The following is a 72,089-nucleotide window of genomic DNA, read 5'->3' as shown; positions in this document are numbered from 1 at the left end:
AACAGAGGGATCTTGGGGTCTATGTACATAGATCTTTGAAGGTTGCCACTCAGGTGGATAGAGTTTGTAAGAAGGCCTATGGAGTATTATCGTTCATTAGCAGAGGGATTGAATTCAAGAGTCGTGAAGTGATGTTGCAGCTGTACAGGACTTTGGTTAGGCCACAGTTGGAGTACTGTGTGCAGTTCTGGTCGCCTCACTATAGGAAAGATGTGGAAGCTTTGGAGAGGGTGCAGAGAAGATTTACCAGGATGTTGCCTGGAATGGAGAGGAAGTCGTACGAGGATAGGTTGAGAGTTCTCGGCCTTTTCTCGTTGGAACGGCGAAGGATGAGGGGTGACTTGATAGAGGTTTATAAGATGATCAGAGGAATAGATAGAGTAGACAGTCAGAAACTTTTTCCCCAGGTACAACAGAGTGTTACAAGGGGACATAAATTTAAGGTGAAGGGTGGAAGGTATAGGGGAGATGTCAGGGGTGAGTTCTTTACCCAGAGAGTGGTGGGGGCATGGAATGCGCTGCCCGTGGGAGTGGTGGAGTCGGAATCATTGGCTACCTTTAAGCGGCATTTGGATAGGTACATGGATGGGTACTTAATCTAGGTTAGAAGTTCGGCACAACATCGTGGGCCGAAGGGCCTGTTCTGTGCTGTATTGTTCTATGTTCTATGTTCTAAGTGTAGCGACCCCAAATTCTGTGGGAAAAGAGGAACAAGGTGAAACCACAAACGTAACATGTGATAGGGGTTTTTGCAAGATGGTCAAAGAAGTATATCGTATGCCCAAGAAAATAGAAATCAAGTTTAATTTAGATAAAAGGGAAGTCACGTAGCGACAGGTAAAAGATGATTGGATGTTACGGTGGTGGGACAAGTGACCTCATGCAGCTCAAAGGTATAATTGTACATGTATCCAAATGCTAATTTGCTCATTCGCTTGACAAGCTCATTTGCTTGGCAAAGCTTATGCAGCCCGTACTTGCAAGTTCGTAAATAAATTGTCTTGTTTCCAGACTTTTTGGTGGTCTCAGTTAATTTTGATAATTGTGTTTCTCACAGATTTGGGGGCTCGTCCGGGATCCCAAGCTCTGGTCGCTCGGCATTCTTGGAGGGAAAGAGAAGGTGCACCTCGCTGATTTTGGCGATCTCTGGTTTCCCCTAGTTGCCGCAGCGGCTTTGGGCGAGCGTGATCTGGACGCAGAGACCCTGGAAACAAGACGAGAAGGGAGACGCGGCTGTTTCTGTCGGGTGACTCTTGTGTGCACAAGTTCCGGGTCTTAAAAAGTCTTAAGGGCTGAAACGAAGACGTATCCAGGCGACTAAGAGGTTTCCAGTAACCTTTAAGGCTGAGGGTTTCCAGCGACCTTTGAGGCTGAGGGCCGGAGCGGCACGACCAGGTAACTCTATGCACAGACCAACGGTAAGAAAAGAGTCCTTTAAGTACTACCTTCGTGGTCAAGGACTACTTTAAGTGGTCGGGGACGCACTTAAGTGGTCGGGAATTGGCAAAATAAAATTAAGAGTGAATAATTGAGCAAGTTGATCGGACGAGTAAGGTGTCTACCTGATTCGAGCACCCAGCCTTAGACTGGTTGTTAAGACGGCAACCCCCACCCCCACCCTAAAGTGGGTGTGGAAGAAGGTGACACTAGACCTCTAAAAGATCAATTTTATGGTATGGTAGGAAGATCGTATGAGGAAAGGCTGAGGCACTTGGGGCTGTTTTCATTGGAGAAAAGAAGGTTTAGGGGTGACTTGATAGAGGTGTACAAGATGATTAGGGGTTTAGATAGTGTCGACAGTGAGAATCTTTTTCCACGTATGGAGTCAGCTATTACAAGGGGGCATAGCTTTAAATTAAGGGGGGGGGGGGGGGTAGGTGTAGGACAGATGTTAGGGGTAGATTCTTTACTCAGCGAGTCGTGAGTTCATGGAATGCCCTGCCAGTAGCAGTGGTGGACTCTCCTTCATTATGGCAATTAAACGTGCATTGGATAGGCATATGGAGGATAGTGGGCTAGTGTAGGTTAGGTTGGCTTGGATCGGCGCAACATCGAGGGCCAAAGGGCCTGTACTGCGCTGTATTCTTCTATGTTCTATGTTCTATGTTCTAAATTAGTAGAAATGGGAGGCAAAGGAAGTTGCCTGACTAAGGATCGATCAATCAAAAGCGCTGAGCTCGAGTATATACCTCCAGACACTCCCCTTGGGAGTATGTTGATAAATTGGGAAAATAATTCCCAGACACGGGGAAAGGATAGAAATGTGATGATAAATTATTGTTGTTTTGTTTGGACACGTAAGAGTATAAAGTTACCAAATTAATTTTGGCCCAAATACGGGTCTGATGAAAAGTGGCTGTGTCAGGTCTTAAATATATATGTTCATAGAAAACAAAATCAAGGCCAAGGGAAGTCTGATTATGCGGCCTGTTGGGTGGGAAGTTCAAAAATCTCTATCCTGGTAGCGGCAGTAGAAGAGATAACAAAGAGACGGCAGAAAAATGAGAATGACAGGATGAAAGGGGGGAAGTACGGACAACAAGAGCCAGCCATTAGGAAAAGGAGGCAACAGGCAGGATGCTATTATTGCGGTAAAATGGGGCATTTCAAACGAGAGTGCCAGAATTTCCGAAGAGAAAAGAAAATTGTTTCCCTGAAGAACTTTGAGGGAAATAAGGAGGCTTTGGAAGTAAGTTTGAGGCAAATGCGATCAATGGTGAAACAGAAAGAATAGGGCAGTGATAAGACCACTGCCCAATTAGTTCCTTCGAGGGAAGTCTCTGTCGGTGACGGTAAAATGGAATATGTTAACACTCCACGAATTAGTTGTGAAGTAAGAACTTTTAAGGAAGAGATGAAAAGTTCAATAGAGGATCTGGCGGGACTGGCTGAGCAGTTAGATCAATTTCTAGAACCTAACTTATATACAGGGAGAGAAATGATGGCAATTTTAGGAACGTTATTCTCAGGAAAGGAAAGAGGTATGTTTAGGCGGAGACTCTTAAAGGTCCGGTTTGAAACTCAATCGTGGCCAGGCATATAAAAGAAACGACAAAAAATTAGAAGGATGGGAACAGACTCAAGAATTCTAAGATATGAAATCATCCTTATGGAGAGAGACGACCTGGTGTTAACAACAGACACCTGTTTGAACCCATTTGCATTTATGTGGAAGGGAGAGCCCCTAGACACGCGAGAAGTAGAATATTAGACCCAGAACAAGAGCCGACATACAGGTTATTCCTTTACATGAAGGCATCAGCCGTTTATAGACAGGTCATCAAGAGGAGTACAAAGAAAAAGACGTCCAGAAAAATGTTCACAAGCTGGAGGAGTTGTTGCAGGAAACTCAAAGTGACTGTGAGACATGATGTCTGTGTGTGTGTGTGTGTGTTTGAGAGAGAGAGAGAGAAGCTGTACAGCTAGTAGAATGCTTTGTGATTCGTTTTGAATGTACATTCGTTTGCTGGTGATTAAATGTTTGTGCTTTGTTCCCTGGAGTTTATGATCCGGGACTGTTTTGAATCTGATTTCTATTGTGGAAATTTTAACATGATATCTTTTAAGGTTAAGGATTTTACAGATTATGAAATAAAAGTGAACTCCTGTTCTTTTTACAGGACATGACTACCTTACTGTCAGTTTCTAACTAACCTCTTTTATCCTTACATGGAAACGATTTATGGAGGACGGGGCTGCCTTGAAGAGGATTTGGCTATTCGAGTTGAAACTTTGGCTTGGATGGGCGGGCCCCTTTGTAAGGTATCCCTGGTTATTTCACGACCAATATCATTGTGATCGAGCAATAAGTGACTTTGAATACTTGGGAGGACTATTTTTGGATTTGAATCGGGAGACTAAAACCGGACTGGTGGCGGGCAACATAGTGAAAATAAAAGAAGGGATGGGGAGGAGATGTTAAGGGATCTGGTAGACAGGAACAAGGATCAAAGTGGAAATCCCCACAGGTTGGATGTTATTTCTGTGGAAAGACCAGTTACTTTAAGAGAAAGTGTCCAGATGCGAAAAAGGAAGTAAAGGCAATGCCGTGTATGAACCTTGATGAAAATAGGAGTGTCAGGAGTTCCTGCCCCCAGGGACCCGCCAGGAACCCTTAATAAAATTAACCCTTAATAAAAGAACGTAGTTGTCCTAGTCGATAAGAGGACAGCAAGATCATCCTTAAATTTTAAACCCAAGGGAGTGGGAACGAAAAGGTTAATTGGATTATGATAGCAGTTTCGTGATGAGAGGTACGAAAATCAGTTTTGCGCTCATGACAAGACGTTGCCACTAAATTGGGATCAAATTAACTGCAAATAGTGCTATGGAATCTGTTGGGGTTTTTAAAATGAGTGTTCTCGAGCAAAACAAATATAGAAACAGAATGAGAAGTCACAGGTGACTGGTAAACAAACAGAACTGCGCGATTACAGCTGTTGGAATGTTTTGGTCACTTGTTGCGTTTTCCACCAGGAATTATACAATAATTAATAACTGGTGTCGGTTTGGGCTGGCACAATTGATTCATTATAGATTTAATCATTTGGTATTTGTGGTGGATCGATTGTGTTGACCTGAATCAGTATTGTCAGGATACCTTCACATATTTTGGGTTACCTGTCATACTGATTCATGATTAATTTAAAACCTGACTGCGTGCATTACTGGCCAGAATGTATGCGGTAGTGACAGCAACAGTCTGATGGTGGAGGAGAGTAGAAAACCTACTTATGGGGAGCTTTAATAGTTAGGACCCCACATCAGGTACGGACCATATTAAATTAGAAGGCAGGACGATGGTTCACAGACTCTAGGATTTTGAAATATGAGACAATCTTAATAAATCAGAATGACATTGTGTTAGTTACGGACAGTTGCTTGAATCCAGCTGCATTTCAGTGACGGGGAGAGGGGAAGTACCTACAGCCGAATTTATTGATAAGTTTCTGAAAAACTATATTGTACCTCTTGGTTCTGCATTGTCTTTTCTTAGGAATAAAGGTGTATTGGCACAGACACCACCTTTGGATTTCGCAGCACACCAGATAAAGCCAGGAGACTGGGTTCTGATAAAGACTTGGAAAGATACCAAACTACATCCAAAATGTGAAGGGTCGTTCCTCACTCTCCTGACTACCGAGACAGCAGTACGGGTACAGAAAAAGGGTGTAGCCATCACACTAGCGTTAAGGGTCCGGTAGACGCACCTACTCCCTCGGCAGAGTGGCAAGTTCATCCTACAGAGGACTCTGAGAATCAGGTTGAGCAGAAAGACTGAATTGACATAAGAGATTTTTAAAATTTGCTGCTACTGATTTAAAACTGCTGTTATTAATTGTAAGAGCTGTGTGGGCTCATTTCTCTCAGACACCTGATAAAGACGATAAATAAGAGAAGTAAACAGAGTAACGGGGTAAGTAAGTATAAGAGGACTATCATAAAATGGGTACCATGTCTAGAATTGCTAACTTCATCCTCTTAATGTGGAGGCTTTACGAAATAAGGTTGACATGTTCGGTACTATTAAAAGTCCCTGAATCTAAATACCTGCAAGTAAGAAAAAGTAATGTTTGCAGCCTAGTAGATTGCGGAGATGTAAAGAAACAGAGAAAATACAGTTCCTTTGCAATTAATCTCCAGATCCAAATGCAGACAAAATTTGGCATGACAGGGCCACCACCCAGCATCACAATTCATAAAGAACCCTTTCGTCCATCCCTACAATGCACTGATAAGAAATGCAACCCGATATACCTCACTATTAAAAATACCTCCTCTGAAGAATCCTTTCCTACTAGTTGGCCCCTCAGTAACAACCTTAGGATTTTAATGGAAGCCCCAGGAGACGCTCTGAGGATATGCAAGAGTACGATGATTGGAAGGTACCCTGGGAAGTTTTTTATTGGATGCTGTCTCCGAATAATTGTAGAGAAGGGAAAACAAAAAGAACAAAAACCTTTTGTCCCTAACGGTGACCCGAAATTGGTAAAAGTTATAGAAGTTAAAGACTTAAGACAAACCATTGAAATAGAAACTGGATACAGGGAGACAAATGTCTGGGTAGAATGGGTGAGATTATACGGCAAAAAAGTCTAAATAAAATCAATTGCTTTGCATGTGCCTTGGGAAGACCGGTGGCTCGTGTGGTTCCCTTCCTGCTCAGGTGGAAGCGAGATAAGACTGGTATGCTATGCACGATAGCCCTGTACCAGAATGAGACGGCATGGGGAAACCCTGCTTTTCGAACATTGATGCCGATGTTTCCTGTCTTAAAGAAGGGGGAATTGAGAAAATCTCCTACATTTGCGAATGTGGTTTGGAATCATACCTCCTGTATAAAGAGGAATGGGACAGGTCAGTACGATTTCTAGGAGACTTAAAGCTATGCTTAGAAGTTTAATCAGTCTCCGAGACAGAGTGGGGAAGAAACTATTCAGCCTTAAAAATACCCCGAGCGGATTTGTGGTGGTACTGTGGTGGAAAGACTTTAAGACCCACCATGCCCTCTAACTGGCGAGGCACTTGTGCAATTATACAATTGGCAATTTCATTTACCTTGGCATTTGAGAAAAAGGAGGAGGCAGCAAAGAAGGATGAACGAAGTAAGAAATCGTTATTGGGTACTTCCTTTGATGACAGGATTTATCGAGACATCATAGGGGTTCCCAAAGGGATGCCTGACGAGTTTAAGGCTCCCAATCAGAATGCAGCAGGTTTTGAATCATCCCTATTATGGTGGGTAACGATTAACAAAAATGTAGAATGGATAAACTACATTTTTTTATAACCAACAAAGATTTATTAAATATGCTAGAGATGCAGTCAAGGGAATTGCTGAACAGCTTAATGCCACTAGCTGTGTGTCTTGAGAAACCAGACTGGCCCTAGACATGATCCTAGCCGAAAAAGGTGGTGTATGTGTAATGTTAAAAGAAAGCTGCTGTACCTTTATTCCGAGTAATACAGCACCTGATGGGACAATTACTCGTGCATTGCAATGATTGACCATCCTATCAGAAGAATTGGTTAAAACTTCGCTCGCAGGTGGGCCAGAATCAGGGTACAAGGAGTGGAAGGGGGTGATAGCTACTGTTCACACCACTTTGATGGTTGTTGCACAGTTGGCTGTTGTATAATACCTTGCGTGCAAGGCTTAACCCAACGAATAAGGAACTCTATCTCTGGAATAACAAAGAGAGGGACAATCTGGAAGAGATAGCTATAATAAATGAGGATGTAGAAAACAGACAGCGAAGGGAAAGTCAGGGGCTGCTACATGAATTTGAAACCAGACTGTGAACCTCCGCTTCTTAACGGGAAAAAGAGGACAGAAAAATGCAAAAACAACAAATTGTAAAAGAAAAGAAATAGGAGAGTTGTGAGAAATAGAAAAGTATGTTGTTTTTTGCAGAAAATTAATAATGCTTGCAAGCTAAGTATTGCAATAATTGAAGTTCAATTATTAAGCTACTAGACATATAAGAATATGTGCCATGGGAAAAGAGGAACGATAAGTCCAGGCACAGAGACGGCTGCAAGGATGTGGTAAGTGTAGCGACCCCAAATTCTGTGGGAAAAGAGGAACAAGGTGAAACCACAAACGTAACATGTGATAAGGGTTTTTGCAAGATGGTCAAAGAAGTAGGTCGTTTGCTCAAGGAAATAGAAATCAAGTTTAATTTAGATAAAAGGGAAGTCACGTAGCGACAGATAAAATATGATTGGATGTTACGGGGGTGGGAGAGGTGACCTCATGCAGCTCAAAGGTATAATTGTACATGTATCCAAATGCTAATTTGCTCATTCGCTTGACAAGCTCATTTTCTTGGCAAAGCTTATGCAGCCCGTACTTGCAAGTTCGTAAATAAATTCTTGTTTCCAGACTTTTTGGTGGTCTCAGTTAATTTTGATAATTGTGTTTCTAACAACCTGTAACCCCCCTGTGGGAGAAGAATGGACAAACCAGCGCTACCCTCAGTCTGTTCCAATAGCTACAGGCTGCTCCATCACTGAAACACTGAACTGATGTGAGAAAATCCAGGATGGATTGTTTAATGAGGGAATTTGATTGATGGATGGATTTGGGTGAAAGGATATTTCAGCACATTCTTCAGCTGCTGCCTGAACTTAGTCTGGGTCACAACATAAATCGCGGTGTTTGTGCAGCAACTGAGGAGCTGCAGCATGAAGCCCAATTTCTGCACAAAGTAATGGAGATACACAGACTGATACCCAATCCACCACATCCGGTACCATTTAGAATACAACATTAATGTTGACCATAACAGGATGCAATTGGCCGAGATCACAAACAGTAAAATCATGGATTTTATTCGGTTTCTCATTTCTGTGTCAGACTGAGCGTCCCCATTGGTGTGAGCGCGGAGTCTCCTGCGGGCTCTGCTGGTCACTAAAATGTATCTGACGGTGAGAACATTGAGCAGCAGAATCAGGAGAAATGGGACACACGGGGTTAGAATGTGGTGGAGGAACTCGATTGTGCTCCAGACACTGGATAATCGAACAGCGTCTGTTACATCACAAAACCAGGGCTCGTTCCCCAGCCCATACCAAGCCGTGAGCATAAAATACCAGAAAATGTTCTTTAAACAGCTCAGCACAGTCACTGCTCCAAGAACCACAGCCGCCGTTTTCTCACTGCAATATTTACTTTTCAGCTTCTGGCAACAAATGGCCACAAACCGGTCAAAGGTGAAAGTGAGGGTGAACCAGACAGAGCAGTCAGTGGCTGCATAAAGCAGGACGGCGTGGATATTACACACGGGGACGGAGTCCATCAGGAAATAAAACTGTTCCCAATAAACAATGGGAATGTGTCTTAGTATCAGGTCGAGGATAATGACCAGGAGATCCGCCGCTGCCATGGCCCCCAGGTAACGTCTGACACATGGAGACAATCCACAATCTTTATAAAGCAGGACGTAGATGGTCACTACGTTAACTGTGAGGAAGGAAAACAAACCCATTATCCATCAGCCTGGATGCAAAGGGACCCGTTTGATGGGGGACCCAGTGAGATTTTCAAATATGTCCCTGTATTCAGGGATTTATTAAAATAATTGGAGCTGGAATAACAAATGGGAAGGTCTGAATTACTGACAAAAATGTGACATAAACCACAAGAAACCCTCCCTCCCCAAACACACAGAGACACATCCATAAGGACAGATGGTTTCTAGAACATTCCCACACACTCGATCACTCGAGAGCAGACACAGGTCACTCTTTCCCAGTTCCTAATACGGAGGGTGGAAACGTCGCTGTCCTGAAGGATTCTCTCCCAGTTTCCTGAAGACAAACGGAGTTTGGGAATTTCTGTATTTTGGTCTAAACTGTGGTCGATCCTGTGTCATGAAGAAATGTAAACACAGGGAAAACGTATTCACCCCTTTAACTGCCTGAGGGGCCTTCGGAACTGTGTCTCCTTCTCCCTGGAACGGGATCTCTTCCCTCGGGATCTTATCGTTTGTTCAATTCACTGACGTCCGGCCGTTCACAAACAATGTCAGGGACAGAACGTTCCGGGGAATGTCAGTTATAGAATGTCGGGGACGGAACGTTCCGGGGAATGTCAGTTATAGAATGTCGGCGATGGAACGTTCCGGGGAATGTCAGTTATAGAATGTCGGGGACAGAACGTTCCGGGGAACTCCTTGACCTGTCCATCACCTTTCCACCCTACCCACCCCACCAACATGATGTCCTATGCCTGGACACACTGTAACATTAATGGTTTGAGAGACGGAGGGTCCAATCACAGGAATGGGAACTAAAGGCATTGCCTGATCAGCTGAAAGGGTTAGATATACCACATTCTCAATCCACCTCACAGAACCAGCCCAGACACCATACACCCAGAGGAGATATCTGTTCACTGTGCAGACCCATCCATTGTACTGGTCAATACAAACCAGCAATCTTTCCAGAGATCAGATCAGCGCATTGACCTATAAACCCAGACCATATATCTTTCCAGCGCGGTGAGCTGTGCAGACCACAACAGTGCATTATCTATAAACCTCAACCAGATAGTCTGACCAGCACAACGACCTGTGCAGTGGTCACCCGTGAAGTTATCTGTAAACCAGGAGCAGTTACCCTCCCAGCATGTAGGACCGTGTACAACACCCACTGCATTGCTCAGTAACACTGTGTTGGATCACTGCCCAATGTGGGGAAACTTGCAGCCCATGCGCGAAGCGTCAGGATGTGCAACTCCCATCCATTTACAGCTCCATATCTCCATTGTGCCCTGACAAGGGGGTGCTGTGGGTGTGAACATCACTGCCAGAGAGATGGCGGAGGAATCAGTTTAAATACCATCACATGGGAGGAGTTTGGGCTATAGACAGAGAGGGGGAGACTGAGAGATAGTGTCATGGAAGGATGTGTTCCCAGGTTTCAGAATGCTGAAAGGTAGACACTTTGATAGCATCCTGTAACATGAGCCAATCTTCCCAGGAAAGATGAGAAAAAGGGATATTGTTCTGAAGTCAGATGAGCATTTGTTCTGCAGCTTTGTAACTGGAATTAGTTTCAACAAAATCTATGACTCATTGGGCAGATTCTAACAATAATTTATCTTTGTTTGATTTTCCTTGAGTGTGACAGAGGGATTATCTGCACGAGGCTGTGCTAGTTTCCTGGTGCTATCGTATCGAACTCACCTCATGAACTACCCAGCCCACTCCATGGTGTCCCTCTCATTCAATACCAGCCAGATTCTCCCACCCATCATGGCTGGAGGTACTCACCATCGCCCGGGTGCCCCTGGATATTCCAACCATGGCAATTACACCACGGTTTGTTGACAGGGGCACGGAGGTTCTGGTAGATGGGCTAATACAGAGGAGGACCATTCTCTTCCCAGAGGGGGCCACACCACCAGACCCACCGCGCATGGTCTGAGCTCACCACCCAGCTCAGTGCAGTATCTGCGATCTGAAGAAATGTCCAGCAGTACAGGTCAAGCATCAATAACCTTCCCCGCTGTGTCAGGATAAGGGTCACCGTATTCTCTCTGCTCCCTCACACTCACTGTACATCTGTTATAGCATCGACCCCCGAACAAGGCTTATGCTCCAGCACTCTCACGATTGCATGTAGCACCTTCCCCTCCAGCCCCATCTCTCTCTCTCTCTCTTCCGTCCACTTTACCCACCCCTCCCCACACCTATAACACTGCATGGATCCAACACTGTGGACTGAATCCCTTCAGACCCCTCACCGTGTCCCCCACCTACACCAGCACTAACAGCAGGGCCACCCACTCTCACCTCAGTCCCACCCTCCCTTTCTCCCATTCCCGGAGAAACAGCCTGGAATAGGACAGAAAGGGCCAAGCCGAGTTGTGGTGTGCCCGATATCCGTTCCCTCACCCCATCCCCCCGCCATGTGGGGAGGACCCTGGTACGAGCCGGAGAGGACGGGAAAGCGTCGTGTGGAGATTCTGAAACATCCACGTCCCACCGACCGAGTAAGGAGCAATGTTCAGTGAAGGGCAATTCTCACTTTAAACCCACTGGCAGCTCCGTTTTCCACGGCACAACTTAGAAGCCGTTGCCCTGATGCCATCTCCCTTTTGTGTCGAGCTGGTACAAATGGAATTACCACGGTCTCAGTGGGCAGGAGGGTGGGCACACAACACATCGTCACCACCACCTCCCAGGAAGGGAGCACAATGACTCCCTCCCACACCTCCCCGTGTAAACAGCTCAGATACTGAAACTAATCTGTGATAGTAACTGCTCTCCCCACTTGCCCTGACATCTTCAATAATCTGTGTTCATATACACCCAGGAAAATCTGTTCCTGCACTCCCTTTATAACGGTACAGCCTACTTTATATTGTCTTTCAATGTCATTCCTATCAAAGTGCATCACCTCACATTGCTCTGCATTGATCCCCATCTGCCCGAAATCTACACCAACATGTGATTGTCCTGTTCGAGTTCCACACTGTCCTCCATAGATTTCACAATTCGTTCAAGATTGGTGCCATCTACAAACGGTGAGATTGTCGCAGCATCGCAGTCTCCATGAAAGAACTGAAATCCTGCTACACTCACTAGTATGAGCTAGTGAAATATTGCAATACTGACCGAGCATATTGCAGCAGTGATGAAAGAACTCGAGGACCTTAGGCTCATCCGAGAGAACGAGATCTTTCTGGACAAGATCTTCAGCGAGGTTATTATACCTACCATACTAGAAGAGAGCAGACGGTGAGGAAGGCAGAGAGGAGACGGGTGCAAGAGACCCCAGGGAAAGTACCTGTAGGAACAAGTTGAATCTTTTGGAAACAGTAGAGACAGATGACACTGCCAGTCCGCGAGGCGGTCAGGATTGTCAATCAAAATATGGTGTGGAGGCAGAGCGGAAGAGTCGGACATCACACAGAGCCGTGGTAATAGAGAACTCCATAGTGAGAGGAACTGACCGGGGCTTTTGAGGCAGCAGGCGGGTCCTAAGGGTGATGTGTTGCCTTCCTGGTGCCAGGGTTAAAGACATCACAGAGAGAGTGCAGGAAATCCTCAGGGACGAAGGTGAAGAGCCAGAGGTGCTGGTACATGTCGGCACAAATGATGTCGGGAAGAAGAGGTGGAACATACAACGGGACTTCGGAGAACTAGGAAGAAGGCTGAAAAGCAGGACGTCCAAGGTGGTTATCTCCGGTTTGCTTCCAGTTCGTCGGTGTGGTGAGACCCGAAACAGGGAGATAATGGGCTTGAACGTGTGGCTGGGGAGTTGGTGCAGGAAGCAAGGATTTAAATTCTTGAATCAAAGGGCTATGTTTTGTGGTAAGCATAAATTCTACAAGAGAGACGGTCTGCACCTTAAAAGGTTAGGGAACAGCATTCTGGCAGGCAGGTTTGCAACTGCAACACAGCTACGTTTAAACTAAGTAGCGGGGGGGGGGGGGGGGGACAAATTGGATGTGCAAGAAATAAAATGAAGGGAAAGTTAGAACAAGCGAAGTCAAAAAAGACAACTGTATAAATGAGGCAGAAAACTCAAAAAGGGATCATGCTGTAAGGTTGAGTGAAAAAGGAGTTGATGGGAAGGGTGAGGGCAGTAACAAATTAAAAATTCTATACATGAATGCACGAAGCATTAGAAATAAGATGGATGAGCTTGAGGCTCTTTTGGAAATTGGCAGATACGATATTGCAGGGGTAACTGAGACGTGGCTTCAAGTGGACAGGGCCTGGGAAATGAATATTCAAGAATCACATGCTATCGTAAGGACAGACTGACGGGCAGAGGGGGTGGGGTGGCCATGTTGGTAAGGGATGATATTCAGTCCCTTGTACGGGAGGACCTTGAATCAGGGTTTGTAGAGTCAGTGTGGATAGAGCTGAGAAATTCTAAGCGTAAAAAGACCCTCTTGGGAGTTATCTACAGGCCCCCAAGCAGTAGTCTGGATGTCAGATGTGAGTTGAATCAGGAGCTGAAATTGGCCTGTCGCAAAGATGTTACTACAGTTGTTATGCGGGATTTCAACATGCAGGTAGACTGGGAGAATCAGGCTAGTATTGGACCTCAAGAAAGAGACTTTGTGGAGTGCCTCAGAGATAGATTCTTAGAACAGCTGGTGCTGGAGCCGACCAGGGAGAAGGTAATTCTGGATCTGGTATTGTGCAACGAACCAGAATTGATCAGGGACCTCGAAGTGAAGGAGCCATTGGGAAGTAGTGATCATAATACAATAAGCTTCGATCTGCAATTTGAGAGGGAGAGGATACAATCGGAAGTGACAATAGTTCTGTTGAATAAAGGGAACTATGGAGCTATGAGGGAGGAGCTGGCCAAAGTTCAATGGTGCAATACCTTAGCAGGGATGACCGTGGAGGAACAATGGCAGATATTTCTGTGTATAATGCAGAAGATACAAGATCAGTTCTTTCCAAAAAGGAAGAAAGATCCCAGGAGGAGGCATGGGCGGCCGTGGCTGACGAGGGAAGTTAAGAAAAATATAAAGTTAAAAGAGAAAAAGTATAACATAGCAAAGATAAGTGGGAAAACGGAGGACTGGGAAGCTTTTAAAGAACAACAGAGGATTACTAAGAAGGAAATATGCAGAGAAAAAATGAGGTACGAAGGTAAACTGGCCAAAAATATAAAGGAGGATAGTAAAAGCTTTCTTAGGTATGTGAAAGGCAAAAAACAAAATGGTTAAGACTAAAATTGGGCCCTTGAAGACAGAAGCAGGGGAATATATTACGGGGAGCAAAGAAATGGCAGAAGAATTGAATTGTTACTTCAGATCTGGGTTCACTGGGGAAGACAAAAGCAATCTCCCTGCGGTAAGAGTGGCCGAAGGACCTGCACTTAAGGGAATTTATTTTTACCAGGAATTGGTGTTGGAGAGACTGTTAGGTCTGAAGGTTGATAAGTCCCTGGGGCCTGATGGTCTACATCCCAGGGTACTGAAGGAGGTGGCTCGAGAAATCGTGGATGCGTTGGTGATTATTTTCCAGATTTTGATAGATTCGGGATCAGTTCCTGCAGATTGGAGGGTGGCTAATGTTGTACCACTTTTTAAGAAAGGTGGGAGAGAGAAAGCAGGAAATTATAGACCAGTTAGTCTGACCTCAGTGGTGGGAAAGATGCTGGAGTCTATTATAAAGGATGAAATAACGATACATCTGGATAGTAGTAACAGGATAGGTCAGAGTCAGCATTGATCTATGAAGGGGAAATTATGCTTGACTAATCTTCTGGAATTTGTTGAGGATGTAACTCTGAAGATGGACGAGGGAGATCCAGTAGATGTAGTGTACCTGGACTTTCAGAAAGCTTTTGATAAAGTCCCACATAGGAGGTTAGTGAGCAAAATTAGGGCGCAAGGTATTGGGGGCAAAGTACTAGCTTGGATTGATAGTTGCTTGGCTGATAGGAAACAAAGAGTAAAGATAAACGGCTCCATTTCGGAATGGCAGGCAGCGACCAGTCGTGTACCGCAGGGAACAGCGCTGGGACCGCAGCTTTTTACAATATATGTTAATGATATAGAAGATGGTATTAGTAATAACATTAGCAAATTTGCTGATGATACTAAGCTGGGTGGCAGGGTGAAATTTGAGGAGAATGTTAGGAGATTGCACGGTGACCTGGACAGGTTAGGTGAGTGGTCAGATGCATGGCAGGTGCAGTTTAATGTGGATAAATGTATGGTTATCCACTTTGGTGGCAAGAACAGGAAGGCAGATTACTACCTCAATGGAATCAATTTAGGTAAAGGGGCAGTACAAAGAGATCTGGGTGTTCTTGTACACCAGTCAATGAAGGTAAGCATACGGTACAGCAGGTAGTGAAGAAGGCTAATAGTATGCTGGCCTTCATGACAAGAGGGATTGAATATGGAAGCAAAGAGTTTCTTCTGCAGCTGTTCAGGGCCCTGGTGAGACCACACCTGGAGTACTGTGTGCAGTTCTGGTTCCAATTTTGAGGAAAGACATTCTGGCTATTGAGAAAGTGCAGCGTAGGTTCACGAGGTCAATTCCTGGAATGGCAGGACTACCTTACGCAGAAAGAATAGAGCAGTTGGGCTTGTATACCCTTGAGTTTAGAAGACTGAGAGGGGATCTGTTTGAGACATAGAAGATTATTAAAGGATTGGACACTCTGGCAGCAGGAAACATGTTTCCACAGATTGGTGAGTGCTGAAGCAGAGGACACAGCTTAAAATTCTGGGTAGACTATTTAGGACAGAGATGAGCCGAAACTTTTTCACCCAGAGAATGGTGGCTGTGTGGAATGCTCTCTGGCCCAGAGGGCAGTGGAGGCCCAGTCTCTGGATCCATTGAAGAAAGAGTTGGATAGAGCTCTCAAGGATATTGGAATCAAGGGTTATGGAGATAAGGCTTGAACAGGATACTGATTAAGGATGATCAGCCATGATCATATTGAATGGTGGTGTAGACTCGAAGGGCAGAATGGCCTACTCCTGCACCAATTGTCTGTTGTATATTGCTATATTCCCAGGGACAGAGACGAATAATGACATGCTGTAAATGGAACAACAAAAGTCCTGAAACACATGACACAGAGTGAATGAAAGATTGACAAATCACGTAGCAAGAGAAATCTGGATAGGCTCCACCTATCGTCATTGAAAACTGGGTATTAATGTGAAGTTGAAAGTGTGTACTGTACCTTTAAGAGAGAGTGAATGTTGTTCTGAACTGAGAGCTGCCAAGCACCTGTGGTATGAAAGGATGGCAGACACAGAGTGTCAACGACAACTGAAAATATGTCACACTTGGCTGGGAAATAGATCTCTGAGTGGTTGCTCTTTGGAGAATAATTCAAATTTTACCAATCAGTTTAAATTATGCCCCAGGATACTAAAATCAAATCAAGTTTGAATTTATTGTTTTTCGAAAATCAAACCAATGAGATAATACAATGTTGTGGATATTAAAAATGCAGGCATTTTGAAATTGCAGACAGAGAAAATGCCATCAACACAGATCCAACAGATTAGGAAACACTCTCTATCAAAGGTACCTTCTCATACGAAACATATCCACAGTAAAGAGGAAGAAGAGACAGCTGGAAGAACACATCGCAAACAACAGCTGCTGTGTGGTTTTGAAATTAAGTTAATGCAATTTCAATAAGCAGTTCATTGAAACAGTATATTGCTATAGAGCGTAGGCAGTTAATAAGCAGTTTAGAGAAAGGGGTCTCAAAGTTGTGAATAGTTGATGTAAAATGTTCACTTTCAGAGTTAAATAAAATAAATTGATGTTTTTATTTAATCAGTGGAATTTGGGATTTCTCTGCCACTCATATTTTTTATATTTTATGAGGTGAATTGAGCATTTCTTCATATTTATTTTAAGTTACGAGATGTGCTTCACGCCGTGTCCTAACAATTGCTGTGTGGGTCTCTGTGTGGGGCATGCCTGGCAGTCTCCGTGGTGCTTAAAGTGATGCAATGCCACCCTCTGCTGGCCACCACACGCCACTGCAAAGGCATTGGCAGAGGGTGAAAACCAACAGGGATTCATTCAGAGAAGGGGAGGGAGAGGGCAGCTGCTCACAGTACCATCCAAACTGATGTCTTATCCATGTACTGGTCTAACTGTCGTTTAAACGTTGTAACTGTTCCTGCTTTCACCACTTCCTCTGGAAGTTCATTCCACACACAAGCCATCTCCTGTCTAAAATAATTGCCTCACATGACTTTTGGAAATCTTTTTCTGCACACATGAAACTACCCCCCAGTCTTGAATCCCCCCACACGAGGGAAAAGACATCAGCCCTTCAGCTTATCTGTACTCCTCATGATTTTATAAACTTCTGTAAAGTTGCCTCTTCATCTCACACTCTCCAGTAAAAACAGTCCCAGCCTACCCAGCCTCTCCTTTTTGCTCAATCCCTCCATTCCAAACAACATCCAGGTTAAACTCTTCTCAATCCCCTCCAGCTTAATAATGTCAAGGTCAATAATATCAAAGTGAATAGTCAAGTCCTTTCCTGAGGGTGGGGGGGGGGGGGGGGGGGGCGCGTGGGGGGAGTGACCAAAACCAGAGGACATAGGCATAAGGTGAGAGGAGAACATTTAGAAGTGACCTGAGGGGCAGCTCTTTCATCCAGAGGATGGTGTGCCTATGGAATGAGCGGGCAAGGTAACCAGACTGGACACAGTATTGCATGGCATCCCAATTCCGATACTTAAAGATCTGACCAATGAAGACAAGTATGTTAAACACCTTCTTAACCACACTATCTATATGAGATCCAAATTTTAAAGAATTAAACCTGACAGCCTAGGTCTCTGTCCAATAACACTGCCAAAGGCCCTGCTTTCAATTGTATAGATCCTACTCTTGTTTGATTTACCAAATCCAATACTTTGTATTAATCCAAACTAAACTCCAACTGCCACTACTCAGCCCAGTGTGTGATATTACCACCTCCTCACCTTCCCCGTTTAATTTTAAAAGTCCCTCCCCATCTCCAGGAGGCCTGCATACTCCAGCCTTGATTTTTACAAAGACCCTGAGCTTGGTTTGCCTTGTGTGGTTTGGGGGAGGATGGTCAGACTGCAGACACTGTCAGTGGGGAAGAGAGGCTCGACAGTAATCAGCGACCTGGTATCGTTTCATGGTTTTAGGAAGAGGGCAGTCGCACGTTAGAGTTGGGTAATACTGATCGGTGTTTTGCGGCCAGAAATTATGGTCTTTCTCCGTCTCTACTGGTGATCAGTAATAAATATCTATTCGAGACCCTTCATTGTGCAGAGTGTGCCTGTAGGTTTTTTTTCCCTAATATTGCACACTACAGATAATAACGATTAAAGACGTTCATAGTTAATTTCGATAGCACAGCACGTGCACTCAATATCCTACAGTTGAGACAAATATTCTGCATTTGTTTAATAATACAATGTGTTTTGTGTAGTTCAGTAATGGTAACCTGATTGTAATAAATCCACACCGAGCTGAAAGTGGGCACTAAAATATGACTCAAAATCTGGGTATGGTAGTGTCGTGGGTCGTGTCTCTGCCTCTGAGCCAGAATTCTGGCTTTGATTCTAATTCCTGAACTCGTGTGGTAGTGTTCATAGCAATGGACTAGAAGGTCTGGATTCAAGTCCCGCTTGTTGCAGAGGTATGTCACAGCATGTCATAACAGGCTGATGAGCAAACACACCTCCGTACGCAAAGGTCTTGGTGTAAATCCCACAGAAGTGTCTGATAATACATCTGACCAAACTGATTAAAATTGATTTAGAATTGTGGCTTGATGGAGAAGGAAGAGGTGTCAATATTGAATTTCAGAATTTCGGCCCAGGATGAGTGAAAACACAGCTATTTGTGTTGATTGGAGTCGTATTTCGCAGCAGTAAAGGTTTATAAAACCAGAATGGTCATGGATAGGGTGAGTAGTCAGGGTTTTCTCCCAGGTTAGAGGCGTCTAAAACTAAAGGGCATTGGTTAAAAGTGAGAGGGGAAAGGTTTTGGTAAGGTCTAGAAGCATCTTTTCGCACAGAGGGTGGTGTGCGTATGGAATGAGCTGCCTGAGGAAGTGATGGAGGCTGGTACAATTACAGCATGTAAAAGGCATCTGGATGCTGTCAGACCTGCCGAGCTTTTACAGCAAATTCTGTATTCGTTAAAAAATGCATTTATTTTAACACAGGTATTCTGAATACATTCAACATTTTATTTTTTAATGACGCAGTGACATATAAACATATCTTCAAATCGACCAAGACCATTTTCTGCTAAGTCGTATGCTCTCTGTTTGACAGCAGCAATGATGCACCTACATGGAACAGGGAATGTGATGGAGACATTGTTTGGACAATGTACAAGGAGACCTCACATGGTCCAGTTTGGGAGAGGATAACATTATTGTGTGATTCAGCTCAGAGAGGGAAAAAATGTAATCTGCCTGAGAAGAAATGGCCTATTGCACTCTCTCTCTCCTTGATTGTTCCTCATCACAGCAATGTATGCGAGCTAAAAAAAAAACTCTACAGTCATCATTACTATTCTTGTTTTTTATACAATTCCTGCAGTGTGGAAACAGGCCCTTCAGCCCAACACGTACATACCAACCTTCCAATGAGTAACCTTACCAGACCCGTTCCCCTACATTTACTCCTGACTAATGTAACGAACCTAAAAATCCCTGAACACTGTGGACAATTTAGAATGACCAACCCACCTAAGCTGCACAGCATTGGACTGTGGTGTGAGAGGGAACTGGAGCACCCATTAGAAGCTCACACAGACAGGAGAGAATGTGCAAACTCCACGCAGATAGTCGCCCGAGGCAGGAATCGTACCCAGTCCCTGGTGCTGTGAAGCAGCGGTGCTAACCACTGAGCCTCCGTGCTACTCTTTGGGCTATTCGTGACCAGAATTTATTGGAATTTCTTCCCTACGTAATGCAAAGGGAATTCAGCCAAATCTAACTGTTCCAGGATGAAATTCCATTGCTAGCAGCTTGTGCGAGTAGAATATCTTCAGAAGCAGAATAACATTTTGGACAATCTCTCAATTTTTACTTTTGTCATGAGTTAAACTAATATCTGGGCAAAATTCTTTCAACTTGAAATTGCCGAGATTTTGTTTATCGGGTGTGTGTATGTGTGTGTGTGTGCGCGAGTACAAAGAACAAAGAAAATTTACAGCCCAGGAACAGGCCCTTCAGCCATCCAAGCCTGAGCCAATCAAATCTACTGTCGAAAACTGTCGGTCAATGCCTAAGCACCTGAATGCTCTCCATCTACTCATGCATTTATTCAGATGCATCTTAAATGAATCTGTCGTGCCTACCTCTTCCAACGCCTTCCAAATGCCTACCAACCTCTGTGTGAAGAACTTGCCGAGTGTATCTCCCATAAACTTTCCACCTCTCACCTTGAAACCCTGATCTCTCGTTACTGAATCCTTCACCCTGGGACAAAAGCTTGTCCCTATCCACCCTGTCTATCCCCTACATGATTTTATAAACCTCAATCAGGTTCCCCCTCAATCTCATTTTTTCTAAGCTACTCATCCTTTCTTCATAGCTAGCACCTTCCATACTAGGCAGCATCCTCGTAAACCTTTGCACCCTCTCCAAAGCGTCCACATCTTTTTGGTAATGTGGCGACCAGAACTGTACACAGTATTCTAAATACGGCCGAACCAATGTCTTGTACAATGTCAACATGACTTGCCACTTCTTGTACTCAGTACCCCGTCCAATGAAGGCAACCATACCATATGCGTTCTTGACCACTCGATCCACTTGTGCAGCAACCTTCAGGGTAAAATGGACCTGCACTCCCATTTCTCTCTTTTCATCAACTTTTCTCAAGGCTCTTCCATTTAGTGTATAATTCACTCTAGAATTTGACTTGCCTAAATAGATCACCTCACATTTGTCTGGATGAAAGCCATCTGCCACTTTCCGCTCGACTCTCCAGTCTATCTATATCCTCCTGCATTCTCTGACAGTCCCTTGTGCTTTCTGCGACTCCACCAATCTTCGTGTCATTTGCAAACTTGCTGATCATGCCAACAGAGCCCTCTTCCTGATCATTTATATATATTACAAACAATAATGGCCCCAATACTGACCCCTGTGGAACACCACTGGTCACTTTTCTCCATTTTGAGAAACTCCCTTCAACTACTACTCTCTGTCGCCGGCTTCTCAACCAGTTCTTTATCAACCTCGCTAGAACACCCTGCACACCATATAACTTCAATTTCTCCATTAGTCTATCATGGGGAACTTTATCAAATGTCTTACTAAAGTCCATGTATATGACGTTAGCCGCACTTCTTTCATCTATTAACTTGGTCACTTCCTCGAACAACTCTATTAAGTTGGTAAGGCACGCACTCGCCTTCACCAAACCATGTTGCTTGTCACGGATAAGCTCATTATTTTCTAAATATATATAGATCCTATCTCTCAGTACCTTCTAGAGCAACTTTCCCACCACTGACGTCAGACTCAATGGTCTGTAGTTCTCCGGAATATCTACTACACTTCTTGTTCAGGGGGACAACATAAGCTACCCTCCAGTCCTCCGGCACCTCACTTGTTTTTAAGAATGTAACAAAGATATCTGTCACGGCCCCAGATATTTACTCTCTCGCCTCCCTGAGCAACCTGGGATAGATCCTGGGGATTTGTCCACCTTAATAACCTCTGGCCTACCCAACACATCTTCCTGTGTGTGTGTGTGCACACACCAGTGTTTTTAGAAAGGGAAATATCGATTCTTTATTTGCAATATCCAAACCGTTTGCCATTCATCTTTCCATCATAGTTTGAGTGACATTGCTCTGGATCATAAACGTGCTATTTCAGCTGTTTAAAGAAACTAGCCTGACTTGTTCCTAAAATTGACTCTGAATTAGTCTGAGACCGATATTATCGGCCATATCACCGACCTGGTTACATTTAACATTTGTTTTGAGCAGTGGAAGAGTGGGACTAGAAAAGGAAACAGTGACCCAAAAAGCAGGGTAGCTATAGACCGGTGAGCCTAATGTCAGTGGTGGGTGAGTTGTTGGAGGGGATTCTCAAGGACAGGATTTACATACAGTTGGGAAGGCAAGGACTTATCAGAGTTGTGAACGTGGCTTTCTGCATGGGAAATCATGTCTCATTAATTTGATTGAGTTTTATGAAGAGGTGACAAAGAAGACTTTTGAAGGCAGTTTGGTAGACATTGTCTACATGGGCCTCAGCAAAGTGTTGACAACATTCCGATTGGTAGACAGATTAGGAAGTTTCGGTCATGTGGGATATAGGGGAAGCTAGTCACAATTGGCTCGAAGGAAGAGGGATATTTTTCAGACTGGAGGCTTGTGAGCAGCAGTGTGCGGCGAGAGCCAGTACTGAGTTCACTGCATTTCATCAATTAATTCAAGGATTTGAATATGAATATTGGGACCATAGTTAGTAAGTTCACAGATGCCATCAGAAAGGTGAAATAGTAGATTATCTCAGAATACAATGAGATCACAATTAGATTGGACAAAGGGGCAAGGAGTGACAGATGAAGTGTAATTTAGATAAATACGAGGTTTTGTAATTTGGAAAGGCAAATCAGGGCAGGAATTATACACTTAATGGTAAGGTCCTGGGGCGTGTTGTGGAACAAAGGGACCTCGGGCTGCAGGTACATTGTTCCTTGAAAGTGGAGTCGCAGGACGACAGTGTGGTGCAGAATACATTTGGCACATTTGCCTTAATCAGTAAGAGTTTTGAGTATAGGGGTTGGGGTGTTATGTTGCATCTGTATAGGATACTGGTGAGGCCAGTTAAGAATACTGCATACAACTCGGTTAGCTACAGAAAAGATTTACACGGATGGTGCAGGACTGAAGGATTTGGGTTTTAGGGAGGGGCAGGTTAGGTTGAGATGTTTCCCCCGGAGTGTCAGAGGCTGAGGGGTAACATTATAGAGCTTTATAAAATCATCAGGGGCATGGATATTCTGAACATCCACGTCCTGTTTCCCAGGATAGGGGAGTCCAGGACAAAAGAGCATAGGTTGTCGGCGAGAGAGCGAATGATTTAGAAAGGACCTTAGGGTAAATGTTTCACACAGAGAGTGGTGTGTGTACGGAAAGTGCTGTCAGAGGAAGTGCTGAAGGCGGTTACAATCGCACATTTAAAAGTATCTGAAAGAGGAGGGTTATTGGCCAAATGCCGGCAAGTGGGACTGGATCAGATTTTATATCTGATCGGAGTGAACAGATTGGACTAACGGATCTGTTTCCATTCTGCATGACTCTTTGATTCTGCAAGACGGATGACGAAAAATTCTGAAGGTACCTTTCAAGTCGGAATTCTCTTCACTGGAAGTTTATCGTGACTCTATGTTCACATTGATTGAAAGCTGAGTTAGTTAAATATTTGACAGAGACGTGAGTCATGTATAATGGGACGCAGACAGGAAAGTGGGGCTGAGACCCCAACCTGATCAACCACAATCTTAGTGCCTGGTGGAGAAGGCTCAAAGTATCTAATGTCCCACTCCTGCTCCTCAGTCCCATGTTTCTGTGTTCCATTCAGTCCCTCACACCTGCTAGACAGGAACAGTTGGAGGCCACTTACTCCTATAACCTGGTGCACAGAAACAGAGGAGGCCATTCAGCCGCTCAAGACTGTTACACAAGCTTTGAAGTGATTTGGAAAATGTAATTGGAAAATCTAGGCTGGGAATGAAAGAGGCCCCTCATCTCTCTCCACAGAGCTTCCCCTCTCTGCAACTTGTGCTCCATTTGTTGGTCATGTTGTAGACCCAGATTCACTGTGAATACAGCTCCTATAGCTCACCCAACGATGGCTCACAAAATCCTCTGGTCTCCCTGACTGCAATATGCAATAACAGAACATTCATGAAAATAACACCCACTAACTTTCCAATAACACAATGTGAGAACATCAGAAACAAGGACAGGTCGTTCACTCCCCAAGCCTGCCTTGCCTTTCAGTAGGATCATGATTGATCTGCTCTTGGTCTCAAATCCTCTTTCATACCCAATTCTTCATAGCCCTCAACTCTCTGACAGGTCAATTTCCATCTACCTCCTCTTCGAAAACGTTCAGTCATCTCGCTCCTACAACACTCTTGAGAACAGAAATCCTGGCACTGAATACCACCTGTTTGAAGAAAACACTTGCTGCTCCTATATCATGATCTATTGATGTGAACAAAAGAGGTTGGCTCAAGGGTTCAGGTAAAAATGACTGGCCCTGATATCAAGACAATGGTTGACTTCTGTTGACATCAACGAGCTGGACTTAATAGGAATCAGAGTAAACTCTCCAGTGTCTGGAGTCAAACATGGCACAAAGGAAGATGTTCATCATCTCGGTCCTGGGTCACCTCTGTGCGAGATCCTCAGGGTAATCTCCTCTTCACAAACAGTTTCAGCTGCTTCATCAATGTCTCTCCGCTCCCAACCATAAGATCAGAATGTTGGGATGGTCACTGAAGATTCCACAATGTTCAGAGCGTTTTGTCCCCCCTCACCTCCTGAACTGGTCTGTGTCCATGTGCAGCAAGACCCAGACACCACTCAGGTTTGTTCTGAAAAAGTGTCAGTAACATTCATGTAACCGCACTGCCTGACACTGCACATTGCCACAGTAAAACAAGAGTTCATTCAGCACCTAACGCTGGTTTCACAGGAATATGAGGAAGCCAATCAGCCAATTGACATTATTGGAGATGAACAGGGACAGCCCATTCGGTGCCTCCAGCCTATTACTCAGGAAGGGAAGGAGTATAGTGTGATGGACCACACCAGAGCGCCTGGTAAATATTTGAAGGTGGTAACCTAAACTCTAATGTTTTCATATTTTAAAGGGAATGTAAAGTGTCTGTTCCAGATGCAATGTGACTGGTCAAACTATTCGGTGTGAAGCAAAACACCATTTATTTTAACACGGAAGATAAAATGAAACCAAAGAAAGGGTAATTTAGAATAACTTAATTCTATTGGACAAGTTAACAGAATAATAGATCTAGGAACTATTACTAATGAACTGTTCCAATATAGGAAACTCCCATAAACACAGCCCCTGCCAAAAAGGAATATTCAGACACAGATTGTCACAAATATTTCTCCAATCCAGAAATTAAAACCAGCAGCAAGAGAAAATTCAGAGTGAGTAGCAGCCAGGAGACATTCACGTAAGCTTCCAACTCTGTGGAGACATCAGTAGTTTCTAATGTTAGTGAGAAACCAAAACCCAGAGATCCTAATCTGTGAGAGCTGGCCACACCCATTCAGGCTGCATTAAAATAAACACAAGGCCTCCCCAGCTGTTTACTCAAGTGGTCTTAACCAGCCAGCTTGTCAACGGTCGTTCAATCTCTCTCCTAAAACAATCCAGAACAAAAGAACCTCTTAAAGCTACAGCATCATCACACTTGTCATCACATCGAGCTGTCAAACAGGAACCAGGGGTAACCCAATCAGGCCCTTGGCCCTGTCCAATTGGACGAGGAACAAGCCAGTCAGTCCGTTGAGTCACTGACACAGCAATAGGATGAGGCCATTCAGGCCCTTGAGTCAATTACACAGGAACAAGAGGAAACCATTCAGCCCCTTGAGCCACTTATACAGGAACAGGAGGATGCCATTCCCCCTCAATGCACTTACACAGGGACAGAATGAGATAATTGATGCTGATTCCTGATGAACGGCTTATGCCCAAAACATCAATTCTCCTGCTTCTCGGATACTGCCTGACCTGCTGTGCATTTCCAGCAATCCACTCTCTACTCTGATCTCCAGCATTGGCAGTCCTCACTGTCTCCTAATTGATGCTCTAACATGATGAACAAGTGGAGCAGAGGCTGCACAGACAGACTGATCCACGTTGTTCCTCCTGGCTCCGTTGCTCATGATACACACGTGGGACTTTAACGTGACTTTCTAGTGTTGAGGAGGGAAGCCATATGTCTTGTGTGAAGTCTCAAGAAGGCATCTTTCATCTCCAAGAAGCCAGCCTGGTGTTCTCTATGTCGGGTGGAAGCTGGTTAGAATGGCTACCTGTTTCAGATGAAAGGTATTTTGGCTGCTGTTGGGGATTGTGAACAACATGCATTCAGTACGTTCACATGCCGACTGCACAATAACGTGGGGAGAGTTAATTTAGGCATATAAACTAACAGGAAAGTCACTTAGACTGATAAATGGACTCTCTAAGTTCAAATAATGCTGATCTTGCTCATGTTGATCTTGTCTAGTGCATGTCCTGTGCAGTGTAACCTGTATACCTTACTCTGTCCAAGTCTATTTCCACCCTCTGATCTGCCAGTTCATCCTTACTATGACCTGCCTCCACTGCTCATAAATAAAGCGTTTCCCTGTACTGAGGTACACGTGACAATAAATCAAACCAATCAACCCTGCGTAACGTATGGAATTTTCGAGGAGAAAGTGAGGACTGCAGATGCTGGAGATCAGAGCTGAAAATGTGTTGCTGGAAAAGCACAGCAGGTCAGGCAGCATCCAAGGAACAGGATAATCGACGTTTCGGGTATAAGCCCTTCTTCAGGAATGAGGAAGGTGTGTCCAGCAGGCTAAGATAAAAGGTAGGGAGGAGGGACTTGGGGGAGGGGCGTTGGGAATGCGATAGGTGGAGGGACGTCAAGGTGAGGGTGATAGGCCGGAGTGGGGTGGGGGCGGAGAGGTCAGGAAGAAGATTGCAGGTTAGGAAGACGGTGCTGAGTTCGAGGGATTTGACTGAGACAAGGTGGGGGGAGGGGAAATGAGGAAACTGGAGAAATCTAAGTTCATCCCTTGTGGTTGGAGGGTACCCAGGCGGATGATGAGGCGCTCTTCCTCCAACCATCGTGTTGCCATGGTCTGGCGATGGAGGAGACGAAGGACCTGCATGTCCTTGGTGGAGTGGGAGGGGGAGTTGAAGTGTTTGGCTGCGGGTTGGTTGGGTTGGTTGGTCCGGGTGTCCCAGAGGTGTTCTCTGAAACGTACAGCAAGTAGGCGGCCTGTCTCCCCAATATAGAGGAGGCCACATCGGGTGCAGCAGATGCAATAGATGACGTGTGTGGAGGCGCAGGTGAATTTGTGGCGGATATGGAAGTGTCACTTGGGGCCTTAGAGGGAAGTAAGTGGGGAGGTGTGGGCGCAAGTTTTACATTTGTTGCGGTTGCAGGGGAAGATAACAAGTTAGTTTCTTAACTTTAATATTGAACACTAAACAACAACTATTCACAAATACAAGCCCGTCTTTTCTTAGCTACTTACTATCTGACTCCAACCCTGTAAAAAAATGCTAGTCCAACAACCCACATATTAAACATTACAATCTCAAGACCACACAGAATCCATCTTCCCCGCTGTGTTCACTCATCCAGCTGCTGATTTCCCTCAGTCTTGTTTTTTTTATTGCAAGTGGCTTTTACATGGACAAGTATCTTTGATAGAAAGTGTTTGAGATGGCCAGTTAGCACTCCTGCTCTACAGCAGTTACTCTGCTGTTGGATGGCAGTGGCTCTCCCTCTAGTGTTAAAAATGCTGGGTTTATATATTCCCCATGATATAATCATTCTCATAATTTGATTGCTTTCCAGGTGTCCAAACAATAATATTCAAATTCCGTTGGCTTCTGGTACCCTGAGCGTTATTTAAACTCTTTGGTTGTATTCGAATTGTTGTCAAAACAGAAACCAAAACTCAGGTATCCATTTCCCAGCTAATGGTGACACGTGGAACAGGCTGATCTTTAGCTGGCATCTGTGGCTGTACTTTCTATTCAGCAAAACCCATTTTGTCTTAAAGTGACCGGACATGCTTTCGGCTTCCCCGCTTCAGAAAAAGAACATGAACCAGCAGAATGAAGAGATGGCTTCATTTCTTTTCCTCTCATTCTTAACTTCATTATTATGATTTACAAAAGTATTAATCTCAGCTATATCATACATATTAATTCTGCGCACATATATAACACTGCAATAAGTCAAAACTTATTTAAACTTTTTCCTTTAAATCTGCGATAACACATCTGCTATCACATTTTAGGACCCACAGCATGTACATTTTGTAAGTTTAAAGTCTGTAAGATAAGACTCCAATTAAATACTCTCATATTCTGGCCTTTAAATATTCCAAAAAATGCAAGAGGTTTGTCGTTATCCACAATCATCTCCGAAATTTGTTTTGTCATATAAACATTAAAATGTTGTCAGGTCAGTGCGAAACTTAATCATTGTTTTTCAATAATGGAAATTTTGTGTTTCTTTCTGTTGGATATTGACAAGTATCGACAGTAGCCAATTGGCCATTCAATTCCATCATCATCTTTCTGTATCAGTACATCTCCGAGCCCTATATCCCTAGTATCAAATACAATTTTCCAAGATTTTCAAAATATTTGGTGCAGCTAAAACTGGTGTGGTGATTAGTCCTGCTTTAAAATTCTCAAATGCCTCCTGGCATTGTTCTGTCCACCACAATTCTGTGTTCTTCTTTAATAAGTCCATCAGTGGTGCCAATACGCTGCTGAAGTTTGCAATAAACTTCCGATAGAATCCACTCAGTTCCAAAAATCGAAGCACCTCTTTCTTCGAGGATGGTCGTGGAAATTCCTCAAAGCCCTTCGTCTTTATTTTCCATGGGGGCAAACTTCCATGTCCAAAGTAATGTCCCAAGAACGTCACCTCTGCCTTCGCGAATTCTGTTTTCTTTAAGTTTAGTACCAAGTTTGCTTCTTGTAATCGTTCAACATGCTAAGCCAACTGTAACATGTGAACTTTCAATCACTTGCTAGAGGTCACGACATCATACAGATAAACTGCACAATTTATTCATCTGGTCACAACTCTGTTCCTCAGTCTTCAATGTGTCTGGAGCATTATTCATTCACATGACATTCTCTAACATTTTTTGTCATATCCGGTAGCTTTACCAGATAGTTTAACTGTTCGACTCAACATTTTTTTTTTATTTGAAAGGGGCCACTAAACCTGGCTTTGAAGGGATTTCCTACCACTGGTGGCAATACTAATACCTCATCCCCACGGGAAATCATCAAAGTTTCAGAGTTTTTATCTGCGACCTGCTTCCCTCTATACTGTGCCCCCTTCAGGTGCTGTTTAGCTAACTCACCTACTCCATCTAAACTCTCCCTCACCTCAGATACATAATCCAAGTGTGAGATCTCCGACTTCGGTCCTGTCAATTTATATTTAATTAATTTCAAAGGGCCTCTCACTTCATGTACGAATATTAACTCAAAGGAAGTAAAGTGAGTAGATTTATTTGGGTCGTTTCTAATTGCAAACAATATAATGAGACGCCTTTATTCCAATCATTTGGCTAATTCTGGCAGTACGCTGTTAATATTGTCTTCAGCTTCTGATGCCAACTTTCCAAGGCCCACTGGGATTCGGGATGGGACGCACTTGATTCAAACTGCTGTATGCAGAAGCTATCCATGACGTCCTTAAACAGCTGATCGGTAATATGACACCCTTGGTCAGACTGAATCACACTGCGTAGCCCACAGCGAGTAAAGAAAGCTACCAACTCGTCTCCCTCCCTTTTTGCCTTTAGACCCTATAATGGAATTATCCATGGGAATCAGGTAGACACATCCATTATAATCAGCAGATATTGGTTTCCACTTTTAGTTTGGAAATGGGAGCTCCACAATTAATTGTAGCCCACGTGAAAGGTTCTTCGAATACAGGAATTGGCAAGAAAGGTGCTGGTTTTATTACTGCCTGTGACTTACCTACCATTTGGCATGTATGACATGTACAACAAAAATTAACCATGTCCTTGTGCATTCCAGCCACTAGAAATGCTTTAACCTGAACATTCCGTGCATCAACTCCTTTGGCTTTTTCTTTCGGTTTTCCTTCCTGTCGTAACTTATGACAGTGAAACTACTTTCATTTCTTACTATTAGAGGCGGAGGGAAAGTGAGGACTGCAGATGCTGGAGATCAGAGTTGAAAAGTGTGGGGCTGGAAAAGCACAGCAGTTCGGCAGCATCCAAGGGGCAGGAGAGTTGACGTTTCAGGCATACGTCCTGCATCAGAAAATTGGGGGGGGGGGTTAAGGGAGTGGGAAAGCGGCTGAGAAATAAATAGGAGGGTGGGGGTGGAGCAGGTGGAAGGGAGCTTGGAAGGCGATCAGTAGATGCAGGTGATGTCTGATGGTGAAAGGTCGGAGAGGAGGGTGAAGTGGATAGGTGGTAGGACAACTGGAAGCCGCAAACTATACAGCATCAATGTTGACTTCACCAATTTCCAAATCTCAACCCAGCCTCAGCCTCAACCCAGATCTAACCGTTCAACTTAGCTCTGCCCTCTTGAACTGTGCTAACTGTCCATCTTCCTTCCCACCTATCCACTCCACCCTCCCCTCCGCCCTATCACTATCACTCCCACCTACATCTTCCTAACATCCTCCCAGTGACCCTCCCGCCAGCCAGCTCGTACCCTCCTATTTATCTTTCAGCCCCCTTGTCCCCCTGCCACATTCCTGACGATGGGTTTATGCCTGATGTGTCGATTGTCCTGCTATTCGAATGCTGCCTGATCTGCTGTGCCTTTCTGGCCCCTTACTTCTCAACTATTAGAGACTGAGCAGATCCCGTATCTTGGAAAATTATAACTACTTGTCCTCCCCCCACACCCCGGTTTTCATTATTAAGGTTTATCGACGGAGGCGATTTCTTTATACAGATCAGGCACTGACTCCATACACAGCCCCTGCCTAGTCTGTGCACTCTCCTGCAGCTCCTCAACTCTACTTGGGATCTCCTTTTCCAGGTTAACTAATGCCACTGGCTTAAACTCCTTTATAACATCTTTTCCCAAAGTGTCTTCCTTGAATGCCCAGCACTGTATGTCCCAGCTGACTGCAGGGAAAACACCTTTTCATAGTGCCCTTCTTAAACTATCGGCACTGTTATTTTTATGTGTTCCACTACGTTATTGTAAGAACACTTGAGGCCTCTCACTTCCTTTCAATTCCTTGGACTTGTTTTTTCACCTGTGGTAAACTATTCGCAGTATGCTTTTCTCTATGTTTTGTAGCGTAGGATCTCCCCTTCTCCCAATTTCTATTCCTCACAGGATGAAAATCCTCCCAGAAGCTAAATTTCATCTCATGCACCAATGCATACTCACCTGCCAATGCTGCCGTGCTTCTCACTTCTTGAACTGTCTGTTCATTAACATGAATTCTTACCTTCTCTGGAAGTGAGTCTTTAAACTCCTCCAGCAGAATAATCTCCATTCAGGCCTCACAGATCTTATCCATTTTTAAGGCCTGGACCCATCTATCAAAATGACTGTGTTTAATTCTTTCAAACTCAATATAAGTCTGACCTGGTTCCGTCTCTGTATTTCTGAACCGCTGTCTATATTCTTCAAGTACCAATTCATTAGCACTCAGCATAGCCTGTTTGACATCTGTATAATCTCTTGCTTCCTCATGTGACAGCACTGCACATACCTTTCAAGCTGTACCCACCATCCTAGTCTGAACTAGCATTACCCACAGGTTCACTGGACATGACATCTGCCGAGCAAATTTCGCAAATAAAATAAAAACGGTTTTGGCATTTTTCGCACCGAAATATGGCAATGTATTAACATAGTTGTATACATCCCTACATTCTCCCTTCATCTTCATCCTGCTAATTTAACTTTCTTATCTAATTCCAAACTTCTGAATTTCAAATTCTCCCTCTCTTCCTTTTTCCTCTCTTTCTCTTTCTCTATCTTCTCTCTCTTTCAGTCTCTCTCTTTATCTTCTAACTGCAGTTGACATATTTGCAATTTAAGTTTTTTCGAACTCGACTGCAGTTGCCTGCTTCTCTGATACATCAAAGTGCTTGATCAACTCTGTTATGATGACAGCTTTCCTTTTGTCTCTGGTGAAACCCAATTCTAATCTACACGTTAATTCTAAAAGTATGCCCTTCCTTTGTCTTTCTACACTTTCTTAGCAAATTTGGCTACCATCTTCAAACCTCAGAACCTCTTTAATAATATTAAAAGCCATTTCTTTTAAATTAACCAACCACAAGGAAACAAAATTAAATGAATTTTGTCACCTGTTTTATTTGAAGATCTATATCACTAACTGCCAAGTGATGGAATCTGCTGGGACCTTTTGTACCCCAAATCTGTCTAAATCCCATACGATAAGCCCTCAAACCATTATGATGTCGATGTCGAACCCCTCTGTTAATTAAAACCACACACCCAGAAAAGCTCACCTCACCTCGTTATCTTTTAAAACATGAGTGACAAAGTAGTCGCAAATTCCACGGTTAAGAGAAAAGTAACAATTTATAAGTATGTACGTCAACTCGGTGAGCTTGAATGTTTGTTTCCAGATGTTTCTTCACCACGAGTGGGTAACATCATCAGTGAGAGTGGTATGTCGTGTCTTTCTATTTCTAGGTCTTGGTTTCTTAAGTTGCGTGATGTCATTTCCAGTTTTTTGTTCAAGGAAAGGTAGATAGGATCTAAACTGATGTGTGTATTGATGTACTTCTGGCTAGAATGTCATGCTTCTAAGAACTTTCGTGCGTGGCTTTGTCCGAGGAAGTGTGTGTTGTCACAGTCAATGTGGTGTCCTTCTTTTTCTGTATGTATGAAAACTAGTGAGAGTGGGTCATGTCTTTTGGTGGCCAGTTGGTGTTCATATGTCCTGCTAGCATGACAACAGGACAGTCTGAAATGGAGGAAAAATGATTTTTTATACACTGTTTAATCAGTGTGTGTTCAGATAAGGAAGATTATTCATATGTGTACAACACATTCTGAATGAACAACGGAGACACAGTTAACGAAAAATGATACACATGATGTGTAACATTTATAAAGCATTAAAACATTATTTGATCCTCATCTGAAGTGATACCTTCCCTTTCTCTCAACGTCCCCCCTTTTCTGGGATTCCCAACTCTAGTCTCTCATTCTTATCAGGATGTGTGTTATAAATTCTTGTTTCTGGTTTCCCAGCTTAACTCAGTTAATCCGCTTTCTACCAGGAATTAATATGTTGGCCTGCTGGGTTCTTTCCAAAGCTATTGTCTGTCATATTGTTGGAGAAAAAAGTTATGGCATCAGACCCAGCATTTGAACATATTGCTCTGTTGTATGTGCACTGTACAAAGGACCACAGCACACAGGAATTGCCAAAATATTGAGATAGTATATCTACTTCTTTCAATAATATAGTTTTCTCATTTTCCACATCTCCATATCTATATCCTCTCTCTCACTCGTTCTCCATTTGTATCTAGTTAAGAAATCCACCAGTCATTCTTCGTGGCCCATCTCTCAAAACTCCTTCTTTCAGTTTGTACGCAATGCTTTCTTCACGATGTAATGTGGTTATAATTACGCAATGTAACTACAAAGACACGCGGGAGGAGCTGGCCAGAGTTAATTGGAAGGGAAGCTGAGCAGGAAAGACGATGGAGCCGCAATAGCAGAAGTTTGTGGGGATAATTCGGAAGATAATACCAGAAATGTAACCCCAAGAAGATGAAACATACTCATGGGAGGACAAGGCAGCCATGAGTTACAAGACATCAACCCAAAAGAGAAAACATACAATGTGGTGAAGATAATTGGGAATCCAGAGAATTCATTGGCTCTGAAACTACATAAGGCTGGCATCACTGACACTACAGAGCACTTAATCATGAGAAGGGAGAGAAACAGAGGAAACACATTCAGTTTCAACACAGAAGATGGCATTTCTCAAGGAAAAAGATTCAGGTTAATTAAATATTTGAATTAAGATCAGTTAAATGCTTTTGCGGAATGGGTCATATTGGAAGCAAGACCCGGGGAGACAGACCCTCAGCAAATGAGAGTTTGAAAATGGAAGCATTTCCACATCAGAAACCAGGTTAGGTCACTGAATGCAGGGCTGATGGGTGAATGGATCTCAGGGAGAATTGGGGAACAGACAGCAGAATTGCATTGCAGATATTGCATCTCGAAACTGCGTATTGATGTAGCGCTGTAGACCACAGCAGCAGGAGAAGCAGAACAGCATTCAACCACAACCTGTAACTTTTTGCCAGGGTGACACCTCAGTCTGTCATTCCAATCAACACCATCTATGGCTCAGTGACGAGTGTGGGTGAACATGTCAGAGTCAGAATCACATGAAACTTAACCTGATGCTAACTCATTTAAGCTACCGTACTTGACCAACAGATCTGATGGAAGCCCTGCATTCCTGCCACATTCAGTCATAAATGGTGATGGACGATTAAACATGACTGGAGGAGGGGCTCCACAAACATCCCCATCCTAAATAATGGAAAAGACCTGTACATCAATGTAAAAGATGCACCATCCTCTGCCAGAGGTGTTGAGTCGATGATACACCTCACCCTCATCATGATGCCCACAAAATCAAAGATGCCAGTCTTCAACTAATTCGATTTGCAGCATGTGAGAGGAAGAGACAGCTGAACACAATAGATACGACAAAGGCAATGTGTCGTGACCCCATTCCTGCAACAGGACTGAAGCCTTGTGCTACACAACAAGCCGTGTCCCTGGGGAAGCTGTTTCAGTCTAACTCCAACTCTAACATCTCCCTGGCAATGTGGATAATTACTCAGCTATGTACAGTCCCCTAAGAGGGGAATAATTACAATCTGACCAATTACCACCTCCTCAGTCCCATCATGACAGTCAAATTGGTGGGAGTTCTTTTTGACAGAGCTGTCAAGCAGCACAGAAATATCCTGCGCAGTGTGGTTTCCGACAGGTCCCCATGTGGAAATAGTGTTGTGGAAATGTCACTGGATTACTAATCTAGACCAGGCTAATGCTCTGGCAGCGGGTTTGGTCATCTTTCACTGCTCTCCATCAATGTCAGGTTTGTCCTTTCTTTCGCAAGGAGACCAAACCTGCACACAATACTGCACAATGCTCGAGATGGGGTCTCTCCAAGGGCCTGTACAGTTACAGTAAGACACCCTTTCTCCTGGACTCGCATCCTCCTGAAATGAAGGTCATCACACCATTTATCTTCCTCACTGCTTTCTGTTTCTGCAATATTGCTTTCAGCGACTGGTGTACAAGGAGATGCAGATCCTTTTCAGTGTTGCAGCTTCCCACTTGGTGGGTCTGTGTACACTGGTCAGCGCGCCAATGCCATGCCCAGTAGTGACTTCTGGTTACAGAACTCACTGCGCTGCAGGAAGCTCAGATGTTTATGCAGAAGGAAACACCAAAAAAGAGCATATGTCCCTTTGTAGATTAACATGTTCCAACCAATCCTTTTCAAATGGTAGGCTGCCAATTTATCGTTTCCATCAAAGGGCACACCGTCACCTCTATCCACATTATTCTCCATCTGTCACGTATTTACCCATTCACTCCACTTGTCTTAGTCTTCTCGGTGCTTTTTTACATCCTCCTCACCCACTCACAATCCCACATCCGTTAGTGCTGTCAGCAGGCTGGGATATATTGTATCTGATTCCAGCAACCAAATGTTTAAACGGCATTGTGAATAGCTGGGCCCCAAGCACTGATCCCTGCGACACCTCAGCAACCTTCCTCTGTTAATTTATATTTATTTATTTCGTGAATCTGGGTGTCACTGGCTGGGCCAGCATTTTTTGCCTGTCCCTAGTTGCCCTTCAGAAGGTGGTGGCCAGCTGCCTTATTGAACGCTGCAGTCCGCCTTCTGCTGTTGACCTCCAATGCCATTATGGAGGGAATCCCAGGATTCCTACCCAGCGACTGTGAAGGAGCAGTGATATATTTCCAAGTCAGGATGGTGAATGGCTTGCAGGGGAACCTAAAGATGATGTTTTTTTCCATACATCTGCAGCCCTTGTCCTTCTAGATAGACGTAGTCGTGATTGGGAAGATGGTCTCTGAGGATCTTTGGTGAATCATTTCATTGCAGCATGTAGATAGTAAAATACTGCTGCTACTGCTGAGCGTTGATGGTGGAGCATTGTGAATGATGAGACAGTCAAACTGGTTGCCTTGTTCTGAATGGAATAAAGCTTCTTGAGTGTTGTTGGGGCTGCACTCATCAAGGCAAATTGGGAGTCGTCTATCACACTTCTGACTTATGCATTGTTGATGATGGACAGACTTTTGGAAGTCAAGACGTGAGTTACTCGCCGCAGTATTCCTAGTTTCTGACCTGCTCTTGTGGTTAATGTGTTTATGTGGCGAGACCAGTGAGTTTCTGAGCAAGATTACCTACCAAGACTTTGATACTAGGGGATTCAGTGATAGTAACACCATTGAATGCCAAGGGGCAGGTTAGATTGTATTTTATTGGTGATGGTCACGGTCTGGCATTTGTGTGGCCTGAATGTTACTTGCCACTTGTCAGACTGGATACTGTCCAGATCTTGTCACATTTGAACATGGACTGCTTCAGTTTCTGAGGAGCCATAAATGTTGCAGAATATTGTACAATCATTGGCGAATATCCCCACTTCTGACCTTAAAATGGAGGGAAGGTCATTGATGAAGCAACCCTGAAGAAGTTTTCGGCCACTGCTCGAGGGACTCCTACAGATTTGGAGCTGAGTTGACTGACCTTTATCAACCATGACCATCTTCCTACGTGTCAGGTATGATTCTAACCAACGGAGGGTTTGCCTCTGATACCCATTAATTGCAGTTTTGCTAAGGCCCCTTAATGCCGCAAGTGGTCGAAGGCAACCTCGTTTTAAAGGACTGTCACTCTCACCCCATATCTGGAATTCAGCTCTTTTGTACATATTGTAACCTAGGTAATGAAGTCAGGAGCTAAGTGGCCCTGGTGGAGCCCAAACTAGGCGTCATTGACCAGGGTATTGCTGAGCAAGTGCTGCTTAAAAGCACTGAGACCTTCCACAACTTTACTGATGATCGAGAGTAGACTGACAGAGTGGGAATACCATCATCTTTAGGTTCCCCTCCAAGCCATTCACCATTCTGACTTGGAAATATATTTGCTTTTTGTAAACAGGAGATACTTGGGGTAATTTTCCACATAATCGGGGAAAGCCATTGTTTTAACTGTATTGAAACTGTTTGGCTTGGGGAGTGGCAAGTTGTGGAGCACACGTTTTCCGTACTATTGCCAGAATGTTGTCAGAGTATGGACTCTTTGAAGTATCCAGTATCTACAACCGTTTCTGGATATCACGTGGACTGAATCGAATTGGTTGATGACTGGTAACTGAATCGCTGAGGACCACTGGAGGATGCCGAGATAGGTCATCCACTCAGCGCTTCTGACTGAAGATTGTTGCGAATGCTTCAGCCTTATCTTATACACTGAAGTGCTGGGCTCTTCCATCATCGAGGAAGGGTTTTATTTTGTGGAATCTCTTCCTCCAGTGAATTGTTTAATTGTCCCCAACGTTTCTCGACGAGATGTGGAAGGACTGCAGAGCTTAGATCTGATCCTTTGCTTGTGGGATCACTTAGTTCTGTCTATCACTTACTGTTTATGCTGTTTGGCACCCACGTTGTCCTGTTTGGTGGATTCAACAGGCTGACACCTCATTTGCAGGTATGCCTGGTGCTGCTCCTGCCATCCTGCACACTCCATTGAACCAAGGTGATCCTCTGAATTGATAGTAATTGTTGTCAGGGGGATACGCCAGGCCATGAGGTTGTGTGGGTGTACAGATGAACCATAGCACATTATAGACACCCAGACTTGAGCTGCTAGATCTGTTCGAAGTCTGTCCTATTTAGCACCGTGATAGTACCACCCAAATTGGTGGAGGATATTCTCAATGTGCAAGTGTGACTTTGTCTCCACAATGACTATGCGGTGGCCACTCTTACCGATACTGTCATGGTCAGATAGTTCTGCAACTGGCAGATTATTAAGGCTGTGGTCAATATGTATTTTCCTCTTGTCGGTTCCTTCACCATCTGCCGCAGTACCAGTCGAGCAGTTATATCTTTTAGGACCCGGCCAGCTCGATCAGTAATGCTGTAGCTGAGATATTCTTGGAGGTGGACATTGAAATCCGCTACCCAGAGTACATCTTGCGTCCGTGCTAACCTCAGTGCTCCCTCCAAGTGTTGATCAGCATGGAGGAGTACTAATTCATCAGTTGAAAGAGACTGCTACATGGTAATCAGCAGGAGGTTTCCTTTCCCATGTGTAAACAAATGCCATGAGACTTCATGGGATTCGGAGTCAAGATCAATTCCCTTCAAACTGTATCCCAATGTGCCGCCACTTCTGCTGTGTCCGTCCTGCTGATGAGACAGGAGATATCCGGAAAAGGTGATGGGGAATCTGGGACAGAGGCTAAAATGGATCATCCACACTGCAATTCTGACCGAAGATTGTTGCGAATAAATCAGCCTTATCTTATACACTGATTTGATGGGCTCTTCCATCATGGAGGAAGGGGTTATTTGTGAAATCTCTTCCTCCAGTGAATTGTTTAATTGTCCCCAAAGTTTCTTGACGAGATGTGGAAGGACTTATACCTTACAGAATCATACCTTACAGACTATGTCAGGCTGTTGCTTGACGAGTCTGTTTATTTCTATTCATTGTTTCCTCCCAGCTGTCCCATTCTAGAAACATGCCCATACATTAGCACCAATCCACTCAGATTTGATTTTGCAAACTGGGCTTGGAGCTTTACCAAAATTTTTCTAAAAATCAAAATGTTTAACATCCATTGCTTCTCTTTCATTTGTCTCCCAGTCTGTTTCTCAAACATGATTCCCATTTCAAAAATTATGTTAGTGTTATCTATGACCATTAATTTCAGCCCCAATAATTTAACCTAAACCATTTACTTACTTTGTTCTATGTTGCACGTACTCTACCATGTTCCCACACCAGACTTGGTTTTCCTTGTATTGTTTGAGATTTTTGTGAAGACAGAACGGAAGTAGTGGCTTCATAGTTCTGCCATTTCCCTGTTCCCCATTCTCCTTTCTCTGGTTTCAAACTGTAAGGAAACTGCACCTGTTTTCTCATATTTCTCACATTGACATAATTTAACAAGCTAATACAGTTCACTTTTATAACCCTTATGAATATAACCCTTCAGAAACCCATCAAATCCTGCCTTAAACTGCTCAATAATTGACCTTCCACACCATACACTCACAGGAGCATAGACTCTGTGCCAACAGAACTACAGCACGATCTATATTAGTCCCACTTTCCTACAGCAGGCCCATAGCCTGGAATGTTATGACACTTCCAAGTGCTCGTTCAAGTACTTTTTAATGATTGTGAGGTTACCCATGATAATTCCCCTCTCAGGAAGTAATCCCAGAACACAACACCCTCTAGGTGAAAAAAAGTTTAAATCCTCTCTCTCAACCTCAAACTTTTCACTTTAAATGTGTGCTCCTTTATTCTTTACCTTCTGAATAAAAGGAACAGCTGCTGTCTATCCACCCTGTCCGTGTCGCTTATATACTTATCCGTCTGAATCATGGACCCCTCAGCTTTCTCTGCTCCAAAGTAAACAACCCGAGCTTATGCAGCCTCACTCCATAGCTGAAATGCTCCATCCCAGGGAACATCATGGTGAATCCCCTCTGCAACCTCTCTAGTACAATCACATCCTTCCTGGAATGTGGCTCCCAGAAATACATACAGTATTCCATTTTCGCCGAACCAAAGCCCTGTATTGCTCTTATAATCTACGCCCCGATTAGGAAACACAACACCCAAGGTCCAATTCTTCACTAGTCCATTAACCTGTCCAGCCACATTCAGGGATGTGTGGCGAAGCACACTCTGAGGTTCCCAGTGTGCTGCCATTCATTGAGTACCCTCTAGCCTGGTTCCTTCTCCCAAAGTGCATCACCTCATATTTATCAGGGTTACATTCTATCTGCCATTGAGCTGCCCATCTGACCATCCATCTGCATCTTCCTGTAACTTAATGCCTTCCTCCTTACTGCTAACCACCCAGTCAATCTTTATGTCAAACATACACTTACTTATGACACCTTCCCCACTCTCCATCTAGCCCCCTTCACATTCAGATCTATATTTTGTGAATAACACAAACAAAAAAGGGACACAGCACTGATCCCTGTGGTACACCAGGGGACACTGGTCTCCAGTCACACTAATAGCCTTCTCTCACCACTCTCTGTCTCCCGCTACTCAGACAATTTTCATTATAACTTGTCAAGTTACCCTTCATGTTGTGAGATTTTACATTATTTTTCAGTTTCCCAGGTGGAAATTTGTCAAAGGCCTTCCTACAAAACTAAACAATCGACCTCCTCAAACTAATTCAATCAAATCCATTGGATGTGACTTCCTTCTGATAAAGTCATGATGATTATCCCTGATCAGACCTTGCGACTCTGATTGGAGTTCGATATTCTCATCCCTATTTTATCCAGTAGTTTCCTTAACAGTGATCTAATACTCGATCGTCTATAGTTCCCTGGTCTATCTCTCCCACCTTTACTGTGAAGTGGAATCGTATCAGCAGTTCTCCAGTTCTCTGGCACCTCCCCTATGGTCAGAAGCTAATTAAAATATTCAGTCAGGGTCTTTCGTCCCTTGACACCAACAGCCTCCTGTGATACAACTCATTCAGACATGGAGATTGGTCCAAATTTATACAGAACAAAACCTCAAATACCTGGTCGTATTTTACAGCAATCTGTTCAAGAGCTTCCCAGTCCATCTTCTTGAATTCTGTACCTGCCTCCTCCTTCTCCCAAGTAAAATAGATGTGAAGGTTTCATGTAACAATCCATCAATGTTCTCCAGCTTGACACACTGATTGCCCCTTTGGTTTCTAATGGACACTAAATGTTTGCTGATTATTCTGTTCGACTTGTCCGTGTAGAATATCGTGGAATTCTTCCTGATCTTGCCAACTTGTACTTCTCCATATCCTTCTGTTATTCAGTCCGCTCTATGTGTCTAAGTTTCACTGCAATCACCTCTCATGTTTTGAAACTCGAGATCACAGCCTGAGTTTCCACATCAGACAATCTTGCCATTTTATGGATTAGTCTGGATAATACCTTTTGCAGTTCCTCTGTAGTCAATATATTCTTTTTGAGATTGGGACTCCAAACGGTACACAATACTCTAAGTGTCGTCTCATGAACACTCGATGCACGACATCCTCTACATTCCAATTACATTCACATGAATGTAAACCTAATTTTTACTTTCCCATTTGTATATATTCTTCCCAATACATTTTGCTTTAACTTTTCTTATGAGCTTACTGTGTGAGTTCTTTGAAAAAAAAGCTCATGAATATCCAACTATACATTATCCATTGGTTCTTCATTGCCTATGTTCACAAGAATCATCTTCAAACCATTCCAAAAATATGTTTGCCACTTCTGGTTTTCCTTTCATCGGTACATTCTCACACTCCCCAGTTATGTTATTACCTTCTAAATATCTAGTAGCATGTTCTTTGTAATCGAGTCCAACAGATACATAACTGCGGATGACAAGATAACTGGTCTGAAGTTGACCATTCTCCAAATTCATCCTTTCTTAAACTGTTGGATAATATTTATAAACTTTGCCTTATCCAGTTTGGCTAAATGCCTTTCTGGAATGTGTCGGAAAATAAAGTGACAATCCGCGATGCACTCAACATGTCTATTGCTGCTTCCTCTGAAATTCTTGTATCAAGTACATCTAGTCTGTCAGATTTATAAATACTCAATCCAGATTTATTTTCAAAGATAGGTTCAACACTAATAAGGATGATCTTAGACTTTAATTACACAAGTCCCATGGTCACTTGGTATTTCTGGAAGAATTTCTGGACATTCTTCCATGAAGATAGACACAAAGAAACTGTTTATTTTCCCTGCCATTTTTCTGTTCTCTGCAATAAATTATCCTGAACGCGCACCAACTGCTCCACATTTGACCTTGTTTTTATTTTTATTTTTTTCATACAGTGATAGACGTTTTTTTTAGCAGTCTTCATGTTTTTCTTTCGTTTGCACGCTTTTCTCTTTTTGTTTTTCTTCCCAGTTTCTTGGTCATCCTTTGCTGGGTCCTACATTTCTCTGAATCCACTGGCTTACTGCAACACTTGGCATTTTTCTAAGCTGCCTCCTTTCATCTAATAGGTAGATGAAGGTGGGGTTGAAAGTGATCGTCGAGGGGAGGGTGGACCAGATTGATAGGAAGGAAGGTGGACACATAGGAACGTTCAAAAGGGCGGTGCTGACTTGGAAGGTTGGAGCGAGATAAGGTGGGATTAGGGGAAATGGGGAAATGGTGAGATCCACTATGATCCCCTGTGGTTGGAGAGTCCCAAGGCAGAAGAGGAGGCTTTCTTCCTCCAGGCTTCTGGTGGCTCGGGTTTGGTGATGGATCAGGCCCAGGGCCCTCACGTCCTTAGCAGAATGGGAAGGGGAGTTAAAGTGCTCAGCTACAAGGCGATGGAGATGTTCAATGTGGCTGTCCCAGAGATGTTCTCTGAAATGATCCACAAGTTGACCTCCTGCCTCGCCAATGTAGAGAAGACCACATTGGGTTTAATGGATGCAGAAGATGAGGCGTTCTGTCTCCCTTCATCACCTATTACTTTCAACCCACCTTCATTTACCTATCACAATCCCATCTACCTCCCCCGGCCGGACCTCTTTCTCATTTATCTCTCAGCCTCCTTGGCCCAGAAGCTTCATTCCTGATGAACGGCTAATGCCCGAAACATCGATTTATCTGCTCTTAGTATGCTGCATGACTGTGCTTTACCAGCTCCACACTCTTCGACTTTGATCTTCAGCATCTGTAGTCCCCACTTTTTCCTCACACTTTCATGGCTGCATGACTCAGATTTATAACGGTTACTTCAAATAAAACAAAAACTGCCGTGCACTCAAACAGCATAAAAGAAAACCAATACATTGTGGTCACTGTTCCCAAAAGGTCATTTCCAGCAAAAGTTTCATTTAGCTCTTCTGATCACTCAACACCAATTCCTAAATAACCTGATCTCGAGCTCAGTGCTCGACGTAATGTTAATGTAAACCATCTCACACGTGGTCACGAAATCCATTTTCCCCAGCATCAGCATTCAATTGGGTTTACACAGTTTAGATATAATTTAAACAGTACATTATTACTGCAGTACCCACAAATGTGTATATTTCATTTCCTGTTTTATAACATGTCCAGCATTTGTTTTGCAGCTTTCACTTTGATATATAACTCCCATCAATGTTTGCTCCTCCTTGCTGTTTTTGCGCTCCACCTTACTAGATTCTGTGGAATCTGAGCAATGTGGGCTCTGGGGAGATTAATGGTGGATATCATCTCGCCACATCATTTATAATCTTATCAAACTTTAATTTCTCCAGATCTCCCGTTATGCTGTTGGTGTAGAGAAGGACAATTGTCTTCCAACAATGCTCTATATTCCCCCAGAGAGCGGAGACTGCTCTAACCTGGGTGGGAAACTTGTAACAGGCTGGTACAGTGTTGCTGCTGCTGTACAGGGTCTTAGTGAGATCACATCTGGAGTAGTGTGTACAGATTAAATCTCTTCAATGAAGAGAGGATGTTGTTATATTGGAAGCAGCTCAGAGATGGTTCCCTCAACTGATTCCTGCAATGAAGGTGCTAACTTATAACGAAAGGATGATCAGCTTGACCCAGCAGCCATTGGAGTTTACAAAAAATAAGGATGATCTTATTTCAACATAGATGACAGAAGGAGTCAACAAGTGAAGCGAATTATACAGATAGTGGAGGAATCCATTCCGTTCTCCAGCCTGTTACACAGGAACAACAGGAGGATATTCAGGCCTTTGAACCTGTTTCATCAAAACAGGACGAGGCTATTCAGCCCCTGGAGCCTGATATACATTTACAGAAGTAGGCCAATCAGCCACTCGAGCCTATAACAGTATCCTGTTAAACAGCAACAGGATCAGTCCATTCAGCCTCCTCAAGTCTGTAACATAGGAACTGGAAGAGGTCACACAGTGACTAGTGATTGTTACACTGGGATAGCAGGAGCCCATTCAGACCCACCGAGCCTATTGTAAGGGAATTGGATAAGGATAAAAACTATCTGAGACTTCTTTCATGAAAAAAGAAGAGGTAATTTAGACACGTGGTTGTTGTACGGTAACAAGAGAAGACCAATCAATCCCTCGGTCCTGTCTCCGGGATACATGAGGAGACCATTCAGTATATCCACCTGTTATAGAGAAGTATGAGAAGACCCATCAGCCCCTCAAAATGTTACACAGCAACAGGAAAATTCCATAATCTCCCAATCCTCTAAAGCATCAACAGGAGGAGGTCATTCTGGCCTTGGAAATGGCAACATGGGAACACCAGAAAGACGTCAGCCCATCGAGTTTGTACACCAGCAGGATGATGAGTCCATTCAGCCACACATGGCTCTTACACAGCATTTGGAGCTGTGTAAAAACGTTTACCCATTAAATAGGAATTCAAAGAAAACGCAAAGGCTTTTTAAAGAGAAGAACTTATAATAATGGTATACATTAAGGACTAAAGTGTAACAATAAACTATTGTAATTGAAGGCAAATGGTTAGAGTCCATTGTTCAGGACATTTGCAAAGTTAATCCACAATTCGTCAGAGTCAACATGGTTTTACGAAGGCTATTTCGTGTTTGAATTGTTTGCTTGAGTTATTTGAAGATGTCACAAACAATATGGATCGTGGGAATCCTGGAGATGGAACATATCTCGTCTTCCTGAAGGCATCGGATATGTCGCTTCTCCAAAGAGTAAGTGGTAAGATCAGACAACATGAGTTTAGGAGTAATTTATTAGCTTGCATGAAGGATTGGTTAACCAACAAAATGGAGTCAGATGGAATAAATGTGTCATTTTCTTTTAGCAAATGCAATTTGTGGGGTGATTTAAAAAATTCTCAAGGTCAGGTTCGTAGGAGAGTAGTCTGACACAGAACAAACGACCAAGAGGCGAGTCTGCTAGAATATGAGCATTTTATTCCCCGCAGCGTCGCCACAACCAGGTCTCATACTTACAACGGGTCTGGCTTATACTCACTCTACATGTTACCGGAACTGGGAGCCGTCAGTTCTCGTAGAGCGGTTGCCAACAACCCACGCTCGGCGGTTAAACGTAACCCCGGAGCAGACTCTCCGAACTGGAGACTTTTCCAGCTGATATACTCTTTTCCAGATATAAACATTCATGTGAACAGCAGAGCAAGGCTAAAAAACACATTCCATTCTGGTTACATACAGATAAGAAGATTCACACGGGGAGGTGTGTAATAAGATTCACACGGGACTAAGCAACACCTCCATTCCGGTTAGATTCACACATGTATTGGGACATAATTTTTAACCGTTTCACCACATTCCACTGCTTGGCCCAATACATGTGTTACATTATGATTCACACATGTATTGGGACATAATTTTACACCACATTCCACTGCTTGGCCCAATACATGTGTTACATTATGCTTAATTCAGTTCAATTCGTTTCAGTTAATTTCAGTTCAGTCAATTCAGTGTAGTTCAATTCAGCTCAGTTCAGGTCTGTTCAGTTCAATTCAATTGTGTTCAATTCAGTTCCGTCCATTTCAATTCAATTTAGCTCAGTTCCATTTTGTTCCGTTCAATTTGATTCACTTCAGTTCCACTCAGTGCAGTTCAGTTCAATCCCATTCAATTCAGTTAACTCCGCTTCAGCTTTTTGGACATGCCCACATCCTCCGCTGTCCCCCAGGCAAGGGGTTCTTCGGCAGGACTGGGATCCTCTCAAGGGTGGACAGCAGCGACCCTGGGGTTCCTCCGGTCGCCCCCCACCATTTCTCAAACAAACTGCCACGTCATGCCACGGTCCATGCCATCCCGGGACGGTCGGGACCTCCACAGTTTGTTCTTCTGGTTTCTTAGTCTTTTTCCAAAACATTGTTCTGTCTCAAAATCTCTCCTCAATTGCGATTGACCCTGCTCGCAGCGCCAAATGTTTAAAAAAATTCTCAAGGTCAGGTTCGTAGGAGAGTAGTCTGACACAGAAAAAACGACCAAGAGGCGAGTCTGCTAGAATATGAGCATTTTATTCCCCGCAGCGTCGCCACAACCAGGTCTCATACTTACAACGGGTCTGGCTTATACTCACTCTACATGTTACCGGAACTGGGAGCCGTCAGTTCTCGTAGAGCGGTTGCCAACAACCCACGCTCGGCGGTTAAACGCAACCCCGGAGCAGACTCACCGAACTGGAGACTTTTCCAGCTGATATACTCTTTTCCAGATATAAACATTCATGTGAACAGCAGAGCAAGGCTAAAAAACACATTCCATTCTGGTTACTTACAGATAAGAAGATTCACACGGGGAGGTGTGTAATAAGATTCACACGGGACTAAGCAACACCTCCATTCCGGTTAGATTCACACATGTATTGGGACATAATTTTTAACCGTTTCACCACATGGGGTGCCATTGATTTCAGTTCTCATGTCTCAACCATTTGCAATCGATGGTATTACTGTACTCAGTTGATGGGATAGAAAATACGGTGCCACATTTTCAGATGACACGAGCATTGGTAGGAAATTAATTCGGAATGATGATGCAAGAGATTTAAAACTATATGGATACTTTGGATGAATGGGCCAACGTTTAGCAAGGAAAACTAAAGTGAATAAATATGGGCTATTCAAGTTGGCCAGTATAATAGAAAGACAAATTATTATCTAAATGGAGATAAAGTTCAAAGTGTTTAGGTGCAGAGGGATCTGGGTGTCCACATGCATATCACAGAAAACATGCCTGCGGGTACTGCAAGAAATGAGAAATGCAAGCATAATTTCAGTGTTTATTTATAAAAGCATAGAGTAGAAAGGTAGGGAGTGTTGGTGCAGCTTTGCAAGGCATTAGTGAGGCTGCAATTGGAGTACAGTTTGGGTGTCCTGCAGAATGAGGTATTTCCATTCGAGGCAATTCAGAAGAGCTTCATTAGATTGATTCCATATTTGAAGTGTTTGTCTTATGAAGAGAAATTGAGCAGTTTAGGCATATACTCTCGAGTTTATAAGAATGAAAGGAGATCTCATTGAGGTCTGTAAAATGCTAAAAGTAATTGAATGTGTAGATGTGGAGTGGATTTTTTTCACGTGTCGCAATCTACAACAAGAGACTAGAGTTTTAGGATGGAGAGATAGCAGGAAAGTGGAACTGAGGCCGTGTAGACATCAGCCTCATCGAGGGGTTGGATTCCTCACAGATGCTCCTTGTTCTTATTCAACTCTTCTACTTTGTTGGACAGGAATGGGTGAGGAATGTATATCATGCAGGATGCAGGCACTCAGGATAAATCAGTCTCACTCAGTTAGAGAGAACGTAACCAGTCGGGTCACACAGTGACCAGCGCTCGGTTCTCAACTATTTGCAGTCTATATTAATGATGAGGAGGATGGAACAGATATACAGATGCTGAGTTTGGTGATGTCGTTGTGGTCAGCAAGAGATTAAATTATCAAGGGAAGGTGGAGAGTCTGCAAATAGATTCAGAGAGGTAAAGGCAATAGATAATAGTTTGGAAGGTGGAATTTAAGATGATATAAACTGTCATTTCATTTACTGGAATAATAGAAAGCAATATGTTACTGAAATGGAGAGGGATTACAGGACTTATTGATACTGTGTACTAGGGGGTTCACTCAGGTTCGTTCAGACATGGGAGGTTTTTCTCCATCCTTGATCGTCAGCTCCCAGACACCCCAAGTGACCCTTTTGCTCTCCGTACACATGGAATACTTTGATGTGGTTGATTGGCGGTGGGGATGGTATTTTGAAACGTGCATCAAGAGGACGTAAATTATCCAAGATATATTCAATTCCTTCTACGTGAAGACCCGATGACGATGGGAATGGATGACTGCTTCTGAATGAAGAGGCCATGACTGCTGCCAGGACAGGGGGTATTCACCAACATGATGTACTGCGCATGGACACACTGTAACATTAACAGGGAGAGAGAGCTCCTTCAGTTCCTCTACCTCTCCCCATTGACATGGGTACTCTGCAGATGCCATATACACCATCGGGAATCCCACTACACTGGATACACCCGGCAGCTCCCTGCTGAGGGAGAAACAGTGCTTCTCATCCATCATATATATCCTTCATCTTCGAATGGTTGACATTGATGTTGAGATACTGGGAAATGATGGATATGTCACCTAGTCCTGCCTGGAAAGTTCTGGATCATAGAAGCTGAATGAAACAGTGACCCTAACAGCCACTGGCGGCACCATCCTTCCCCTGGTGTGAAGCTGCAGGTCATGTTGAAGGAGGTGACACCGCTCTGTGACCAGCTCCTTGTTCAGTCAGGGTCCCCTCACACTCTGCTCCTGGATTAAGTGAAGCTCGGGAGGCTGGTCCTGGAAAACCCGGGGCGGATACAGCAGATCCCTTTCCCCAGACACACTCACTCCGTGGTTTCAGAGCTTCCTCTATCTGCACCTTCTGCTCCATTTGTTGTTCATGTTGCAGGCTCAGATGTTGTAACTACAGTCCCCATGCTCCATCCAGAGTTGGGTCGCCAAATCCTCAGGGCTCCCTGAATGTCTGAGGCAACTTAAAAAGCACAACCTCCAGCAAACCATCCCCTGCTCCTCCACTAAATATTCAAATACAGGAGCCAGTCAGAAACCCCTCGGTGCAAGTGTTGTGGACCATACCAGATCCCCTCAATATATTGTAAGAAGGCCGCTAAGACCCAAAACTTTCCTTATTTTGAATATAGATGGGAAGTGTGCCTTACAGATATGTTGTGACTCGTCAAACCACTCGATATTAAGCAAAATATAATCTATTCAAATGCTTTAGTTAAAATACATTCAAAGAAAAGAACATTTCGGGATGGCTTATATGTTGGAACACTTACACAAACAATAGATACAGTATCTTCTTGGTTTACACCACTTGGTACAAAGATATATTCAAATACAGATCCTTACAGCAGTTTTCCATTCCAGGAGGAAACAACATCAACAGAGATCTCAGAGAGAAAAGCAGCTGGGGATCGTGTATTAAAATTTCCAAACTTTTTGGGATCCCCAGCAGCTTCTGAATGCTGCAGCAAAAAACAAAATGAGAAACCCTGGTTTGGGAGAGGTGGCCACTGCCCTTCCATCGTTACCACCGTTTTAATGAAACCTAAAATCTCAGTTATTTACTTAAATTGTTTTCAGACAGAAGTTCTGCACCTCTGCCTTTAAAACCTCTCTTCAAAAAAAAAACCCAAGAGAAAATAACCTTTATACAGTGATAGAATTCTCACACCTCCATCTTTAATACAATAATCCATCAATATACAACGGTAGATTCATTTTAGATCTCCTAATCTTCCTCTATTAGTAGACTGAAATGCATATACATTACAGTGACTGTGAGTATATAAATGTTCACAACTAGTTTCGATTTCAGGCATTTTATTTCTGCCAAGTCTCCACAAAGTTTCAAAACGTAGGGTTTCTCACCCTGTCACCTGTATAATTTCAAACTGAATGGCAGCAATAATAAGCTCAATCGAAACAGACTGGTATTTTTCTCCCTAGACTTCTGCAAAACTTTAGCGGGTCACGATCAGTGATAAAGGTTTGCCTCATGAATGTTATTCGCATTTTAAATGCTGAAATGTTGTAACACCAACACTAAGCTCAAGGCATCCTTCCCCATTGTGAAATAAATCTTTTGACATTTCCACTGGACACTCCAAACACACGTTACATAACGGAGCACTTCTCATCTCTCAATAGTCCTTCTGAAAGACATAGCTCCTCATGTCTCAGCATAAAAGAGTTACATACTTCTCTACCTCTTAATCCTCTAAACTCTTTATCTGCTATTCCTGGCCTATGCCAGTTAATCTTACTCTCACAGGTATATGTTTTAAGAAGATCTCACACATTCTTCACAACCTCTCAAAGAAACCAATCTTTGATTTCTGAACCCAATCATCATCATCATTTCTAAGCTTGCCATTTTAACTCTCTGCTCTTCCACACGACTTCTCACGACTGCAGGAAGTGAATTGTTGAACTTCACCAAAATAAGAATCTCTCTAAGAGTGTCATAGGTTTCCTCTGTTTTTAATACCCTTACCCATCTTTCAAAGTTACTTTGTTTGATCCTTTCAAACTCAATGTGCGTTTAACCAGGGACCCTTTTTTAGATTCCTGAAATGCTCTCTGTCGGCTTCTGGCCCAAGCTCATATGCACTTCAGATGGCTTTCTTCACCACCCCATACTAGCCAGATACCTCCTACGATAGGGATGCAAATACCTATCAACTTTGTTTGGATAAACTAAATCCACATGGTCACTGGTCACTGCATTTGTTTAGCCACTTCCTCAAATGAAATTCAAAAAGGCTTCTCCATCCTTCTCATCAAATTTAGATAATGCCTGGATGCATTTAAACAGAACCCCATTAGACCATTGGTTACAATAGGGTTGTTCAATCTCACTATCCTCCTCATCCAGCCGACCGTTTGCCTTCATCTCCGCCTTCTATGTCAACTTTCCTCTCTAACTGTTAACTTTTTAAGTTGAAACTCTCTGCTTTTCTTCTGTCCTTTTCTCTCTTTCTTCTTCATTTCCTTTTTTTATTTCTACTTTTCATCATAATTCAAACTATTTCAATTCCTTCTCATGTTCAAAGTGCCTCATTTGAAATTGAATTCCAGCCGTTTCCAAAGAGTCTGATGGCAGATCTACCAAATGTAATTGCCAAACTATAGCTTTAATTATCTCTCATTTTCTCACAGACAAACGCAACCCCAACTCCAGCTTGTCTGTCAATTCCTACATTCTGGATCAATGGTGCTGGAAGAGCACAGCAATTCAGGCAGCATCGAGGAGCTTCAGCAAAATCGATGTTTCGGGCAAAAGCCCTTCATCAGGAAGGGCTTCCTGATGAAGGGCTTTGGCCGTAAAGTCGATTTTGCTGAAGCTCCTCGATGCTGCCTGAATTGCTGTGCTCTTCCAGCACCATTGATCCAGAATCTGGTTCCGGGATCTGCTGTCATTGTTTTTACCTTGTCAATTCCTACAGCTTTGCCTTCATTACCTTTTGTAAAACCCCCAAATTCACTTCCGCCACACCCAGTTAATGACTGAAAGAATCTTTATGCACAAACCACTGTTTAAACCAACCGAATTCACACCCACAACAAAAGACACTAACAGCTACCATACACGACCTTTGAACGCAATAGTCTCCTGGTGCATAATCTCCAGTGTCTGCATGACCTTTTTCTGGATTCTCTGGTTTCCTCCCACAATTCAAAGATGTGCATGTCCGGTAAATTGACCATGCTAAATTGTTCATAGTTTTCAGGGATGTGTGGGTTAGGAGCCTGAGTCGTGGAAAATGTGTAATAATAGGGTAAAGGAATGGGTCTGGGTAGGTTACTCCTCGGAGGGTCGATGTGGACTTGTTGGGTCGAATGGTCTGTTTGCACACTGTAGGGATTGTAATTCTCAACCCAATTTGGTATTACCGATTTAGAACCAGACAAGAGACCCCAGTTTGCAATAGACCAACCAGACTGCCTCAAACTATTTTCAGAGAATAGGTTGGATGCTAAACCTTTCTTATTTTAAAGGTAGATGTGAAGCAGGTGTTCCAGATGTGATCTTACTAGTCAAACTACTCACCATTAAGCAAAACGCAATATATTTAAACACTCTAATGAAAATCCATTCAAAATGACGAGGAATTTAGAATAATTTAACTATTGGAAATCTTAGAGGAGAACGTGAGTTCTGCAGATAATGGAGATCAGAGCTGAAAATGTGTTGCTGGAAAAGCGCAGCAGGTCAGGCAGCATCCAGGGAACAGGAGAATCGACGTTTCGGGCATAAGCCCTTCTTCAGGTCAGGCAGAATCCTGTTGCCTGGATGCTGCCTGACCTGCTGCGCTTTTCCAGCAACACATTTTCAGTATTGGAAATCTTAACCGAATAATGGATACAGTACCTTCTACAGACGAACTGTTCCAATATACTAGTATCCCATTAACACACCCCTTGGCGAAAAGGTACATTCAGACATACATTCTTGCATACAGTTCTCCAATCCAGGAGGAATCAGCATCAAGTCAGGTGTCAGAGAGAGTAGCAGCTGGAAATATGTTACTAGACCGTTGTTACTCCTATTTATTAAAAACCCTAAAAGCGTCGTAAGTTATTTACTTGAGCCGTTTTCAGTAGGCAGTTTGGCCTTTAAGATTTCTTATTTAAAAAAAGGAGAAAATAACTTTTTTTAAAATTACAGCATTGTCACACAATTTAGATGCCTGGTCCTTTACTCTCGGAGCTTTCTCATGCTACTGATCGCAAGGTCGCCCTGAGAGAGACAAATACAGGTACAGACCAAGTTACAAGGATGTGTCTCAAAACTTCTGAAACACCCCTGTCCATGGACCATCACATGGGACATACAGGGAAGTGAACAACAGCCTGACGCACACCATTTCACTGTTTCTCAGCGTCAGAATGATTGCACTCGATACACTAGGGAGGCAAAAGCAAAGGCCAGGGAAAGATACAGATGAACAGAAAGATTCACATTAAACAGACAGTTAATTAAAAAGATATTGTGGAAATATGGGGAGAAAGACAGGGCAGTGGGACTAACTGTAGAATTGAGATCTTCGACAGAAAACTTACAAGAATGAGAACATTGAATAAAGGCATTGTCGAATGCGAAACTCATTGTTTGAGAAGGAACGCACATGGAGGAAATTATTTTAAATAAGAACAACTGGCAGGCTTTTTGTTAATCGACAGAGAGAGAACGAGAGAAGTTTCATGGACAGATGAGATAAAGTGTTTGAGAATGTCAAAATAAAGGCATTGCCAGACACAATAGCAATATACATCGGCATACACATGAATGACAGATGGATGGGAGTTTGGTGTGAATTCGAATTAGATTTGCTTCGGCAGGTTTGAAGCCGGAGCGTCAGCGGCAGATTGTTGGCTTCATTAAGCCTGTATTTCATAGCTCAAGGTTCAAACAGGGGATGGAATAAACCAGTGAGATATATTCTGGAGTGGTAAGTATTTCAAGTTAGAAATGGTCAGGATATGGTGTCATGAATCAGCTCATGGTCAAAGGGATCACCCACATTTGTGACTTGTCTGCTTCAGCCGCAGATATTGGCCAGGGATGGGAGGGAAACAGTGGAAGGAAGTGGAGTTTGTAACCAGAACAGTAGAGAATGATCTCCATGCTGTTAATACTTCAATAACAAGGGCAATGATACAATAAATTGTAGTTCTCCGCTGAAACTGAGTAGGTCAACATAGAGATCCATGAGTAACAATGTCAGAGCAGAGAGGGAGACAGTAATTGAACACATTAATTGATGTAGTTAGCAGTAGTCTGTAGAGTGAATCTATGGATTCAGAGTTTCAACAGGAAGATAATAAGGACAAGAAGTGTAGACTATATGAAAGAACAGTAATACAGTCATAACTGGTTTATAGAAAGAAAAATATGGACAGTGACACTTACCAGGAACACCGACGATAGCCAGGAAAGGATAATAAAAATATTGAATAATGAGAAGAACGTAATAAATTCGCAATGATAATTGCCATCAATTAAATGCAGAAAGATACCACACATAATTGGATAAACTTCTGTCTATTGTTGGAACATGCCAGTCTAATATTCCCAGATTATGATACATTTTTGGAACATTCCAGTCTATTGTTCTCAGATTCTGATCCATTGTTGGAACATTCCAGTCTAATGTTCTCAGATTCAGATCTCTCCTCCCCCTCTCTCCAAATCTGGTGATCCCTGTCAGTGCTGTCAGTGATGTTCCCGCCCATGTTATGAGATAACACATTGAACGCGCCCATTTATCATTTAAAGATGGAAAGCCTACACTGGAATAATTAGAATCCATGGAGATTGGCATTAATCACAGTCACTGAACAAACACTGGGAAACTGAGCAAAGGCTGCAACAACGGATAAATGGACACCGCACAACAATCAACAGACAGGAGGGTTCCCTCCCAGTTGGGGAACACTTCAGTGGTCCAGGATATTCAACCTCGGACATTCTGGTGACCATCCTCCAAGGCGGACTTCAGGACAGGCAGCAGCGAAAAGTGGCCGAGCAGAGGCTGATAGCTAATCTCGATACACATAGGGAGGGCCTCAACCGGGACCTTGGGTTCATGTCACATTACAGGTGACCACCATTGCAATATACACACACAGAGACACTCCTATACACACACATACATACGGACACACATGTACGCAGACACGCACACAGACACTCACACACACCCATAGAGACACACACACTCCCACACTCACACGGCACTCTCTCAGAGATTTAGACCACTCTACATTCATGCACACACATATACACTCTCTCTCACTGATAGTCAATATCCCCCACCCCAGTCACGCACACACACTCCCACACTCACACATGTACCCCGTCACAGACTTAAGACACTCTCCATCACTACACAAATATATACATTCTCTCTCACACTCACAACCCCCCAACCCAGACAGACACAGACACAGACACACATATACAAACGGACAAAGACCCACATGCACACATATATTGTGAGGGGTGAATTTGTACTTGCAGAGTTACATTGTAGTTTGCTCAAAAACTGCATGAATTCATGTAAAACACTGAGCTCAAAAACTGTATGGCTTCATGTAAAACTCTATTATCTCACTTTTCAGATTCGAATCAGTCTAAACATCATGGCATAGACAGAGAACACAGGGGGATAAAACTCAGTTACAGCTAACCTGAGAATGCAACATTTAAAAAAAAAGTTTTGTGATTTACACATGAAAGAAGTGAAACTATCATGGTATTCTAGCAGATGTAAGACCCAACAGACAATCAAGGTATTTTTCAATGTATAATTTCAGTTACATCACACTGTAAATCTTTGCTATAAATTGTGTGCCTTAGAAGTGTGTCCTTCACTATCATCTGATGAAGGAGCGGCGCTCCGAAAGCTAGTGTGCTTCCAACTAAACCTGTTGGACTATAACCTGGTGTTGTGTGACTTTTAACTTTGTACATCCCAGTCCAACACCGGCATCTACAAATCATGACTGAGCAAACAGGCTCAATCAACCAGTTCCACAAATCACTCTTCATATAACAACAAACGAGAACATTTGCTGGGTTTGGATGTAATAGATAATAAAACATGGAATGGACGGTGAATCTTTAAATCTTTTTTTCAACTTGGATATGAGAGTATTAACAGAACACTGCAGGGGTCTATATATGTTCCACTCTGTTTATGAAAGAAGCAGTTATAAAATATCAGATCAGTTGCATAAAGAAAGGTCGGGTGGGCAAGTTTCTAGATTCCTTATTGACCAGTGTGAGGCTACGCCTGGTTGTAAGTGCCCTGCTACCAAATCCTTTCATAATCTTGAGACAGAGCATTGAGACTTCTGCTCAGCAACAGGCCGAAGCAATGCTGTCCCTATAGGCCCCTTACAGAGGGATAATAGAAGGCCATTCAGCCCATATTAGCCTGTTGCTACTTGAAAAGGTGGAAATCTAGAATATTGGCACATTTTGCCAACAAGGAGAAAGTGAGGACTGCAGATGGTGGAGATCACAGCTGAAAGATGTGTTGCTGGAAAAGGGCAGCAGGTCAGACAGCATCCAAGGAGCAGGAGAATCGACGTTTCGTGCTTTTTCAGCAACACATTTTTCAGCACATTTTGCCAATAGAATCATTCAAAACAAAGAGATGTGCCACTGCAGCTGTATGAGGTGTTACTGAGTGGGCACCGGGAATACATTGTGTTGGTTATGTTTCTGTAACTGAGAAGGGGTGGACCTCCATCAGATACCGTTTAACGGCTGTTCGTCGTCCACGGGCTGCTGTATCATTTAATGGCTCGGGTCTGTTACACAAAGACAGGAGGAGGCCATTCAGCCTTTCCAGTCTATTACAGCGAGCCACGAGGAGCCCATGCAGCCTCTCAGGCCCGTTACAGGAGGGCAGGAAGTGTTTCTTTAACTTTCTCTTACGCATAAATATTAGATTTAAACTAGTTGTGGAATACGAAAGACCTGATGTAAACATTAAAGTTCTAACTTTGAACAAGGCCAATTTTGAAAGTGTTAGGCGAGCCCTGTGAAAGGCTAATTGGAATACCCTATTCACAGGTAAAGGGATGGTTGGAAAATTCAAGGCCATCAAAACTTGGTTTCAGAGAGTCCAGAGCCAACGTGTTCCTATTAGTGAGAGGGGCACGGCTGGTGGGTGCAGGGAGTGCTGGATGGCTAGATATATTGATGCTCTGGTCAAGGTAAGGAAGGAGGCTTTTGTCATGTAAACAGAGCTGAGATCAAGTAAATCCGGAGAGGTTTATAAGGGCAGAAAGTGCATAGTCAATGCGGAAATCTGGCCAGAAAAATTTGGACATGAGATGGCTTTAGAAATAGGGTTAACGAGGCATTGAAGAAATTCGACAAACCATTTAATGGTAAAAGATTAACTAGGGGGAGAACTGGGCCCCTTAAAGATCAGTAAGACTACCTATGTATGGAACCACCCGAGATTGGAGGGATACGAAACAAAAAATTCTCCTCAGTATTTAATGAGGAGGAGGTTACAAGAGCGAGAGAATGAATAAATATATAGTGATGCATTGAAAGGTGTCTAAATTACAAGGGGATGTTTGACATTTTAAAACACATAAAGGTGAACAAATCCCTGGGACCTGATCAGTTGTATCCCAAATACTTGTGGGAAGCTAGGAAAGAGATTGGTCAGCATTTTGCTGATATATTTGTATCATTGATTTCCACAGGTGAGGTGTCAAAAGACTGGAGGGCTGCTAACATAGTGTCATTATTTTAAAAGTAAGGAAAAAAAACGGTAACTATAGATCAGTGACCCTGACGTCAGTGGTGACTAAATTGTTGGAGGGGATTTTGTTGGAAAGGATGTACATGCATTTGAAAAGACAAGGACTGAAGAGGGCTTTGTACATTGAAGATCACGTCTCACTGACTCGGTGAAATCTTTTGAGGAAGTGATGAAGATGTTTGATGAAGGCATGCCAGTGGATGTTGTCTTTATGGAATTCAGTAAGATTACCAAAATGTTCTACGTGGTAGTCTGGCTAGCAAGGTTATACTTCCTCGGATCCAGGGAGAACTCGCCATTTAGATCCAAAATTTTCTTTAATATTGGAGACAGGGCGTGACAGTGGACATTTGTTCATTAAACGTGGAGACCTGTGACCAGTGGCGTGCCGCAAAGATCAATAATGGGTCCACTGCATTTTGTCAGTTGTAAAAATCATTTGCATTTGAGTATATGAAGTATGGTCAGTAAGTCTGTAGATAATACCAAATTTGGTGGTGTAGTCGACAGTGAAGAATGATCTCTCAGACTGTAATGGGACCTCGTTTAGGTGAACTGAGGAGTGGCAGATAGAGTATATTTTAGTTACATGTGAGGTGTTGCATTTTGGCAGACAAATCAAGGCAAGACATATCGGTAGTGCCCTGTCGAAAGCTGCCAATGAAGGAGAACTCCATAGAAATTATCGAATCGCTACAGTGAGGAAACAGGCTTTTCATCTCATCGAGGCCACATCGAACCTCGAAACAGTATCCTACTGGACAAACACCTGCCCTATCCATCTGAGCCTGCATTTCCCATGGCTAATCCACCTACACATCCCTGGGTAAGGTGCGCAATTTAGCATGGCCAATCTACCCTTACCTGTATATCCTTATACTGTCTGAGTAAAACATAGCACACGGAGGAAACTCACGCAGACACGAGGAGAATGTTCAAACTCCACACAGCCAGTCATTCAAGGATGGAATTCAACCCAGGTTGCTGCCCTGTGAGGCAGCAAAGCTAGACTAGTGGTGCAAGTTCTCCGTTCCTTGAAAGCGCTGTCACAGGTAGATAGCGCAGTGATGAAGGCATTTGGTGATTTGCCCTTTGTTGGTGCGTGCTTTGAGTCTATGCGTTTGCATTACATGTTAAATCTGTACAGGACATTGGTTTGGCCATTTTTGTAATATTGCCTTTAATTCTGGTCACCCTGCTGTCAGAAAGGCGTTGTCAAACTTGACAGAGTGCAGAAGAGATTTCAAAGAATGTTGCAGGTGTTGGAGGGTCAGAGTTACAGTGAGTTTGAATAGGTTGGGACTTTTTTCAAGTGGTGAGGCTGATGGGGGACCTTAAAGGGGTTTATAAAATCATGAGGGGCAGAGATAAGGTAAACAGTCAATGTCTTTTCCCACGATAGACGAGTCCAAAATTAGAAGACAAAGGTTTAAGGTGAGAGGAGAACGATTTAAAAAGGGACATGAGGGACAACATTTTCACACAGAGACTGCTGTCTGTATGGATTGAACAGCCAAAAGAGGTAGTGGAGGCAGGTAAAGTTACGCCATTTTAAAAGCATTTGGATGGATATATGCTTGGGAAGTGTGCAGAGGGAGATGGGCCACTTGCTGGCAAGGGGGACGACATTGATTTAGGATATTTGGCGGTATGGATGACCAGACCGAACGATCTTTTTCCTTGCTGTACATCTCTGAGAGTCTATTCAGTGTATAACATGGTAACAGGAGGAGGCTATTCATCATCTGAATTCTGCCAATTGTTTGCTCAATTACTGAGAGTGAAATACAAAAATACATCATTCAGAATTTGATTGTGTTTTACAGAAACAGGAGAAAGGCATTTAGTCAAGAAAAGCGGTAAAGAATTTGAAGAGGCCACTCAGCCCCTCACCTCAAATCCACAGGAGCAGCAGGTGAGCATGAGCTAATTGAACCTGTTCCTCAGAAGCAGGAGGAGGACATGTATTTTCACAAACTGGTGATCAGGAGGGAATCATTCAACTGCTTGAAACTGGGACACAGGGACAGGAGATTCAACTGTTCGAGACTGGGACACAGGGACAGGAGGCAGTCACTCAACTGCTCAAAACTGGGGCACAGGGAAATCTGGAGGCTACTGAGGTCCGAGGATCCTGTTACGCAGGAACAGGAGGAGGTGACTCACTCCCCACCAGAATGGGACACTGGGAGAGAAGGAGAGTTTCCTTGGAACAAACAGAAATATATGAATAAACTGCCCCAACATTCACTAAGACCACGGTTGATCTAATGGTGATTCCCACATTCCATTTTACGGAGACTGTCCTCTCTGCAACCTTTGCTCCATTTTTTGGTCATGTTGCCTACACAGATGCTGTACCAACAGTTACCATGACTCATCCGGAGGGATGGATCTAACCGGATGAGTCAGGATTTGAAGAGTCCAATCACAAAAATTAAAACACAAAATAAAGGCATTGCCAGATGTTTAGTTCTCTCACATTCGAAATCCAACTCACATAACAAGACCATCCATTACATATTCAGGATGGAGAACTGTGCAGTGTCTGCTGAATGCAACCCAGCTATGTCCAGAGTGAAACTCTGTGCAGCCCAAACCAATGCTGGATCTATAATCCTGGGCGAAATGTCCAGCGTGGGGAGCTGTGCAGTCCGCACTGGTTCATTCATATATAAACCCAGACTGTTGCATTGTTCGGTAACACTGTGTTATATCGCAGCCCAGTGTGGGGAAACTTGCAGCCAATTTTGGAACTGACAGGATGTGCAGCTCCCATCCATTTACAGCTCCATATCTCCACTGTGCAATGACAAGGGGTGCTGTGAATGTGAAAGTCACTGCGAGGAAGATATGTAAATGGAAACAATTTAAATACCAATAGATCTGATTAAGGCGCATATCACTCTAGTATTTAAAGAAGGAATAACTGAGATAATATCTAATGAGATTTTGTAAATGATGCGAACAAGTAAGATGGGGATGGTGATGTTATACTGGTTGTACTATACGCCTTCAATTAATCAATGGGAATTAGAAGAACAAATATGCAGGAAGACTGGCGAGACTGGCAGGAGCAATAGGGTTGTCATAATAGGTGATTTTAATTATCCTAACATAGACGGGGACTTCCAGAGGGTTAAGAACTTAGATGGAACGTAATTTGTTAAGTGTGTTCAGGAAAGTTTCCACAAGCAATATATAGAGTATCCTACTCGGGAAGAGACAAACTCGACCTACTGTTGGGAAATAGGGATGGATCGGTGACGGAGGTAAAGTGGGGGAGCATTTTGGGAAAAGTGACCAGAGCTGTGTTAATGTTAAAATAGGTATGGTAGGGACAAAATTGGTCCACAGATTCAAGTTCTAAATTGGGGCAAGGCGAATTTTTTTGGAATTAGGCAAGGTATTGCAGGGCTTGATTGGAGTAGTGTGTTTCCAGGTAAAAGGATCCCGGGAAAGTGGGAGGGCTTCAAAAGTAAGATAGCTCGAGTTCAAGGTCGATATGTTCCTGTGAGGGTGAAGGGAACGTGAGGCTGGAAGAGGGAACCCTGGATGACAAGAGATATTGAGGCTCTGACCAGCAAAAAAGGAGGCGTCGCTCAGGAACAGGTAGCTGGGACCAAGGGAATCTCTGGAGGTACACAGGGGATACAGGAGTTTACTGAAGAAGGAAATCAGCAAGGCGAAAAGGGGGTATGAGATAGCCTTGGCTGAGCAGACTAAGGTGAATCCAAATTCACTATAGTAAAGAAAAAGAACAACTACAGAGAGAATACGACGCCTTAAAATTCAAAATGGGCATGCATGTGTAAAACTTCAAGAGATGGGTGAGGTCCTCAATTTCCCCTCTGTGTAAATCATGAAGAAAGACATGAAGACCTGTGACCTTTGGGATGTTAGTTGCGATACCTTGGCACAGTCCATATCACAGTAGAGGTGCTGTTGGACATATTAGAATGCACAAAGTCAGATAAATCTCTTGATCCTGACCAGATATATCTAAGCGCACTGCACGAGGTGAGAGAAGATAGTTCAGGGGCAAGGTCCAGGAAGATTAGGCAGTAGCAAATGTTGTGCCCTTATTCAGAAGGGCTGCAAAGAAAAGCCTGGGAAATATAGACCAGTAAGCTTCACATCTGTTTCTGGAAACCAATTGAGAAGGTACGGAGATATAAGATATGCATGCATTTGGAAAGACAGAGTTTGACTTGGAGCAGTCAGCATAGCTTTGTGCCTGGCAGATCATGCCTGACTAATTTTGAAAGAGCTTTTGAGGAAGTGACCAGGAAGCTTGACGAGGGCAGGGTGCTGGACATATTCTATGTGGATTTCAGTAAGGCCTTTGATAAGGTTCCACATGGTCGGCCTCTCAGGAAGTTTAGATTACATGGACTCCAATGTAAACTGGCAAATTGGCGACACAGTTGGCTTGACGTTATGAAGCAAATGGCTATGGTGGATGTATGCTTGTCGGACTGGAGGCCTGTGACGAGTGGAGTGCCTCAGTGATCGGTCCTGGGCCCATTCCTGTTTGTTATCTATATCAATGATTTGGACCAGAGTGCACAACGCAATGTTAGTAAGTTTGCAGATTACACTAAATTAGGAGACATAGGAGACATCATTTACAGTGGGGAACATTATCAGAAATTGCAGCAGTACCCTGATCAGCTGAGGAAGTGGGCTGAGAAATGGCAAATGGAGTTTGATATAGATAAGTGTCTTGCCTTTAGGAAAGTCAAATCCAGGTTGGAATTTAATGACGAATGATAGTGCCTTAAGGCGTGTAGTGCAACAAAAGGTCGTTGGAGATCAAGTGCACGGTTGTCTGAAATTTGAGTCACAGATACACAGGACAGTGAAGAAGGCTGTTGGCACATTGGCCTTCGTCAGCACATTGAGTATAGACGTTGGGACGTTATGTTGTAGTTGCATAGGATGTCGGTAAGGCTGTATTGGAGTATTGTGTTCAGTTTTGTTCACTTTGCTCTCGAAAGGATATTATTGAACAAGAAAGTACGCAGAACAAATTTCCAAAGATGTTCCCTGGGCTAAAGGCTCTAAGTTATAGGCAGAGGTTGGACAGGTTAGAACCTATTTCTTTACAGTGTAGAAAACCGAGGGGGTTCTTATATAAGTGTAGCCCTTATAAAATCATGAGAGGTGTGCATGGGGTGAATACTTCAAAATTTGTTCCCAAGGTTGTGGAATCGAGGACTAGAGGATATGTATTAATGTTTGGAAAGGATAAAAAATATAAAAAGGAATTTGAGGGGCAACGTTTGCACACAGCGTGTGGTACCAATATGGATGGAGCTGCCAGTGGAAGTGATTGAGGTGGGTACAATAACAACATTGAAAAGGCAATTGGACAAATACACAGATAGAAAAGGATTAGAGGGATACAGAACAAGGGCAGGGAAATGGGGTGAGTCTGGATGGACATTTTGGTTGCCATGGACCAGCTGGGCCAAATGGCCAGTCATACTGGCAGTCTCGTGAAATATGACTGTAAATGAGTGTGTTTTGAGGTGAAGACAGGGTGGGTGGTGGTGGGGGGGGGGGGGGGGGGAGACTGAGAAAAAAAATCATGGAAGGATATGTTCACAGGTTCAGAATGCTGAAATGAAGACATTTCGATAGTATCATGCATCACGGGTCAGTATTTCGAAGAATTATGAGTGAAAGGGATATTGCTGTGAGTTCATGCGATGGAGAGTTTTGGATGAGCATTTGTTCTGCAGCTTTGTAACTGGGAGTGAGGACAGCAGCGTCTTTGCCTCACTGGGCTGAAACTAACAAAAAACTGTCTCAGTGACATTTTCATTGAGTGTAACAGAGGGGTTGTCTGCACGAGGCCGAGCTAGTTTCCTGGTGCTATCTTACCAAACTCATCTCATTAACTACACATCCCATTCCATAGTGTCCCTCTCATACAATGCCAGCCCGATTCTCCCACCCATCATGACTGGAGGTACTCACAGTCGCCCGGATGCCCGTAGATATTCCGTAATTCCTGACACTGGTGCCATCTTTAAAAGATCAATGGGCACACGGTTGTGATTTCTCAGTTTGGAGCTGCCCTGCACATTTTCCCCAAGCATGTTTGTCGACAGCAGCACGGAGGTCCTGGTGGATGCGCTAGTACAAAAGGGGACCATTCTCTTCCCAGAGGGGGCCACACTACCAGATCCACCGAGCATGGGCTGAGCTCACCATCCAGCTCAGTGCAGTTTCTGGGGTTTGAAGAAATGTCCAACAAAACAGGACAAGCATCAATAAGTTTCCCCACTCTGTCAGGATAAGGGTCACCATATTTCCTCTGCTCCCTCACACTCACTGTATATCTGTTATAGCACCGACCCCCGAACAAGGATCATGCTCCACCACTCTCACTATTGCAGGCAGCACCTTCCCTCTCTTTATCTCTTGCCTTTCTAATGCCCCCGACATAGTTAGAGAATATTCTGCAGAATGTCAATTATGGAATGTTCCATGGATTGTTCCAACTTATTCCCAGTTTCAGAAAAACGGCTGTGCCCAGTGTGTAACACGTAAGAGAATGGAGTCGAGATGTACCTTTTTCAAATCGCACACAATTAAAATCCATCATGAGGCCATTCAGTACTTCAAATATGCTCCAACATTCAATACGTTTGGGGGTGTTCTGATGATTTTCTCAGCTCCATGTTACAGGAACTTCCAGTCATTCAACCCGCAGGTTCCTGTTAGCGAGCAGACGATTCTCAGATACTTCATACCACGGGGTTCTTCTAGCATGTGTTCAGAAGGCATTTCTCATGGGGACGGACTCGCCTTACAATATATTTCATCTGATTTATAAATTCATGCAACAGTCAGCATGCTTTCCACAGACCAATCAAAAACATGCACTTATTTTATGGTTATCGATATCCAATCATAATTAATCATTCTGGTTATTTTACTTGTCTCACCATATTGTATTCAACCAAAGGCAGCTTCCAAACATTTGTCTCATTATAAAATATAATTTCTAGCAGAGAACATTTTTATCTCGAATCCATCTTTTCACTTGTCACTAAAATTTCTCTTGCCCTTTTTTTGTGACTGATTCTGTGTGCAAAATTACACAGTCTCCCACTCAGTTGGCTGGACGGTTGGTTTGTGATGCAGAGGAAGGCCACCAGCGCAGGTTCAATTCCCCACACTGACAGAGGTTACCATGAAGGGGATGCTCTCTCAACCTCACCCCATCACCGTGTAGTGACCTTCAACGTAAACCGCCATGAGTGGTCTCTCTAATGAGAGTTCTTTGGGACTCTAATCAATCAATGTTAGCATTTTAATTTTTTAACAAATTTTTTTATTGAATAAGATATTTTATTATTATATTAAACCAATAACAAAACAACTCAAATAACTGAACACAATTACACCTATGTGCATGTATATACAAAATAAGTTAGTCTCTAAACGGACAGAAGAAAAACAAAAATAAATAATAAATAATAAATAAATAATATGGCTCAGCATAACAAAGTGATAGCTCTCGTTCTTCGAGAGCATGAACTGATACACATTCATACGTTCATAATTCTTCATATGTGATTCATTAGACAATATCGTCATGGCTATATAAAAGCCCTTTCTTGAGTGGCAGATAAGCCTGTATCGCGGTCATCCAAAAAGGGTTGCCATACCTTATATAAATCTCTGCTTTTCGGTGCACCACACTGGTGAGAATGTCCAAAGGGACATTCTCCATGATGAGCTTACAACCACCCAACAGACCCGGAGGGTTTTCAGACATCCAACACAACAGAATATTTTTCCTAGCACAGGAAGTATGGGGGAGATACTAAAGGAGTATTGTGCATCAGTATTTACTGTGGAAAAGGATATGGAATATATAAAATGTAGGGAAATAGATGGTGATACCTTACAAAATGTCGATATTACAGAGGAGGAAGCGCTGGATGTCTTGAAACGGGTAAAGGTGGATAAGTCCCCAGGACCTAATCAGGTGTACCCTAGAACTCTGTGGGAAGCTAGAGAAGTGATTGCTGGGCCTCTTGCTGAGATATTTGTAGTATGGATAATCACAGGTGAGGTGCCGGAAGTCTGGAGGTTGGCTCATGTTCTGCCATTGTATAAGAAGGGTGTTAAGGAGAAGCCAGGGAACTATAGACCAGTGACCCTGCTTGTGGTGGTGGCCAAGTTGTTGAAGGGAATCCTGAGAGACAGGATGTGCATGTATTTGGAAAGGCAAGGACTCATTAGGGATAGTCAACATGGATTTGTGCGTGGGAAATCATGTCTCACAAACTTGATTGAGTTTTTTTGAGAAAGTAACAAAGAGGATTGATGAGGGCAAAGGGGTAGATGTGATCTATACGGATTTCAGTAAGGGTTTTGATGAGGTTCCCCATGGGAGACTGAATGGCATGGTTAGATCTCATGGAATACAGGGAGAACTAGCCATTTGGATACAGAACTGGCTCAGAGGTAAAAGACAGAGGGTGGTGGTAGAGGGTTGTTTTTCAGACTAGAGGCCTGTGACAAGTGCAGCGCCACAAGTATCGGTGCTGGATTCACTAATTTTTGTCATTGACATAAATGATTTGGATGCGAGCATAAGAGGTACAATTAGTAAGTTTGCAGATGACTCCAAAACTGGAGGTGTACTGGAGAGCGAAGAGGGTCACCTCAGATTGACCAAAAGGCCAATGGGCTGAGAAGTGACAGATGGAGTTTAATTCAGATAAATGCGAGGTGCTGCATTTTGGGAAAGAAAATCTTAGCAGGACTTATACACTTCATGGTAAGGTCGCAGGGAGGGTTGCTGAACAAAGAGACCTTGGAGTGCAGGTTCATAGCTCCTTGAAAGGTGAGTCGCAGATAGATAGGATAGTGAAGAAGGCGTTTCCTTTAGTGGTCAGAGTATTGAGTACAGGAGTTGTAAGATCATGTTGTGGCTGTACAGGACACTGGTTAGGCCAGTGTTGAAATATTGCGTGCAATTCTGGTCTCCTTCCTATCGGAAAGATGTTGTGAAACTTGAAAGGGTTCAGAAAAGATTTCAAGGATGTTACCAGCGTTGGAGGATTTGAGCGATAGAGAGAGGCTGAACAGACTGGGGCTGTTTTCCCTGGAGCGTCGGAGCCTGAGGGGTGACATTGTCGAGGTTTACAAAATTATGAGGGGTATGGATAGGGTAAATAGGTAAAGTCTTTTCCCTGAGGTCGGGGAGTCAGAACGAGAGGGTATAGGTTTAGGGTGAGAAGGGAAAGATATAATAGAGAACTACGGGGCAACTATTTCACACAGAGAGTGGTACGTGTATGGAATGAACTGCCAGGTGATGTCAGGGAGGCTGATACAAGTGCAACGTTTAAGAGGCATTTGGATGGGTATATGATTAAGTAGGGTTTGGAGTGTTATGGCCCAGGTGCTGGCAGGTGGGACTAGATTGGTTTGGGATATCTGGTCGGCATGGACGGGTTGGACCGAAGGGACTGTTTCCATGCTGTACATCTCCATGACTCTATGATTCTATGATTTATATTAATCTCTATTTTTTGGTGCACCATGCTGGTGAGAAGGTCCAAAGGGATATTCTTCATGATGAGCTTACAAAGTCTCAACAGACCCGGGGAGTTTTCAGAATTACGACACAACATAATATTTTTCCTAGCATAGAAAGTAAGGGTATACTTTTTATTCCCATGGACATTTGCGTAAGATACTCTGGGCAGGCCCAGGAAAAGAAAAACCGGGTCCATCTCCAATTCGGTCCCCAAGACCCACTCTACCACACCTAACGCATTGCTCCAATATATACGAAGCCTGCAGCAGGACCACATGAAATGAGTTCGAGTGTCTGTATTCATTCTGCATTTAGGACACGCTGAAGATAATCCCACTTCGAATTTTGAGAGAAAATCTGGGGTCAGATAGTACCTATGAAGATTTTTCAACTTCATGGAATGGGTTCTATTCCAGACCAAAATCCTTCGAACATTTTCACAAATATCCTCGCATGTTTCCGAAAAGATCTAAATCCCCAACTCTCTCGCACAGACGTCACGAAGCTGCACAGTCTTTTCTGCGAGAACACTCTCCAACAAATGGTAAAGGGTACTGACAGAGAGTGTATTCTTTACAATAATCACCTGCTTCCCTGTACTGGATCTATAAGTGTCTTTTAAAATTGTGTTTTTTAATCAAATCTCTAATCTGGGAAAAAAACAGAAGAAGTCTCTACTAGGTAGTCCATACTTACGAGTTACTTGATCAAACGCTATCATTGTTTCTCCTTCTAGTAACAACCAGGCAACAGGAGAATCGACGTTTCGGGCATAAGCCCTTCTTCAGGAAGAAGGGCTTATGCCCGAAACGTCGATTCTCCTGTTCCCTGGATGCTGCCTGACCTGCTGCGCTTTTCCAGCAACACATTTCCAGCTCTGATGTCCAGCATCTGCAGACCTCACTTTCTTCTCCTTCCTGAAGAAGGGCTTATGCCCGAAACGTCGATTCTCCTGTTCCCTGGTTGTTACTAGAAGGAGAAGAAGATTGGAGGCTAGCAAATGTGATTCCCTTGTTCAAAGAGGGGAGTAGGGATAACCCTAGTAACTATAGGCCGGTGAGTCTCACTTCTGTTGTGGGCAAAATCTTAGAGAGAATTGTAAGGGATAGGATTTATGAACATCTGGATAGGAATAATGTGATCAAGGATAGTCAGCATGGTTTTGTGAAGGGCAGGTCGTGCCTCACAAACCTTATTGAATTCTTTGAGAAGGTGACTAAGGAGGTGGACGAGGGGAAAGCAGTAGATGTGGTGTATATGGATTTTAGTAAGGCGTTTGATAAGGTTCCCCATGGTAGACTACTGCAAAAAATACGGAGGTATGGCATTGAGGGTGAGTTGGAGGTTTGGATTAGGAGTTGGCTGGCTGGAAGAAGACAGAGGGTGGTAGTTGATGGCAAATGTTCATCTTGCAGTGCCGTCACTAGCGGTGTTCCGCAAGGATCTGTTTTGGGACCATTGCTGTTTGTCATTTTTATAAATGACCTGGAGGAGGGGTTAGAAGGTTGGGTGAGCAAGTTTGCGGATGATACGAAAGTCGGAGGAGTTGTAGACAGTGAGGAAGGATGTGGCAGGTTACAGCGGGATATCGATAAGCTGCAGAACTGGGCAGAAAGGTGGCAAATGGAGTTCAATGTAGCTAAGTGTGAGGTGATTCACTTTGGTAAGTGTAATAAAAAGATGGGGTACTGGGCTAACGGTCGGATACTTGGTAGTGTGGATGAGCAGAGGGATCTTGGTGTCCATGTACACAAATCTTTGAAAGTTGCCACCCAGGTAAATAGTGCGGTGAAGAAGGCATATGGCGTACTGGTTTTTATTGGTAGAGGAATTGAGTTCCGGAGTCCTGAGGTCATGTTGCAGTTGTATAAGACTCTGGTGCGGCCGCATCTGGAGTCTTGTGTGCAGTTTTGGTCGCCATACTATAGGAAGCATGTGGAGGCACTGGAACGGGTGCAGAGGCGGTTTACCAGGATGTTGCCTGCTATGGTAGAAAGATCGTATGAGGAAAGGCTGAGGCACTTGGGGTTGTTTTCATTGGAGAAAAGAAGGTTTAGGGGTGACTTGATAGAGGTGTATAAGATGATTAGGGGTTTAGATAGGGTCGACAGTGAGAATCTTTTTCCACGTATGGAGTCAGCTATTACAAGGGGGCATAGATTTAAATTAAGGGGGGGTAGGTATAGGACAGATGTTAGGGGTAGGTTCTTTACTCAGCGAGTCGTGAGTTCATGGAATGCCCTGCCAGTAGCAGTGGTGGACTCTCCCTCATTATGGGCATTTAAGCGGGCATTGGATAGGCATATGGAGGATAGTGGGCTATTGTAGTTTAGGTGGGCTTGGATCGGCGCAACATCGAGGGCCGAAGGGCCTGTACTGCTCTGTATTCTTCTATGTTCTATGTTCTATGTTCTATGTTCTAGTAACACGTGGTGGCTCGGTGGTTTGCACTGCTGACTCACCGCACCAGGGTCATGGGTTTGGTTCCAGCCTTGGGTGACTGGCTGTGTGGAGTTAGTATATTCTGAACTGTGACTGCGTAGGTTTCCTCCCACAGTCACGAACATGTGCATGTTAGATGACTTGGCCATTGCTCAATCGCTCATAGTGTTTCAGGATCTGTAAGTTGGGGCATTAATCAGGGTAAATATAAGATGGTAGGGGAATGGTGTGCGTGGGTTACTCTTCAGAGGATCGAAGTGGACTTGCTGGTCCCAAGGACCTGTATCCACACTGTAGGGATACTATAATTCTAAATCACCCAAACAAGGTATTCCCCTCGCTGACCACAGTTTAAACCTGGAATACATTATCCCCGGTATACCAATTATAGGGGTAAGAAACATGGTTTTGGCTTTATTGCCTCGATCTGACGCATTGTCCTTCAAGTTTTAACAGTACTGATAATCATTATTTTATGACAATATTCCATAGATGTTGTCATTTTATCTAAGAACAACAGACTAATAAGGGTTCACTTTGTCTGAGAGGGCTCAATGTCTAGCCATATTGATGCCGAGACCTCAGCGGCCCAGGCACTAACATACGATGAAAAAAAAATTAATTGCTTGCTTTTAATCGGGGAGATCTACTCCTCACAATCTGTGGGGCAGTTGCAATTTTGTTAGCTTGATAAAGAATCGCTTATATTGCCAAATAAAAGAGATAAACCAGCCATTATGTTTCCGAAATATCTGTCTGGGAAACATCATAGAAAGCATTTGAACTGGGTGTAGAAAATGAGGAAGGACATTCATTTTGATAACAGCTATCTGACCGAGCCAGGATATTGGAAATGCCTCCATCTTTGAAGGTCTTGTTTATTTTTGTCAAACAAATGGACATAGTTCACGTTAAATACATGATCAAAGACAAATATAATGAAGATACTGAAATAGGGAAACGACCCCCGTGACCATTTAAAAGGAATCCAGGATTTGCCCTCAGTATCAGGTATTTCCCTAAGACCTCCCGTAAGCATGGCCTCCAACTTTGTAAAATTAATCTTATCGCCCGGAAAGGCAACAAGCGAATCAATGCATCGCATCACATGAACTACCGAAATTGCGGGATTTAACAAAAACATAAGACCCTAATCTGCATAAAATGTAATCTTTCGTGACTTCGATCCCACTTCTGGGGCAGATATGTTGGAATCCCTACGAATGGCCTCCGCCAGTGGCTCAATCACCAACGTAAACAACAATGGTGAAAGGTGTCAACCTTGTCGGCTGCCTGGAGAAATATTAATATTACTGATTAGTGAGAACTGCAGCTAGAGGATCGCGGTAAATGACCCTCACCCACTTGATAAAAACTTTGCATACACCAAACCATTCTAATGTACAGAAGAGATCCGGCCACTCAACCCAATCAAATGACTTCTCTCATCTAAAGAGATCAATAATCCCTGGACAGATTCTTGTTGACACTATTGGATCATATTGAGTAAATTCTTAACATTGTAGGAAGATCTGCGGCCCTTTCTTTGGTTCTCTTTGGTAACGGAAGGCAGCAAAGTTTCCACCTTAATGCACGGATTTCAGACAGGATTTTGAGACCAACATTTAAAAGCGAGATTGGCGTGTAAGATGCACCATCCTCCGGGGTCTTCCTTTCTCCAGCATCAGAGAGATATGAGCCTCTATTCAGGATGGGGGGGGGGGGGGGGGGCGGGTTCCTGACTGTATGAGTGACAGAACACGTTAAACATCAGCCCTGACAATAGTTTTATAAATTCTTTATAAAGTTCACTAGGAAATCCGTCAGGAACGTGTGCCTTTACATTCTGAAGCTGCTTCACAACCTCCTGTGCTGACAATGGTACATTAAGGCTCAACACTTCTTCAGGAATTACTCCTGGAAGACCCAGATTCTTGAAAAATGACTCCATCTTAATCCATTTATCCTCAAAATGTTCATTCTGAAATAATTCGATGAAAAATCTCAGACAGGAGACATTAATCTTTTGGAATTGAAGTTAAGGATCCCAATACCTTCCCTAATTGAGGTAATGGCTTAAGAGTGGCAATCGTTTTCCTGGCAAGATAGAATAAATACCTGCCTGGCTTATCACCATGTTCAAAAAGTCTTTGTTTTGCAAAAGTAAGTTCCTTCTTGGCTGTGTGTGAGGGTGGAACTCACTGTAGACCGAAGCGTTGTAATCCTCTGCAGCTTAGCCACTGAGCGAGAATCACAGTATGCACTCTCGGCTGCCCTCAGTTTTGCCTCAAACCAGCGTTCCTGCTCCGCCTTCTGCTACATCATAAGGAATAATTATTCCCTTGGCATAAGCTTAGCAATTTCCCATAGAGTGGATGAGTTATTGGTTGAATCTGAATTAATGGCTAAGAAAGATCTGAATTCGTTGTAGTGGTCAGCACAGTGGCACAATGGTTAGCACTCACAGCACCACAGACCCAGGTTCAATTCCTGCCTCAGGTGACTGTCTGTGTGGAGTTAACGCATTCTTACTGAGTCTGTGTGGGTTTGCTCACACACTCCAAAAATGTGCAGGTTAGGAAAGATGTCCATGCTAAATTGCCCGTAGTGTTAGGTGAAGGAGCAAATGTCGCGGGTGGGTCGGTGTGGACTTTTCCGGCCGAAGGGCCTGTTACTACACTGTAATTAATCTAATCTAACTACTCAATTGACCAACTAGTCTTAAAAATAAAGGGATACATTCGCTCGTGTCTCGAAACTATTATATTGCACTTAATGTTAATCAATAAGTATACTGCTTCATGGTCAGAAATGGTAATATTACCAATTGTGCAGGATGCCATCGAATCTAAGATTGTTGCAGGAATGGGGAAGAAATCAACCCTCGTGTGGCATTTTTGCCGGTTAAAGAAGAAAATAAAATCCCTACTTGTGATGTGGATCTGCCACCAGACATCCACCAGCTCTCGTTCTGCACACATATCCACTAATTGCTTACATTATAACGAGGGTATTGGGGCACCTTTCGACATTCTGTCTACCGTGGGGTCCATAAGACTTTTGAAAACTTCTACAATAATGTGCCACGATGCAAGATAACTGAATTTGGAGGGTACGCTAGGAGTGGGGTGGGGGGGGGGGGTGCGTGCGGGGG

The sequence above is a fragment of the Chiloscyllium plagiosum genome, unplaced genomic scaffold (genome assembly GCF_037043375.1).
Source record: "Chiloscyllium plagiosum isolate Xiang-an unplaced genomic scaffold, Cpla_swu_hap1 HiC_scaffold_39, whole genome shotgun sequence".
In the NCBI taxonomy this organism is placed as follows: domain Eukaryota; kingdom Metazoa; phylum Chordata; class Chondrichthyes; order Orectolobiformes; family Hemiscylliidae; genus Chiloscyllium; species Chiloscyllium plagiosum.
This window is presented reverse-complemented; position numbering follows the sequence as displayed.